Below are 64,384 nucleotides of genomic sequence, written 5' to 3'. Positions count from 1 at the left end.
CCCCCCCATCTCCATCGCTCCCTCTCCCCCACCCTCACTCACTTTCACCAGGCTGGGGTAGGGGGTTGGGATTCGGGAGGGGGGCTCTGAGCTGGGGCCGAGGGGTTCGCAGTGTCGGAGGGAACTCTGTGCAGAGCCTGAGGCAGGGGGTTGGGGTGCAGGAGGGGGTGAGGGGTGCAAACTCTGGGAGGGAGTTTGGATGCAGGAGGGGGCTCCGGGCTAGGACAGAGTGTTGGGGTGCAGGAGGGAGTACAGGGTGCTGGCTCAGGGAGGGGGGTCAGGGCTGGGGCAGGGGGTTGGGGTGCAGGAGGGGATACAAGGTGCTGGCTCTGGGAGGGGGTCAGGGCTGGGACTTGGGATGCAGGAGGGGACATGGGGCACTGGCTACGGGAGCAGGGTCAGGGCTGGGGGGTGGGGTGCAGCCTCCTGCTGGGCAGCACTTACCTCTGTCGGCTCCCGGTCGGCGGTGCTGCATGGCTGCCACTAAGGCAGGCTCCCTGCCTACCCTGGCCCCACACTGCTCCCACAAGGGCCCAATGAGCCCCTGCAGCCCCTGGGGGGGGCGGGGTGCACGTGGCTCCATGCGCTGCCCCTCTCTGCAAGCACCGCCCCCGCAGCTCCCATTGGCCACAGCTCCCCTTTCCCAGCCAATGGGAGCACCATGCAGGCCAGGGACCCTCCCCGGTAATCAAGCCAATGGGAGCTGCGGGGGTGGTGCTTGCAGGCAAGAGCAGCACATGGAGGGAGATCTCTGCCCCCCCACCCCCGGGGCCACGGCAGGCAGCCGGGGCAGGCAGGGAGCCTGCCTTAGCGGCAGCCCCACTACACCACTGGAGATCGCGATCGACTGGGAGATCCTCTAGGATCAACCAGTCGATCGTGATCGACCAGTTGGTGACCACTGGACTAGATGAACACAGTGGTCCCTTCTGCCTTAACATCAATAAGCTGAACAGAGTCTATTCCCAGTCCACAGCCCTCCACTAGTCCAGCCCCTCTACCCAGAACTGGAGGACAGGAACCTGAGAGAGAGGAATGGGAAATGTAAAAACAAATTATAGTAGTTTGTTTTAGCATTTCCTAGGGTTCTCCCAGCATCCAGCACAAGATAGAAAATCACCAAGACATTTTTAACACCCCTTCCCCCCTGAATAAGGGAGTCTGAATCAAAGCTGCTTTGGGGGATTCCCCTGACACTGTCCCCAGGACAGCACACTCCCGCAACAGCGTGGGGACTAGGCAGAGGCAGGACCAATTAAACCCATGTGTTTGGGCTGAGCACGTCATTCACAATTTCTCATTTCACAGGGCTCGGATATCACACTGATGGGCGCAGTCCACAAACCTGAACAGAACAGTGCATTTTCCCAGTTTTTATGTTCACAAATTGTCCTTGGACGGGCAGCAAAATTCTCAAACCTGCTTGTTCTTCAGAATTAGGAGCACAGGGTGACAGCAGCTGCCACAGTAGATCGGACCAATGGGCCCATCTAGCCTGGTATCCCACCCTTCGTGCTGCACCAGTTCATACTAGTGGGCCCTCTGGAGCAGTATCTCCATCTCTCAGCTACCTCACCTCGGACTAGGATCATGTCAGTGTCGAGTACCCGATAGTTCAGGGGAAGGTGTGAGGAATCCAGTCACGGGCAATTACGGACTAACCTGCACATACAGATACAGTCTCACTAAGCCCAGGCAGTCAGAGGTTGATTTTTGCCTTGAAGCAAGAGCATAGATATCCCTTATACACTCTAGCTAATTATGAGTGTTCTTCAGTGAGTAGCTCTGGGCCCATGGATTGTTCTGAATGGCGAGTACTGTCGGTGCAACTCATGCCGATTTTGGTTACTTTGATAAAAATAATAATGAAAAAATGCTTACCTCTTAGAGCACACAAGTCACATGTTGTTGCTTCTATTTTTTGATTGGATGATGAGGCTTTTCAAGGCAGGGACAGTGTGTGTCTCTCTGTGTGTACAGCACCCAGCAGATTCCAGCAGAATATTATGGCCAATGCTACGAGATGAAATTGACATGGTGTTGGTTAGATCCATGAATCTTCCAATCAGAGAGAAGAGACGATACTATGTGACCCCTGCAAGTAACCAGTTATGAACTGCACAATGCACAGTTACCTTTGCATTGACCCTCTCTATCTAAGTACCTCTATGGCATCTATCAGCAAAGAATGTGAGCGCTCCGGTGTAGCCTCCCACTCCTGCTGAGGTAGGGAAATGTTATCATCTCTATTTTACAGATGGGCAAACTGAGGCACAGAGAAATGTAAGGCCAGTAATTTCCAAGGTGATGAATGACTTTGGGTGCCCAACTTGCAACCCCTTTAAGGGGCCTGATTTTCATACAATGCTGAGCACCCACTTGCTGAAAATCAGGCTCTTTTGTGGGGTCGCAAGCTGGGCACTCAGAAATCACTAGTCACTTCCAAAACTCTTGGTGTAAGTGAAGTGCCCACGGTAGTACGGCGAACCTCAGACAGAGCTGGACCCAGCCCACATGAGAGCCCTGCAGAGTCTTAACTCATCCCTCCTGCCAACTTACAGCAGGGCAAAACTGCAAATTACATAGTCAAACAAATCTTTCCCAAACGTGCCCAGACTGAGAACTCGCCTTTCAGAAGCACTGAGCACTGCCTGAGCGCCAGGGAGGGCGGACACCAGGCACGAGAGGCGCTGGACTGGCAGTGATCTGGCTGGTAATTAGCTCAGCAGCTCCAGTGCCTCCGGATGAAATTCACCCCAGGGCAGGGGGGTAGCAGGACGCCTGACCCCACTTCAATCCTGCGTCAGGCGGGGGGGAGGGGGAGTCTGGGGGGTCAGGGAGGGCAGCAGCTCTGGAACTCGCAGACCCTCGCCCCCCGGGAGCAGAGCTGGGGCGAGGAGGGGCCGGTGGTGCAGAATCACTTTCCTGCCCGGCCCCAGCCCTTTCCCCCGGGTCTCTCCCCTCACCTGCAGGCTCCGGCTCAGGGGCTGGTGTCGGCAGAGCCCGGGGCTGCCCCAGGGGCTGGTTCCAGCCCCCGGAGAAAGTCCCCCCGGCTGGGCACAGAGGGGCGCTAGGGAAGGGCTCTCCCCGCACACACCCCGCGGAGCAGCAGCGGCTCAGCCTGGAAAGGAATCCGGACTCACAATGGAGGCAGCAGCAGCCTCTGACCCAGGAAGCTCAACTCTGATATCCTGAGTGGAGAAATACAGAGAGAGCCGCCTCCCTCGGCTTCGCAATAACCAGAGACCTCTAGCGACAAACTCTAGGGACACCGGCTCCCTGCGTTCCCCCAGGGACAGAAACGCGGCGCAGGGGGACCGGCCCAGAGTCCTGACCAGAGAGCCCACAGGCACAGCCCGGCTGGACCAGACCCCAGCGCCAGGTGGAGCCCCGTGTCCTGGCTCCGGCACTGGCAGAACCAGATGCTCCAGGAAGGTGCAAGAGCCCTGCAGTAGCAGGCAGATGTGTGAAAACCTGCCCCCCCTCCAGTATTGGTCTCATCCTGGGCTCTAGCTAGAGATCGGCTCACGCCCTTCACTAGGGAGTTCAGTAACCCTTCAGAAATGTTTGTTGTCGTTGATTATGGGACCTCTGGATAGTCTTGCTGTCAACAGAAATGTCCAATCCCTTTTGAATCTTGCTAAGTCTGTGGCTTTCAACCACTTCCTGTGGCAATGAGTTCCCTAGGTTAATTACATATCGCGTGAACAAGTTTTTCCTGTTAATTGGTTTTGAATTTCTCACCTTTTAATTTTGTGGCGCGTCCCTTGTTCTTGAGTTATAAGACTGGAAGAACAGAACTCCTGATCTCCCGTCTTTAGATCATTTATTATTTTATAGACTTTTACCCAGCCCCCTTTTACTCCTCTCCTTTCTAAGGTAACAATCCCAGTCTTTTCAGTCCATCTTCATATGAAGATTCTTCTGGGTCCTTGATCATTCTTCCTGTCCTTCTCTGAACCCTCCCCCCCCCCCCCCCCGAATATTCTCTGTATTGTTCGCCATCCCATCCCTTATGCATGCTAACATCTTGTTAGCTTTTTTGGCCTCGGTTGTGCATTAAACCAAGCTTTTCATAGAACTACCCACAATGGTCCCTTTCTTGGGTTGATGCAGTTCATTCAGAATTCTGATTTAGAAGAGTTTAGAATGTGTCCCTCCAATGTGCATTACTTCACAATTGTCAGAAAGAACTTAATTGGCCATCATGTTGCCCATTCCCCTTGCTTAGTTAGGTCCCCAGAAACCTCCAGAGCAAAGAGATCAGAGACAGAGTCCCAGAGAAAGGTGTCCCTTGATGCCATTCAGGGGCCCAGGCAGCCCCCTGTCAGGACTTGTGGTTTCTGTTCACAGCTCTGGAAGGGGAGTGTGGTCTAGTGGTTAAAGCAGGGAAGGCGATTGAAAATCAGAACTCCTGAGCTCTTTCCCTGGCTTTGGGAGGGGAGTATAGTCAAGCTGTTCCAGCAGTGGCTACAATGAAGCACAAAGAATCAGCACATTCATTCTGAAGGGCGGAGTGGCTACATTTCTGCTCACTGGTATTAGGAACTTGGTTCTTCTCTGTGCTGTCGGAACTGCCTCATCTGTACAGTCAGAGGCGAAATGATGCTTGTTTGCCTTTTGGGGTAGAGGTAGGAAACCTTGCTCTCCAATAAGGGCTGGGAAGCACACAGCATCGTTGAGACTTGAGCTCTCAGTCTCCTGGCTCCCAGCCATGATCATGATGGGGTGGCCAGGCAACATTCCTCCTGGTAAGAAATGGGGCTTCAGGTCCATGCCAAGAGACCTGCGATGCTTAGAGGGTCTCCAACGAATTCTGGGAGCTGCAACCCCACAGCATCCCCCTCTGCCCCTCTAGCTCCTGCTGTCCACCACAATCATTTGCCCTGCAAGTGTTCTCCTGTGTCTCCACCTTCCCTTGCCCCCACCATCTCCATCCCTGCTCCCTCAGTCCCTCTCTGCCTCATAATGATATGGTGGACAGCCGCTTTTCCTGCTGGCGGCCGGCTTCCACCCCACTGGGAACAATGGGAGGCACTGGCCCTCTTTATTAGCTAAACATCCATAACCCCTGCAAGGGCTGGGGAAGTGGCAACCATCTTGACTGAGGGTAGCCAGTGGCTTCTGTTCCACTGAGAACAATGGGAAGGTGGTGAGCGGTCTGAAAGCAGGCAGCGCTCTGTGAGTTTGTTCTTAGTTATCCTTAGACAATGAGAAGGTTTAAAAAGACAAAGATGTGATATTGTGAGTCACCATAACTTCACAATTCTTCAGACAATCGCCAACACCCTGGAGCCAGGTTGGAGCCAATGCCCCTAGAGGGGAAAGGCCCCATGTCCCATTCCCCCGCCCAAGGGCAGCCAGTTCCTCCCCCCGGGACTCGATTGGAGCCAGTGCCCCTTAGAGTGGGAAGTCCCTGTGTCCCATTCCCAAATCTCCTGTGCCATCTCCTGAAGAAATAAGGAAGCTGAAAAGAGAACAGCCCAGTGTGGTTAAATGCCAAGGTAGAAGAGTTTATTTGCGCTCAGCAGGAATCATTCACACAGTGTAAAATCAGCCCATGGGCAGCCAACAGAAAGGAACATAAACAATGAGGAGGGAATTAGGAGGGAGAAGAGGCAATCTGGGGAGTCAAAGACATAAAGACACATAACCAGAAATTCTTCACTAACCCCAGAAGTAGGAAGGCTGTGCAAGTCAGTAGGCCCATTAGACCTCGGCCCCTCAAATCTTTCCACCCCTCTTAACAGATTGTCTTGTGTCCTATTTCCTATCCTGTTCCCTATTGCCCAGGCCCAACCTCTTCTCCCATTGCCTGATACCACTCTCATTTCCTCTTCCTCTATGTACAGGGGCAGCTAGCCTGGCTCCTGCTCCTTATTCCCAGCTACTTTCCAAGGCTTGCCATGAAGCACCAAACACACCTGGAGTAGCAGCTGGCAGGCCAGAAGGAGAGACAGGCATGGGAGCAGCCAGCTGTCTGGACCAAAGGCCAGAGTTCCACGTGCCACACTTGGGGAATGGCTGTTCCATCACCTGGGTGAAACAGAAGCTATCTCAGAGGGCAAGGACATTGCCAGGAAGCTATGGGGTTTCTTTGCCTCAGGCTCCATCCCAGAGAGTGTTGTGGAGAAACCTACCCCAGGCTCTCTGTGCAGGTAGCAAAGATAAGGCACTGTCAGAGACTGAGGTGTCAAAAGAGGAGGTTCTGGAACAAACATCGTTTACACTACACTAGCACTGCCTCCCAAACTCCTGAAGGATGCAGCTGAGCCAAAATATTTAAATATAATTTAAAACCATTCAAGTTACCTACTATAAAGGAGGGGCTGAAGGGTGTTGTATTAAAAAAGATGGTAGGGAAGAGGCAGAGATTACAGACCAGCTTCCATACCAGCTACATGGATTGAAACAGGCATTAAAGCAATCCGAACCTAGATGAGGACGATATGAGGGGATCTGACCAAAGGAACCTACTGGGATTCTCTAGAGCACCTCAGAAGAACAGTGGATGAAGAAGATCCAGGTGACATCCTTTATTCCGACTTCCAGAAAGCCATTGGCAAAGCTCCTCCAAGAAGCCATGAAGGGAACCAAGACGTTGTGGGGTGAGTGGTGAAGTGTTGTTATGGATTGGATACTGGGAAGGGACAGGGCACAAAGAGCAGAGCTCAGTGGTCAGTTTTCCAACACAGAAGATTGGCAGTGGGCTGACAGTGGGAAGCAGTGTGGTCTGACGAATGGAGCACTGGCCTAGGAGCCATCAAATGAAGGGTCTGCTCCTGACCTGCTCTGTGACCTTGGACAAGTCGTTTCCCCTCCTGTGTCTATTTGGATAATAAGCTCTATATACAGACAAGAATATCCAGAGTAAATACTAAACATCTCCAGACAGGTTTTGGAGAGGATATGAAGCCTCAGGCTTCGGAACTTAACGATTCAGGGTTAAGAGAAAACTTTTCCTGGAGACAGATAAGCCTATAACTGCTCACTGCAGAGCTTCTTCACTTTCCTCTGAAGCATCTGGGCTGGCTACTGTTGGAGGCTGGACTAGATGGACCATGATCTGATCCAGTCTGGCAATTCCTATATCCTCATGTTCTTTGGGGCAGGGCCTGTCTCTAACTATGTGTCAGCAGCCAGAACAAAGGGGCCTAATCTTGGTTGGGGTCTCTAGACGCTGATCAAATACCAATAACATATAATATGGAGTAGAGTTATATTATGAAGGTCTATCAGCTGCATTTGTACATGCAGACAGAGAGATGTTTAATGGATCTGACCCAAGTTAACTATTTGGAAGGAGGTTAATTAGCATCCCTGATGAATGTGTAACAAACACCTCTTGTGGATCTGCCCACAAAGAATTATGAGGCTGGGGAGGGGAGATGTCTGTCATGCAAACAAACCGCAAGAACTGGGTAATCGCCTTTGTGAGGGGTGTCAATGGCTGAGGATCACTAACCCAGGCATATCAAAAGAACTGAAACACTGACAAGGCTCTTGAAATACAGATCACAGCAGGGAAAGGCCCTGGGGGTTAAAGGAGATGGATGGTGGATAGCTGGGCTCTGACAAACAGAATGTCAGGCCTCATCTACACAGGAAAGATTTTTTTGGTTTAGGCTAAGGCCTTGGCTACACTTGGGAATTCACAGCGCTGCGCGACTGTAGTCGCGCCGCCAGCGCTGCGAGAGCTCTCTCGCAGCGCTGTATGTACTCCACCTCTCCGAGGGGAGTAGCTTGCAGCACTGCGAGCGAGCGTGCAGCGCTGCAGGCGCTGATTACACTGGCGCTTTACAGCGCTGCACTCGCTGCGCTGGGGGGGGGCGTTTTCACACCCCTGAGCGCAGCAAGTTGCAGCGCTGTACAGCGCCAGTGTAGCCAAGGCCTTCGTGTGAATTTAAACCAGCATATATATCTCACCATGTGAACAGCTACTCCAGTTAAAGCAGCTTTTTTCTGGTTTAGCTTATGTCGCTTGGGACAGGGTTTAAAATAAGCTGAAAAAAGTCACTCCTATACTGCAATAAAACTGTCCACATGGGAGGTTTAACTGATATAATAGTAAAACTTTTATAACTGGTAAAACTTTCCTGTGTAAAGAAGAAAAGGATCACTGATGTCTAGAAATTTAACATATTTTCCTTTTAGTCTTCTGTAACTAAGCTGAGAGTACGTCATTTAGTGTAGTTTACAAGCAGTTTAAATCTAGATATGTCATGCAATTCGTTTCTTTGGGTTTACTAGAATAGTTTCTCTATTTTGAATATATCTGGTTTGTTTTTGAGATGATAGGAGTAAGACTAAGTAAGGATGAGACTCTGGGTAATTTCACTCTGGACAACCCAAGAGAGCAAAAGTGTTCTATTCCCAGTCCTGCAACTGGCCAGCTGGGTGACCTTGGGCAAGTCCCTTACCCCTCTTTGGGTCTCTGGCCAGGTCTACATTATAAACTTACATCAGTATAACTACGTCGCTCAGGGGTGTGAAAAATCTTGTGGAGGTGGATTAAATATGCCAAGGGGAGAAGCTCTCCCATTAGCATAGTAGTGTCTTCACTGAAACTGCTGCAGTGCAACTGTGCCGCTGCAGCATTTTAAGTGTAGACCTGCCCTCTGTCCCCCTCCCCATTTGTCTGTCTTGTCCATTTAGCCTGGGAGCTCTTTGGGGCAGGCACTGTCTCTCAACATGTGTATGTGCAGCTCCTGCACAGTGGGGCCCTGATCTCAGTTAGGGACTCTAGCCTGGATTGTAATGGAAATAATAAGCTGAGAATGCTGATGGCTGCCTAGAGCTCACCACTCGACTCGGGACAAAGGATAGGGACGAAGGGGACTCTGAAGAGGAATGGTGTGTCAGAACAAGGAACAGAGAGATGCTGACACAGCAAAGGGGAGATGCATGTTAGAGGAGATGAAGATGATAGGTAGGGTGTCCTGTGGTTCTGACTTAGAACTTGTGTTTAATATATTTATTACTGAAGGAACAGGGTGAGCAGCGAGGTGACAACATTTGCAGATGACACAAAAATATTTTAGTTTAGTCACATATAAAGGAGGCTGAGTGCAGAGGGATCTAGCAAAGCTGAGGCAATGTGATGGCAGAGGGAATTCAGTGCAGATAAGTGTGAGGTAATGCACTGGACAACAGCCTTCATATTTTTTAACGAAGATTCAATTTATCTAGGAAGTGCTTAGATACTACTGTGATGGGTGCTATCAAAACCCTACTATAGATAGATACGAGATATTTTTTATAACTTTCCATTCACTTGATTAGGGAGTGCTGCTTAAAAATTAATGGCACTACATGGCCAATTAAAAGGAACAAGATGAACTACTCGTACACAGTGCTAGTAACATCTCAGGAAAAAGGCCTACAAGTCTTGGTGGACAACTGAATGAAAAGCTCTGCACGATGTGCAGCAGTGGGTAACAAAGAAACACACACACACACAAGACATATAAACAGTTGGATAGAAAATAATACTGAGAATATTCTAATGCCACTATATAAATCAATGGTGTGTGTAGTTCTGGTCACCCCATCTCAGAGAGGACATAGGAGAAACGGAAGGTATTCAGAGATGGGTGACAAGAATAATTACAGGCCTGGAAGAGACTTTTGTATGATGAGAGACTGAAAAGATTGGAACTGTGTCAGAGAAGAGGTTAATGAGAAGACATAGTAGAGGTGTATAAAACAATAAATGGGATAGAGAAGATGCTCCTATTTGCCCTCTCTCTCCATACAAGAAAAAGGGCAAAGGCAATGAAACTGAGAGACATAAAATGTAAAACTGATAGACATGCTATTCTACACAATGCATAAATAACCTGTGGAAATCTCTGCCACAGGGTGTATGGAGGCAAACAGTAGCATTGACATTAGACATTGATGTGAAGGACAGAAATACCATCCCTAGTTACAATGGCTAGGAGGAACATTTATAAGGGGTGCTTATGTAAAGAGCAGAAGCCAGCCACCCATTTCCTGGATAGATGCAGCAGCTTTCCCCCATGAGTAGGCTACTGGAAAACTTTTCATTAGGGGAGTTTCACACCTTCCTTTGAGGGAGGTGGTAATAGCCACTTTTGGAGACAGGTGATGGCAGTAGAAGGACAATTGCTCTGATCCTATGGACGAGAGACCATTCTAGAGTGCTGTGTCTAGTTCCGGTGTCCACACTTTAAAAAGGCTGTTGCAAAATTGGAGAGGATTCAGAGAAGGGCTACACAGAATGATTTGTAACATGCCTTACAGTGAAAGAAAACTTACGGAGCTCTAGCTATTGAAGGGTAGATTAAGAGGGGATCTAATCACAGTCTGTAGGTATCTACATGAGGATCATATTGCTGATACCAGAGGGCTCTTTACTCTAGCAAAGTTCCAGTGGCTGGGAGCTGAAGTCAGCAATGTTCAAACTGAAAATAAGAGGTAAGATTTTACAGGATTGTAGTGAACCCTGGGAACAGATCCCAAAGGCTGCGGTGGATTCTCCATAACCTGGAGCATTTAAACTGAGTTTGGATTCCTCTTTCTAAGACACACTTTCTCAGTCAACCACAAGTTACTGGGCTGGACGCAGGAGTTACTGGGTGAGATTCTCAGGCATGTGATGTGCAGGAAGTCAGACTAGATGATCTAATGGTCCCTTCTGTTCTGAACATCTATGCAATCTCCAGAAGACAAATCCCCACCATGCAGACAGCTCCCCATAGTGGAGCCCACACTGATCCCTGCATGATCCTCAAATGTCCAGCTGTTCAGAATGTTTGAGTGGGGAAGGTCAGTAGCGGGTTCTCGCCCTTGTGGATTTTCTCATGTCTCTTGTGGTGGGAGCTGTGGCTGAAGCCCTTCCCACAGAAGGTGCAGATGTAGGGCTTCTCGCCCGTGTGGATGCGCTGGTGCTGGGTCAGGGTGGACTTGTCAGTGAAGCTTTTCCCACAGTCAGAGCATGTGTAGGGTTTCTCTCCAGTGTGGATGCGCTGGTGCCGGAAGAGGTTGGAGCTGACACTGAAGCTCTTCCCACAGTCAGTACATTTGAAGGGCTTCTCGCCAGTGTGGATCCTCATGTGCTTGATGAGATCAGCATTCTGGCTGAAGCTCTGCCAGCACTCGGTGCACGTGTTCAGCACCTCCACCTTCCTCCTGGCCTTGGCCTTCCCCACGGCACCCTCACGCTGCTGCGGTGACGAGCACTTGCCTGGCCTCTTCCCCATCAGGTGCCGCAAGTGCTTCTTCTTGTGGGAGCTGCGGCTGAAGCTCTTCCCACAGTCAATACACTTGTAGGGCTTCTCACCCGTGTGGACACGCTGGTGCTGGGTTAGGTTGGACTTGTCGCTGAAGCTCTTCCCGCAGTCAGGGCAGGCGTAGGGCTTCTCGCCCGTGTGGATGCGCTGGTGCCGGCTGAGGCTGGAGCTGACGCCGAAACATTTCCCACAGTCAGGGCATTTGTAGGGCTTCTCATCTGTGTGGGTTCTACGATGGTTGATGAGGCTGGAGTTCTGGGTAAAGCTTTTCCCACACTCGATGCAGATGTTGGGGCTCTCCTCCGTCTGGGTTCCCTGGTGCACCACAAAATCCTTTCGCTTCTTAATTCCTTGGATGAGTTTCACCGGTCTCTTCTCCATGGGCTCTGGCTCCTCTGGCCTGCACTGGCTCTCACAGGGTTTGTCCTGCTCAGGGCTCTGGCTCACAGTCCTCTTGGATTTCCTGGGTGACATCTTCAGCGTATTGGCTTCCCTGGATAATGATTCAGCTCCTTACATTCAGTTGTACCCCATTGTGAGCTGCAAAATCAAAACAACTCTTCAATTAATTTATTTAAGACTGTATTAGTATTTATGGAGCATCCATCAGAAATACCCACTCAGAGAATATTAAATTCTTAGTCCCTTTATTACGGTGCAAACCCATCACCTAGCACCAAGACTAAACCCAATGAGACATTTTTAACACCCTAGTAATAGATTCTCTGACTCAAACACTAGAAAAGAGCATAATCCAAGGAGCCGCTTTGGGGGATCCCTCTGACCATGTCCACAGGGCAGCACATTCCCCCAGCAGCAGGGGGAATAGGCAGAGGCAGGAACTGGCTTTTCCGCTCTTTACTCCACACCTTGTCCCAGGAAAGTCAATCTGCCCCGGGGTGCTGCAGGGAATGGGGCTGGGCAGGGCTGGGAGCCGGGAACCTCCTTCCCCACTGACTGCTCCTGTTGCCCCTGCCAGTCTCTGTCCCTGTCTCCCTCCGGCCCCCTCTCCCCTCCCCTCCGCTCCGCTATCCCGGAGCTGGCTCGGCTCCTGCAGGCGCTCAGGGAAGCAGAGGGGGGGGGGGGGGGGGGCAGGGAGAGCAGCAGCTCTGGGACTCGCAGACCCCCGCCCCCCCGGGAGCGGAGCTGGGGGGAGAAGGGGCCGGTGGTGCAGAGTCACTTTCCTGCCCGGCCCCAGCCCGTTCCCCCGGGTCTCTCCCCTCACCTGCAGGCTCCGGCTCAGGGGCTGGTGTCGGCAGAGCCCGGGGCTGCCCCAGGGGCTGGTTCCAGCCCCCGCAGAAAGTCCCCCCCGGCTGGGCACAGAGGGGCGCTAGGGAAGGGCTCTCCCCGCACACACCCCGCTGGGGAGCAGCAGCGGCGGCTCAGCCCCGGCTCCCGGCTCACAATGGAGGTGGCGGCAGAGTCTGACCCAGGAAGCTCAACCCCCGATGTGCTGAGCAGACAGGCAGAGAGCAGCCGCCTCCCTCCCTTTGCAACAACCAGGGCCCTCTAGCGACAACATTTAATGAAAACCCTTTCCCTGCGCTCCCCACCGGCACAGAAATGCGTCACGGGGTAATGCGGCCAGAATCCTTCTCTCCATCCTGAGCACAGAGAAACCTCCAGAGCAAATGGACCAGAGACAGAGCCGCAGAGAAACCTGCCCCTGCTGCCAGCCAGGGATTCTGAGAGCCCCTGGGGCCTTTATTTCAAGGATGCCTCAGAAAATTCCTGACTGGAGTTCCTGGACTCTCCTCCTTCCTGTCCCCACCCCTTGTGTTCATCATGGGTGGGCGTGCCATGCCAAGCCATCTCTTTGCCGGTCTCTTCCACCCAAATCAATTGGGCCAAGAACTCTGGCCTGATGGTCTGGGATGGGAGGCAGGTGGGATCCCTCCCACCTGCTCTCCGTGCCAGGGGTGTGTGGTGGGGCAAGGTGCACTAGTTCATGTTAGGGTAGTCACTCATGCATACCTGGAGTACTGGACATTCTGGTACCTCCAAGGCCTGGTAAGGCCTATTAGATACTGGGTTGCAGGGGGCATCCCATGGGTAGGCAGAGGCAGCAGGTCCAAACCCCTTTGCCTGTGATGAGTGGCTTATACTGCAGTCTGCCCCAGTGAACGGGGGCTAGATGGAGACTGGGCAGTAGCCAAGACTGAGGCGAAGTGGGGATAGTGGGTGGGGGTTTCCCTGGGAGGGGGAGTCCCAGAGCTGTGAGGGGTTATTGCCAGGGGGCAACACCCCAGACAACAGGGCACTGGGTCCGGGAGGGACACAGGGGCCAAGCGGTAGCTGACACTGGCCTGCAGAGGGCACTCCAAGGCTGGAAATGAGCTAATTCCCAAGACGACCAGCAGGAGGCACTGCAGCAGTGAGTCCCACACCTTTACACCACCTTATAGTCCATTCATCCAATCCATACTTCTTTAACTTGCATGACTTGCCCTTGGTGAATCCATGTTGACTGTTCCTGATCACCTTCCTCTCCTCCAAGTGCTTCAAAATGGATTCCTTGGGGATCTGCTTCATGATTTTGCCGGGGACTGAAGTGAGGTCTGTAGTTCCCCGGGTTCTCTTTCTTCCCTTTTTAAAATATGGGCTCTATATTTGCTTTTTTCCAATTGTCCGGGACCTCCCCCAATCACCACAAATTTTCAAAGATAATAGCCAATGGCTCTGCAATCACATCAGCCAACTCCCTCAGCATCCTTGGATGCATTAGATCTGGACCTATGGACTTATGCATGTCCAGCTTTTCTAAATAGTCCTTAACCTGTTCTTTCACCACTGAGGGCTGCTCACCTCTTCCCCATACTGTGTTGCCCCACGCAGCAGCAAAGGGAGGGGATGGACCTGACAGCACTCAGCCAGTGTATGGGGCTGCCCACCCTCCAAGTGAGGGCAGCCTTGCCTCGTGCTTCTCTCACTTTTCTTGAGCAGGTCCTTTGGGAGAGTGCCTCCTGTCCATCTCTCACCCCAGGCCCTCTGGAACTCATCGTACCCCTGACTCCCGACAGCCTCACCGGCTGCTCCCAACACGCCACCTGAGTCGGCTGCATGACATCCAGCCAGTCTGTGTCCGAACCACACCCAGAAAATACCTGTACATGCTCATGTGTCACACCCTCAACTTTCTCACCTGCCTGTCCCACCCCAACACCACATGGTGGGACCTGCTGCTGCTTGAGGAGCGGGAGGAACGCCAGCCTCTACTCTCCTATGGTTCCATAGCCCGCCAGGGATATTAGTTGGCAGCCCCTCCATGGAGCCATAAGCACAGGCATGTACCTGGCGTGGTTCATGAACTCACCTAATTCCTGTCCCTTCTGCAGAGATGGAGACCCTGGCGCACATCTATGTAAGATGCATCAAGGTGCTTTTCCTCTTCCAGAACCTCTTACTAAGGTTCTGACTGCACTTCCCTGCGCATCCTAATTCATTCACACCCATCTGCGGCCCCCCAAAGTCATGAGATCTTGTCAACCTCCTTCTGGCACTGGCCAAGACAGCCATCCATCACTCCAGGAGGACTCTGGACCAAGGGTTCTCTGTGACTGAGAAGCCTATTTCCACTCCCTCATCTGATCATGCTGCAGGGCAGAGTTCCTCTGGGTGCTGTCCACTGACTCCTTAGACACCTTTGAAGCAGTAGGTGCTGTCAGGGATTCTCTGCTCAGTTTCCCTTTCTGGATCCCTCATTTCCAACCTTTAATCTTCACTCCTGTCCCTACTTTTTCATTTGTTGTCCCCAGAATTCACTTGTGGCCTGGGTCCAATGACTGGGCCTAGACCCGTCTGCCCCAGCACTCTTAGTACCTGTTGTGCCAAGGAGATGCAGGCCAATGCCCATAAGGATACCACAATTGACAACTGGATTGCTGGCAGGGGTTGTTCTGTGTAAATAGTCATAGAAATAACCACTTTCTTCTAACACTGAATTGTAATGTTGGAATAATGGAAGCAGAATTAACCCTGGAGCTGCTCTGCATCTATCTGTCTCACTGCAGAGCTTCTGCCCGGAGCCCTTCCCAGCCCCCTCCTGCTGCTGTCCATGACCCGCAAATGGCCTTGGTGGGTGGGTTGGAGATTTCTTGTGAGATCTTCAGATCAGATCTGCTACAAGTCAACCTCTTAGCCAGAAATTCTGGCGTTGTTTGCTCTCTGGGTACTGTTTGTCTCCAACTCCGTGGGGCTGGCAGACCTGCAGCTCGGGATAGCTCTATGGGGCTACACAGTGTGGGAATGTGGGGGAAGCGGCAAAAGAGCAGATGAGAAACCTATTTAGCAGGAGCTGTCCTGAGACTTGCAAAGAGGTACTGAGTAGGGGGATTCACACAGGGTGATTAGGGAGAATTGATCATGGAGGGCACTCATTAATTATTGCGAGGGGGTAGGAGAGTTAATTGCTATCAGGGAGCTGAATGATTTTAGGGAAGCAGCAGAGAATTGATCTTTAGAAGTGAGAATTGATAATGTCTGAGCAGGGGAATATAGAGTAGCTATCTCAGAAAAGAGATACAAGAACAATTCAACCTTGGGAAAACTTGCCTTGCAGTGAGAGACCAAAGTAAGGCCTGGTCTACACATAAAATGTAGGTCAACATAGCTACGTCCCTCAGAGGTGTGAAAAATCCACACCCGTGAGCAGCTGCTTAGCTTTGCCAACCTAACTACAGATGTAGACTCAGCTAGGTTGATGGAAGATGCTACTGTCAATCTAGCTACCATCACTCAGGGAGGTGGTTGTCCTACAGCACCGAAAAAAATACTTCCATAGCCTGCATCTGCATTACAGTGTAATGCTGGCATAGCTAAGGCACTGTAGCTATGCTGTTATTGTCCATGTAGTGTAGACAAGGCCTTAAGGAGCTAAATCTTTAGCACCGTGTTACCACCTCTGGTGATTTTGCCACCATCCACAATAGTAAATGCTTTTTAATGTTCTGTGTGATCGCAGACACTTACTGGTGTCAAACATGTGTGTTTGCCTGATTCAATCCTGAACCATCTATCTACAGGGTTGTTGAGGTTTATGGGTTAAGTAGGAGTTAGTGCACCTCAAAACTAGGACAAAAACTTCAGAGGTGGAATCCTGCTCCTTATGGCGTCAATTACATAGCTTCAGTTGTCTCCCAAAGGGCTATGTTTCTATCCAGCTACTTTCTTACTCTCTAAGGCTTTAGCTCATGAGTTATTGCACGATGGAAACCTCTCTGAAAGTTAAATCTGCTGGGGAAGAACGGCAGCTTTTCCCAGCTAAATGCTGGAAGTGTTTGCAGGGTTTCAGCGAGAGTGTTCTCAGCTTACTCACAAAGCTGTTGGGTCAAGTCCAGCTTTCTCCAGCACACACAAACAAGCACAGATAGACGAGAAGGCAGGAGAGAGAAATACAAGAATTGATATTCCATTTCTGGTCCAGTGGAAGGTGCGTGGTACAGAGATGCCAACTTTTGTACAGATCCATGTGTGATGTTTTAGGCAAATTATTTAATGAGCTAATTTGCATATATATATAATTACTACTCCTGATTGGCAAAGTATTGTGTATAGCCCATTATTTTTGTTACCTCAGTTCGGTCCCTTTGTTCCTCTTATCCACCTGTTATATGCTAAGCTCTTTGGGACAGGGACTGTCACTAGCTGTATGTTTGTACACCACCCGGCACAGTGGAGATCGGACCTGGATGAGGCTTCTAGGCTCTATCGCAGTCTAAATGTTAAATAAATAATGTAACTGTAAACTTCTGAGAGGTCCCCATGCAACCTTCACCCTGCTCCTTGTGCAGGTGCATTATAATACATTCTGTCACTGCATGATCACAGACTGTGTTTTCCCTCAGGAGGATTTGGGCTGAGGCCATGCAGATCCACGGCCTGGATTTCTTCTTGAGCTAATGGAGCAACTGGTAGCAGAAGCAGGCTGCTAGGCATCTACATCCCAAGTTTAGGCTCCACTGTGATCCACAAACCCCACTCCACTTCCTGCAAGCACCGCAACTTACCCCATCTAAGTTTTCAGGGTAAAAGTTCCCTAGGTGCCTATGTTTCTGCCTCTGAGCATACACACTGCTGCCTGCCTCTAGGCACTTATCTCCACCTAAGGCCCAGAACAATCCATGAACTGGGGAAGACAGGTGAGTGAACACCTATCTTGTCTGTAGGGCCAGGTCTGGTAGGTGTGCTCAGAGGCCACCTACCAAACCGGGAACCATTCAAAATGTGGACATCCAGCTTGAAACCCCTTAACCCAGTGGTTAGAGGACTCAGCCGGGATGTGGGAGACCCAGGTTCACTTACCCCCTCTGCCTGTGGGGGGGAAATAATTTGAACAAGGGTCTCCCAGGTAATAACTATGGCCCTGGCACTAGCATTTGGTGCAGCAGCATAAAATGATGTCCTGGAGAGAGGAGCAGACAAGAAGAGGGCAGCTTGAGTGGGGAGGAGGCGGCTCAGGATCTACCAGAAAAAAGGCAGAGAAAGCGCCGAAAAGAGGATGTGTTGGGTAAAAATGGAATTTGCTGGGGAGGGGAAAGCTGGCCCTCGAAGGGCTGTGTGCAAGGAGCCTGGTGGTGAGGGACACAGAGCGTATGATCGGTGAGGTTGCCCATTGGGACACTGACAGAGGGAATATACTTTAGTGCCTAGGTGTGGATCGCTGGGTGAGAAGCTGACATTCGTTGGAAAGAGATGCAGTCATCAAAGGAGCATCACAAGCTGCAGAGAGGCAAAGGTGGGACAACTGGGGTGAAGCTGGACTTTGCAGCCAGAGAGAGGAGGAACTGATTCCCTCCCGGGGTCACACAGCATGTTGTTGAAAAACTTCTTTTATTGTGAATGGTGATTTACAGTTTAACATTTTCCTAACTGAATATTTGATGTTACTTTCTATTCGATTGTTTTGCCTTTATAAAGTTTAAAATGTAATGTTATCTCTATGGTGTTGTTTTGCCTCCACCTTTCTTCACAGTAGGAATAGCCTAGCCGAACTCTGGGTCACAGCACCTACCTCTCAGGAAAGTGCTAACCACTGAGCTATGGGATATTCTGGTGTGGGGCTCCCTCAATTTCTCCTGTTCCACTGTTTATAAATAATGAGTCATGGGGCCATAGAGAGAGAGAGAGAGAGAGAGAATGACTCTGTAGCCTGGTGTTTTTGAGGTGGGTGACCCAGGCTCAAGTCCCCTTGCTCCTTTCTGAATCCAGGCTTTATCCTCTACGTGGACCACCTCCTAGAGAGAGATACAACATACACTTTGCCAATGGGTTATATAATTATTTGTGATACAACAGTGGAATGTTGAGAATCAGGGCTCCTGGGTTTGGCAGAAAAATGTGTTCAGAACTGGGGTTACAGACAGGTAGCCAAGTACATAGATATGGCATATGTATTCTGAAAGACATCACTGGTAAAGGTATGAAACTTGGATCTGGCATTGTAGGGATCTCGGATCTATTTCCAGGTAGAGACCTAGCTTAGTCAGTCAGGTTGTGAACTACAGAAATAATAATATGACTCTGCAACAGAAATGAGCATAGAATTTAGTCACCTGGCTCACAAGTGTACCTTCTCCTAGGCCAAGTGGTGTTTTGTGTGCAAGTCCCACTCAAGCATATCATGCATAGGGTGACCAGATGTCCTGATTTTATAGGGACAGTCCCGATTTTTGGGTCTTTTTATTATATAGGCTCCTATTACCCCCCCACCCCCGTCCCGATTTTTCACATTTGCTGTCTGGTCACCCTAATCATGCATGAGATTTTATTTGAGACGCAGGAAGGCCTGCCAGGGCTGCAAACGCATGAGTTGGCAGGTTGGGGCAACTTGTCCACTTCAGGCCAAACTCTAAAGACAGAGAGTCATAAAACACCCCATGATTGGGACTAACCTGCACAGCTTCTGCAAAGCAAAAATCATGTCTCCCTGATCTAGAGGCATGCTTTGATCATTTATTAACAAAAACTAATATACAAACTGGTTCTCATTTATCTAATTTATTTAGACTTTCAAAAAAACCTTTTGACAAAGTCCCTCAGCAGAGGCTCTTAAGGCAGCCAAGTAGTCACAGGATGAACAAAAAATGTACTGTTATGGATTGGAAACTGTCTAAGAGGCAGAAAACAAAAAGGATAAATAGTAATTTTTTCAATATGGTAGGAGGTTAACAGTGGGGTGCCTTCAGAGTCCTGTATTAGGACTAGTTAAGGTGACCAGATAGCAAGTGTGAAAAATCAGGACAGGGGAGTAGTAATGGGCATGTGGGGGGTTAAATAGGATCCTACATAAGACAAAGCCTGTAATAATGAGGACAGTCCTGATAAAATTGGGATATCTGGTCACAGTTTGACTTTTATATTCGTGGGGGGCAGCTTCAGTCAGGCCAATGGGGCTGTGCTTGGGGGGGGGGGGGGTAAATTCCACACTTGCCCGAGGCTTGCAGTTTTGGGGACAACCATCCAAACTATGCCCATGCCTAGGGCCAGTGTTTAATATGAAAACGGAGGTGGCAAAATTTGCAGAGAATACAGCAGTACTTTGTGTATAAAGAAGGCTGAGTTACTTCACAGGGGACCTAACAATGTTAGATGAACTAGACAACATGACAGCAGATGGAATTCAGTGCAGGTAAATGCATCACAATGCACTTTGAGCCATATCATGCCATCAGTTTAAAATCAGATTTAATTTTCCTGGGAAGTGTTTAAATACTATGAAAAAACCTTATGATTGACAGAGGTCAGCTGAGATTTTTCAAAACCATCCAAAGGGATTTGGACACCCAGCTCTGGAAATTGGGGGTAAAATTTTCAAAAGTGCCTAAGGGCTAGATTTTTAAAGTTATTTAGGCATCTAAAGGGATTTTCACAATTGCCTACATGCCTAACACCCATTGATTTGAGGGGGTATTTCAATGGGAGTTAGGCACTTAAGCACTTTTGAAAATCCCACTAGACACCTATCTGCATGTCTAGGTGCCTAAAGACCTTTGAAAATCTGGCCTTAAGTGATGTAGAACAACTTTTCTTTGACTTTTAGTGGGAATTAGGCTCCTAAGTGCTTAAGTCAACTTTGAAAATGAGACTTAGGTGTTGCAATGCTGAGCAGAACAATGCCTAAATACCATTACAAATCACTTAGGAGCTTTTGAAAACTATACCCAGGGCATCCAAACTCCTTAGGCTGCTTTGAAAGTCTCAGCCAATATAGGTATATATTTAATCTACCTCTTCACTTCAAAGAGAGAGTTCTGTTTGGAAGTTGCTGGCACCATGTGGCCCATTAAAAGGGACAATATCATCTACTCTTACACACAGCTAGGATCTAAATTAAGTGCAACAACTAAGGAAAGAGATGCAGGAGTCATACTAGACACATCAGTGAAAACCTCTAGACAATGCGCAATAGTGGATAAAAAATAAAGTATGGATAAACATTTGGTTAGAAAATAATACTGAATATTCTAATGCCACTATATAAATTGATGGGACACCCAAACCAGGAATACTGCATTCAGATCTGGTCATCCCATCTCAAAAAGATATAGCAGAATTAGAGGGGGTTCAGAGACAGGAGACAACAATTGTTAGAGGGCAGGAGAGACTTCTGTATGGGAAGAGGACGAAAAGACTGGAACTATTTAGTCTAGAGAGATGATGAAAAAGAGGGCACGTGATTTAGGTGTATAAACAGCAGAGAGAAAGTACCAGTAAATTGGGTTCCCCACTCGCCCTCTCTCATAGTACAAGAAAAAGGAGATGCCCAGTGAAATAATGGATACTAATTTAAAACTGACAACAAGAAATACTATTTACACAATGCATGTTGAACTCACCGCCACAAGATGTTATGGAGAACAAGAGTAGGATTCCAAAAAAAGGGAATTAGACACATCTATGGGAATGATAAAAAATATCATCAACAGTTACCATGGCTAGGATAAAGGTTTCTAAGGGATCTTTATATTGAGGACATAAGCCAACCAATTAACAGCCTGGGAACAGGCAGCCACTTTCCCCCCATGGACATGTTATTGCAAAATTGTCCCTTATAGGAGTTTCACACCGTCCTTTGAGGTATGTGGTTAATAGCCACTTTTGGAAATGGGACTGGAGAAGTTTGACTGCCGGTCTGATGACGTGTAGCAGTTCCTACTTTCCAGGTCACACAGTGCTCACTTTCTCTCTCTCTATAATTCACACCAATCTGCCTTCTGGCTCTTTAGTATGCACCCCGTTCTTTAGAACGTTTGAGTGGGGTAGGGCCACAATGGCAGGAAGGACACCGAGTTCCTTCCCTTGTGGATTTTTTCATGTCTTTTGTGGTGGGAGCTATGACTAAAGCTTTTCCCACAATAAGTGCATATATAGGGTTTCTCTCCCGTGTGGATCCGGTAGTGCTGGGTCAGAGTGGATTTGTCAGTGAAGCTTTTCCCACAGTCAGAGCACGTGTAGGGTTTCTCTCCTGTGTGGATCCTCTGGTGTCTGATCAGGTTTGAGCTGACATTGAATCTTTTTCCGCAGTCGGGACACTCATAGGGTTTCTCTCCTGTGTGGATCCTCATGTGTTTGACCAGGTCCGAGTTCTGGCTGAAGCTTTGCCAGCATTCAGCACAAGTGTTGGGGATCTCAACGGTCGAGGTTCTCTTCTTTGATGCTTTGGTTTCTTTAACCTTCCCAACAGTAGTGCTTTCCCGGTGGGTGCATTTACCCTGCCTCTTCCCTGGAGGGCTCCTCAGATGCCTCTTGTGGTGGGAGCTGCGGCTGAAGCTCTTCCCACAGTCTATGCATTTATAGGGCTTCTCACCTGTATGGACGCGCTGGTGCTGGGTCAGGGTCGACTTGTCCGTGAAGTTTTTCCCACAGTCGGGGCAGTTATAGGGTTTCTCTCCTGTGTGGGTTCTCTGGTGTCGGATGAGGTTTGAGCTGACGCTGAAGCTTTTCCCGCAGTCAATGCATTTATAGGGTTTCTCCCCTGTGTGGATTCGCCGATGGTTAATAAGGTCTGAGCTCTGAAGGAAGCTTTTCCCGCACTCAATGCAGATGTTGGGCCTCTCCCCCATGAATGTTCTCCGGCGGACGATGGTGCCTTTGCGCTTCCTCACACCTCGCCCACTGTGAGCAGATTTACTTTCCTCTGGAGTGTTTTGCTGCTGTGTTTCTGATTCGCCTGGACTCCTAGGGGATTTTTCCTGCTCAGGGCTCTCAGAAACATTGCCTTTGGATCTTGTCAGAGACATCTTGTATGGTTCCTCCATCTCAGACTGTTCTCCTTCTTGTCACTCACAGCTGGGATAGAGAGAGAATCCAGAGATGAGTCATTGCCTGTGCTGGGGGGGGGGGGGAAAGGGAACCTCAGAAGGGGAACAGAAAATCAACACCCATTGACAGAATATCTTTGAATTTACTACAATAAAAAACCCTCACCTTTCATGAGCCCTAAATTCATGACAACATCATGGACCTAGCAAAGCCACTACACTGTCCCTCTTCCAATACTCTCCTTTGCCATCATCCCTATAAACATCTTAGTAATGGTGAGCTATGACCACTCTTTATCACACTGATCACAATTGCCTAACTGTTCCTTTGTGCTTCCCATCAGTTTGTTGCATTTGATTGTATAAGCTGTTAGGTGCAGCAACTGTCTATTTGTACAATGCTCAGCACAACAGAACTGGATTCTAGGCTCTCCCGCAGGACAAATAATAATGCTACAAGGTGTGGGTGCTCAGCACCTCCAAAAATCAGCTCTTCTATTTACCGAGGGGAACATTTTAAGCACTGAAATAAATTACCTAGGGAGGTTGAGGAATCTCTGTCATTGGAGGTTTTTAAGAACAGGTTAGACAAATACCTGTCAGGGATGGTGTATATAATACTTAGTCCTGCCTCAGTGCAAGGGACTGGACTAGATGACCTCTCAAGGTCCCTCCCACCCCACATTTCTACGATTTTCCAGTGGGCCTAACTCCAACTTGCAAAAGCATTTAAGGGACAGATTTTCAAAGGTATTTAGGAGCCTAAAGATGCCAATAGATGCCTTTGAAAAGCTCCCTGGGGGCATAAACAGGTTAGATGCCTAACTCCTATTGAAAGGCTCCTAAATGCCTATGGTGCTTTTGAAAATTGTATCCATTCTTTAGATATTAAAAATAAACTGATATAATATCATCACCAAGATGCACCCATGCCTTACTGAGTCATCCCCTGAACTCATTACAGTTCCACTTGTTCCTTCTGTCCCGCATTGCTTCTGCCATGACCCTCATTTGTGTCAGATCTGAACATTGGACCCAATCCTGCATGCAATTAAGCAGGCGAAAAACTTAACTTATAGGATTGATGTTATTATTTTCATGAGCAATTATTTACATACAAAAATGTTTGCAAGATTGGGCAAATGGGTTGACCTGGGTAATGTATTACCCTGTTGGTAATAGAATGGAACAATGGAATGAATACAGGACCCACTCAGTAAAAAATTAGAAGATGGTAACATAATGCCAATCAACATGGTTTGATGGAAAACAGATCTTGTCAAACAAACTTGATATTTTAGAGGAGATTACAAGTTGGGTGATAAAGGAAGTCATTATAAAGTCATTGCTGGTAAAGTATGACTCAAAAATTATTAGACTAGTAAAAATGATAATGATAGGTCAGTATTGTAGAGCAAATGGGAGCTCTTGGTAAGATGAGCTCATCTGAAACGCATTTGTTTTAATACAGTCAAAGGTAAGGTTATACATCTAAGAACAAATGTAGGTCATGCTTACAGAATGAGGGACTGTACCCTGGAAAGCAGTAACTCTGAAAAGGACTTTGGGGTCATGGTGGAACCCAGCTAAACATGAGCTCCCAGTGTGATGCTGTGGCTAAGAGATCCAATATGATCCTTGGACGTATGAGCAGGGGAATATAGAGTAGGGAGGTGGTATATTGTCTGTATAAAACATTGGTGAAATCATTAGAAGAATTCTGTATCTGATTCTGGTATCCACACTTTTTAAAAGGCTATTGGGAAACTGGAGAATTCAGAGGAGAATCATTTGAGGCCTGGAAAACCTGACTTCAGAAACTCAATCTATTTAACACATCCAAAAGAAGATTAAGCGGCAATGTGATCACTGTCTTTAAGTATCTACAAAGGAAGACATTTTTGATAGAGTAAGAATCTTTCATTTAGCAAATAAAGACAGAACAAGATCCAATGGCTATAAGCTGGAGCTAGACAAACTCAGGGGAAAAGGTGGAAATTTTTAACAATGAGGATAATTAATCCTTGGAACAGCTCATTGGATGGATGTGGTGAATTCTCCATCACTTGGAGTCTTTCAGCTAAGATCGGATGTCTCACTAAAAGATCTGCTCTAGCTCAGCCACAAGGTATTGGGCTTGATGCAGGAAACACTAGGTGAAATTCTCTGACCTGTGTTTTGAAAGAGATCAGCCTAGATGATCAAAATGGTCCCTTCTGGCCGTAGAATATATGAATTTGCTGTGGACTACATACATACACTTCTTTCTGCAAAAAGCCCAGGCTACTTTTGTGTGCCTGAAAAGAACAATAATAATCATAAAAAGCAGACTCAAAGGAGCAGCTTTGGGGGATACTCCTTGGCATTGTTAGGAGCTGGCTTTCTCTCTCTGCTCCTTGCCCTGTTCCCAGGAAAATGAATCTGCCCAGGGATGCTTCAGGAAAGGGATCTAGGCAGGTCTGGGTGCTGGGAACCTCCCCCCCGCCTTTGGTAGGCTGTCTCTACTGCCAGAAGAGGGGTTTTGTTTTAGTTTTTTTACACGATAACAAATGACAGCCAATTCTTGGTAAAATGCCAGTGGAGACAGGGTGCAGCCAGATTTTTACCACAATATAGCTTGTTGGGGTCAACACTCCTGGGTTTGTCCTTGCTTAGCTACATCATGGTAAAAATTAGAGCAATTTCTCCACTAAGATTTTACAGCAGGAATCTCCCGCTGTAAAAACACCCCCTATGTTGGCAGCAAAGCCACAGCCTCAGACCGTCTATCATTTCTTCAGTTCTCTGTAAGATTTTCAAGAGCTCAGCCCTCAGCAACTCTCACTATTCTCCATAGGGAGGGGGCACTCTCCATTGTTCTTCATAAGGGGCATTCTCCAATGTTCTCTATGGGGAGATGTTGGCAGTTGAGCACTTTTGAAAATCTTGCCCTGAATGGGAGTATTGATCCCTCCTGACATTTTGTTCTCTCCCTCCTTCCCCCTCTCCCCTCCCCTCGGGCTGGGAGACTCGGTCCCTGTCCCGGCCCGGGGCGTTCACAATCCCGGAGCTGGCTCGGCTCCTGCAGGCGCTCAGGGGAGCAGAGCCTGGGGGGGTCAGGAAGGGCAGCAGCTCTGGGACTCGCAGACCCCGCCCGGGAGCAGAGCTGGGGCGAGGAGGGGCCGTTGGTGCAGAGTCACTTTCCTGCCCGGCCCCAGCCCTTTTCCCCGGGTCTCTCCCATCACCTGGAGTCTGCGGCTCAGGAGCTGGTGTCGGCAGAGCCCGGGGCTGCCCCAGGGGCTGGTTCCAGCCACCGGAGAAAGTCGCCCCCGGCTAGGCACAGAGGGGCGCTAGGGAAGGGCTCTCCCCCCACACACCCCTCCGGGTAGCGGCAGCTGATCAGCGCGGGCTCCTGGCTCACAATGGAGGCGGCAGCAGCAGAGTCTGACCCAGGAAGTCCAACCCCAGTATCCTTAGCAGCCAGACATAGAGTAGCCTCCCCTCCAAGCAATAGCCAGAGCCCTCTTGTGGTAGAATTTGAGGAAACCTCCTCCCTGTGCTCCCCCCCGAAAGGGATCCAGAAAGAACCTGAACAAGGAGAAATCTCCAGATTGAATGAATCAGAGCCAGAGAGAGCCCTAGAGCAGTAGCTCTCAGCCTTTCCAGGCTACTGTACCCTTTCAGTTAAGGTGACCAGATAGCAAGTGTAAAAAATCGGGACAGAGGGTGGTGGATAATAGGTGCCTATATAAGAAAAAGCCCCCAAAATCGGGACTGTGCCTATAAAATTGAGACATCTGGTCACCCTACTTTCAGTAGTCTGATTTGTCTTGCGTATCCCCAAGTTTCAAAATGTGGTAAGGTGACCACCACATTTTGTAAACCAAATCCAGGGACACACAGAGGTGGGAGCACAGCAAAGAAGCCAAGACTGAAAATGTAAGTTGCAGAGCATAGGGAGGCAAATTAATTTAGCAGCTTATATTTTAGCAGTTGCACATATACACTACAAATACAAAACAAATATGCATGTAATCAGTTTGGATGTGATGTCACACTAAAGAAGCTCATTCAAACACTGGTTATAAACAATACAAAAACATTATTCAACATCAGTTTTCCGTACCCACTGTCCAAATGGCCTATTTAAAGAATCTCTTTCTTTGCACCAATGCCAATATCATTTATTTTTGACAGGCTTATCAATTAATGCTGTGTTATCTCTGTGTTGCATGATGACTTGTTGCTTCTGCTAGTGGAATCCGCCTCCTTCCTTAGAGGTTTTTAAGGTCAAGCTTGACAAAGCCCTGGCTGGGATGATTTAGTTGGGAATGGTCCTGCTTTGAGTAGGGGGGTGGACTACATGACCTCCTGAGGGCCCTTCCAACCCTGATATTCTATGATTCTATGATTAACCTCCAGATCAAAGTGAAGTTTGTTTTGACAGTAACTTGAGAATGGCTTTCACAGTTTCAACCTTGTATCTGGATTTTTCTCCTGTCCACAGGTCATTCATGACAGAAAATATCATTTCGACTGAAGCATTACTGCCAGGCAGGCACAGGATCAGTTCTGCCATTTTTTTTTATATTTGCATGTGGTACTGAGGATTCCCTACAATGCTTGATTACTTCATCCCATCTGCCACACACTATGATCATTGTAGTTGTGTCATTGCATTCACATAGTTTCCCTGTCACAAACTCATTTAACAGAGTTACTTCATCAAACATCGGAGGGATAGCTGTGTTAGTCAAAAACAACAAGTCCGGTGGCACCTTAAAGACTAACAGATTTATTTGGGCATAAGCTTTCGTGGGTAAAAAACCCCACTTTTTGATAAATTCACCTGAAGAAGTGGGGTCTTTTACCCACGAAAGCTTATGCCCAAATAAATCTGTTAGTCTTTAAGGTGCCACCGGACACCTCGTTGTTTTCATCAAATAGTTCATCCTTGTTAATTGTCACATTGGGGTATTTCCTCTGCAGTAACTCAACTGCTTTTTCAGTCTTGGATCTTAAAGGAGTTTTCTTTAAAAGCAGGCACTTCAAATCATCTGTATGCTTTCCCCATGCACATATGTATTTTATGCCTGTATTGAAGAAAGATCTTGACACATTAAGATAGCACTGATGTGTCACAATCCCCACTTCTTCTAGGTCTCTAAGTAGTTTTCTCTTAAAAGAGGCACAACGTTTTCTTTACACCTTGTAACCAGCTTCTTTTTGAGATTGTTTAAAATATTCTCTGACTTTACTGCATAGTGATCATCTCCCTCAAGTGATTTGATTGTGTCATGAAAAAGTGTCATGTTTGCATGGATAAAAGCAAGCCAGAGTTCAGTACATGGGTCTTTAAATATTTTGTGAAGAACTAATGGTCACTTTTCCTTTGACAAGAAAAATGACTCATAAAATTGAAGGATCCTCTTTAAAGCAGGTAAAATCTACAGCCATCTGACATTAATGAATCCCAGGATATTCTGATATTCTTGTCTCATGTACTGACAAAAACTTTTCAGTCTTTCCACGCGAACAGTGAATATATGAAAATAGCCAAAATGTTAATTAGAATGCTCTCAGCATCTACCGGGATTATATTCCTTGCAGTTCAGGCACAACCCTGGTCTACACTACGAGTTTAGGTCGAATTTAGAAGCATTAGATCAATTTAACCCTGCACCCGTCCACACGACGAAGCCATTTTTGTTGACGTAAAGAGGTCTTAAAATCGATTTCTGTACTCCTCCCCGACGAGGGAATATGTGTTCTGTCTATTGCCCCACCAAAGTTAGGGAATCCCATTACAGCAAAGCCATCCACTATGACCTGCACATTTCCCAGAGTCACTACCCTTGCTAGCAGCAGCTCAGTGATTGCGTTGGCTACTTGGATCACAGCAGCCCCCACAGTAGATTTGCCCACTCCAAATTGATTCCCGACTTATCGGTAGCTGTCGGGCATTGCAAGCTTCCAGAGGGCTATCGCCACTCGCTTGTGAACTGTGAGGGCTGCTCTCATCTTGGTATTCTTGCGCTTCAGGGCAGGGGAAAGCAAGTCACAAAGTTCCATGAAAGTTTCGCAGCCACTGGGAATCCTCCCAGACCTGCAACACTATGCAGTCCCACCAGTGTGTGCTTGTTTCCCGGGCCCAGAATCGGCGTTCCACGGCATGAACCTGCCCCATTACCACCATGATGTCCAAATTGCCAGGGCCCGTGCTTTGAGAGAAGTCTGTGTCCATGTCCTCATCACTCTCGTCACCGCACTGCCGTCGCCTCCTTGCCTGCTTTTGCAGATTCTGGAGCTGCATATACTGCAGGATAATGCGCAAGGTGTTTACAGTGCTCATAACTGCCGCGGTGATCTGAGCAGGCTCCATGCTTGCTGTGGTATGGCGTCTGCAGGAGAGCAGGAGAGCAGAGTGGCAGCGGAAGCGGTCGTTCGGTCATTCAATGACGATGGTTTGCAGCCCTATTGTACCGTCTGCTGCCAGAGCAGGAGAGCAGAGTGGCAGCGGAAGCATGACGATGGTTTGCAGCCCTACTGCACAGTCTGCTGCCAGCAGCACCCAGGACACAACAGCGGCGGCTGAACTGAGCGGGCTGCACGCTTGCCGTGGTATGGCGTCTGCACGGAAAAAAGGTGCGAAATGATTGTCTGCCATTGCTCTCACGGAGGAAGGGCGACTGACAACATGTACCCCAAACCACCCGCGACAATGTTTTTGCCCCATCAGGCAGTGGGAGCTCAACCCAGAATTCCAATGGGTGGCGGAGACTGCGGGAACTGTGGGATAGCTACCCACAGTGCAACACTCCGAAAGTCGACGCTAGCCTCGGTACTGTGGATGCACTCTGCCGACTTAATGCGCTTAGTGGGGACACACACAATCCACTATATAAAATCGCTTCCTAAAAAATCGACTTCTATAAATTCAACCTAATTTCGTAGAATAGACATACCCACAGTTATGCACTATGTAAGCAGGGCATCCAAGGACTATCATGTCCCTTTTTAAGCTTGTCTTTACTTTGGTGTACAAATTTTCTCTTCCATGTCTGTATAGGCCACCAAAGTTTGTATTTGTATTATCTGCTGAGGCCACAACCTTATTTTTGATTCCATACTTATTCATAACATTTATTATCTCAACTGCAATAAGTTCTGACGTCTCTCCTTTAAGTTCAACAAAATCCACAAATTTAGTTTGCACACATGAACTGCCTTCATAAAGCCTTGAAATAGCAAACCAAGGCAGGACACAATTTTACATGTCAGTGATTTGATCCAACAACATCTTTCAGGTTGTCAATTAGATCATCATTTGCCCATGGAGCAAAAACATTTGCAAGTAACTATTGCTTCACACTTTGTCCATGCACACGAGAATTTGGGGTTGCTGAATTTTTTATTTTAAATTTGAAGTACAGTCCATTGACCTGAAACTGTGATTATGTCTAATGGTATGATATGCATATATTCCTTCTTGCAAAGCAAGGTCATACTCAATCTGTGTCGGCTCAACTTTGTGAAAAAAAAATTGGTAACAGAACTTGAACTAGCACATGCTGTAAGAGCAGCTTTATGTTTAGTGGTACCTTCATGTTCTTTTATAGATTTGCTGCCTCTACCTGAAATGGAAAATACTGACTGACATATTGAACATAATATAGATGTTTCTTTTCCGGCTGGTCGTAAATATGGAAAATCCTTTTGAAGCTGGTTATTAAAGCAGAATTTATGCTTTTTTGACAATGCCATTTTCACTTTACACCAGATCTTGAATCTCACATGTGTTCTATGTCATACACCATTCAGTCAGCATCGTAGCTATGGCAACTGCAATAGTGTTGTACCATCTGCCTCTGTGCACCTTCTCCCTTGCAGCAGCAACTCACCCTGTGACAGGGAGTAAAATGGTCTCTAAGAGATGCTCGGGGTCGGTCACTGCCCAACAGGATTCCTTGTATGAGCAAAGGCCAGAGGTTTGGTCCCATAATTCCTGCTTCCCAGACAGAAACCATCCTCAGCCCCTTCAGGGTCCTGTATCCCATTGTCTGTGACCCTGAGTCTGCCAGCCCCATCAATCTGGAGCAGAGCCAGCGCACTCGAGGAGCAAAGTCTCTCTATCCCTCCCCCAAACCACCACCCTTGGGCTAGATTGGAGCTGATGTCCCCTATGGGTGTGTAAAGTCACTAGATAACCCCAACTACCTTTAAAGGGTTTCATGGAATTTCAGGAAGTCGAGAAGAAATGGGACTCATCAGTCCCATTGTACAATGAGACCTCGCCCACCTTGTAGTCCAGGAAAATGCCCACCCATCTGGGCCTCAGGCTCACAGTGAGGGGTCAGTAGAAGGTGAGAGCCTTGTACCCATTCCTCAGCCACACAATGCCATACCTAGTCTCCGGTGATGTTGTGACTGCCTGCTTTGGGGCAGTCCCAGCAAACCCACAAGCCTCACTCAATCTTGTCTCCCATCTCCACCTCCCAGTAATGCCTGATACCCAGTGTAACACAGTATAGAAGAAATGATAACCAGATATATACTAATGTATCCTCACTGCTGTGTCTCCATTGTTACAATCACTAATGCATCACCACTGTTATGAAGTTGCACTAAATCTGCTACAAAGTATGTCATGTAAAGTATCAGTGGAAAAGTTGTAACCTGCTAAGTATGATAACCCTGATATGCATGTATCACTTTTGTATCTGAAGTTATGAATATTGACTTTTTATTTCTATCTCAAACATGTGTTGTGTTCCAGGGTGATGCCCCCAGACAATTTTACATTCAGATTAGCCATCACAGGTTGATGGGCCATGTAAGGACTTGTGATGAGGAATGTGACCTAAAATTCCATCTTTTACCAGTAACTTTCCGTGCTCATGTGACCCTGGACTCCATGTTAGCCAATAACTTTCCAAGCACGTGAGCTGAGCTATAAATTGCAAACTGTGACATCACTGCTTTGTCTTTATTTCTGCTTCTCATCTCTGGATTGCGATCTCCAAGGAAGCTTTGAACAAGGAACTGAATGATCCCCAACCTGCTTGGGTAAAACCAGAGTGACTTTTTACAAGCCAGGAAATACAATATCACTGCTATCCTGATCTATGAACACTGAAAATCACTTGTATGTATCTGATTCCTTAACCATTCAATAACTCTCTTCTTTCCTTTTATTAATAAAATCTTTACTTAGTTTACTAAGGATTGACTGACAGCGTGATATTTGTGTAAGATCTGAGTGTCATGGAGTCACCGGGGTGATGCGCTGGAACCACTCCATACGAAGCCAGTCAGGACTCTGGGGGAGCCTCCTCTCTCTGAGCATACTGTCTCCAGGGCAAGAAGCTTACACAGCTTCTACCTTCCTGGGTCTGACTTTGGAGCATTCAGCATCCCCTTCCACACTATGCACTTCCCACAGTGAGTCTGCCTGGATGGGGCTCCTGGGGAAGCCATAGGGCCCTGCACCCCAACTTTGCAGTCATATGTCATTCAGACAGCAGGTAAAACATAAGTTTTATTAGATGACAGGAACACAGCATAGGACAGAACTTGTTAGCACAGAAATCAGTGACTTTCAGCCAAGTCCATCTTAAATAAATAAAGATATCCTATCTCCTAGAACTAGAAGGGACCTTGAAAGGTCATTGAGTCCAGCCCCCTGCCTTTACTAGGCAGGACCAAGTACTGATTTTGCTCCAGATACCTAAGTGGCCCCCTCAAGGATTGAACTCACAACCCTGGGTTTAGTAGGCCAGTGCTCAAACCACTGAGCTATGCCTCCCCCTGTACCGCAAGCCAGCCCAGACTGACTTGCTTCCAGCTACCTGGCCCCTGCCCTGCCTGTTGCTCATCCTCCGGCCTTTGTCTCGCTTCCCGGGCCAAGAGTCTTTCTCAATACTTTAAATGACTGCTTCTTGGAGCAGCTGGTACGGGAACCCACAAGGGGAGAGGCAACTCTCGATTTAATCCTGAGTAGAGCGCAGGAGCTGGTCCAAGAGGTAACTATAACAGGACCGCTTGGAAAGAGTGACCATAACATAGTAACATTTAACATCCCTGTGGTGGGAAGAACATCTCAACAGCCCAACACTGTGGCATTTAATTTCAAAAAGGGGAACTATGCAAAAATGAGGGGGTTAGTTAAACAGAAATTAAAAGGTACAGTGACTAAAGTGAAATCCCTGCAAACGGCATGGATGTTTTTTAAAGACACCATAATAGAGGCCCAACTTAAATGTATACCCCAAATTAGGAAACACAGTAAAAGAACTAAAAAAGAGCCACCGTGGCTTACCAACCATATAAAACAAGCAGTGAGAGATAAAAAGGCATCTTTTAAAAAGTGGAAGTCAAATCCTAGTGAGGTAAATAGAAAGGAGCATAAACACTGCCAAATTAAGTGTAAAAATGTAATAAGAAAAGCCAAAGAGGAGTTTGAAGAGGCTAGCCAAAAACTCCAAAGGTAATAACAAAATGTTTTTTTAGGTATATCAGAAGCAGGCAGGGCCGGCTCTAGGCACCAGCAAAGCAAGCAGTTGCTTGGGGTGGCAAATTTGCAGGGGCGCAAGAATCCAGCCTGGGAGCTGAGAACCAACAGTGGGCCCTGGGAGCTGTAGTTCCTTGGTTAGCTCCCTGCCTATAGAGCCGGCCCTGGAGCAGGGAAAGAACTACATTTCCCAGCATTCCCTTGGCCGCAATTAACAGGAAAGGGAGGGGGAAGGAGTATGGAACTGAAACCTCATGCAGCAGCTTGCTGTGAATGGTAGGGACAGAGCCAGCTCTAGGTTTTTTCCGCCCCCGACCTCAGCCCTGGGCTCCCCCCTGCAGGGCCGGCTTTAGGAAGTGCGGGGCCCAATTCGAACATTTTTGGCAGGGCCCTGGCAGGGATGACTAACAAAAAAAAAAAAAACCCTGTAAAAAAAAAACCCTTTCATTTCTTCCATGTATTATTTACTTTCCATAACTATATAAATAATAAAATTATATATTATGTACATTGCGTCATATATGCTGTTGATGGGTTATTAATGAGCTCCGTTTCACATGTGTGGGTCCCTGCCACTCCCTAGGGGTGTGCTAGGGTGACCAGATGTCCCGATTTTATAGGGACAGTCCCGATTTTGGGGTCTTTTTCTTATATAGGATCCTATTACTCCCCACCCCCATCCCGATTTTTCACACTTGCTGTCTGGTCACCCTAATGGTGTGCACATCTGTGGGTCCCAGCTGCTCCCTGCCCCCCTCATTGAAGCAGGAGTGCAGGGTTACTGCCCTGGGAACTGCAGGGCACCAGTGGACATGGGGCTGGCTGGAGGCAGGGCAGGGACTGACTGGAGGTAGGGTCTGGTTGCAGGCAGGGCAAGGGGTGCGGGGCTGGCTGGAGACAGGGGTGTGTGGGGCAGGCTGGCTGGCTTCAGGCAGGGCCACAGTGGGGTGCGGCATGGGTTGGCAGGGCTGGAGACAGAGGAGTGCGGGACTGGCTGGCTTCAGGCAGGGGGGTGCGGCAGAGGTTGGCTGGAGACAGGGCAGGGGGTGCGGGGCTGGCTACAGGCAGGGCAGGGGGTGCAGGGCTGGTGCGGGCAGGGGTGTGTGTGGGGCTGGCTGGCTTCGGGCAGGGCCATAGGGGTGTGTGGCAGGGGTTGGCTGGAGACAGGGCAGAGGGTGCCGTAGAGGCTGGCTGCGGGCAGGGGGTGCAGGGCTGGCTGCAGGCAGGGCAGGGGGTCGGGGCTGGTGCGGGCAGGGCAGGCGGGCGGGGCTGGTGCGGGCAGGACAGGGGGTGCCGAGCTGGAGGTAGGGCAGGGGGTGAAACACGGGCTGGCTGTGGGCAGGGGGTGCAGGGCTGGCTGCAGGCAGGGCAGGGGGGGCTGGTGCGGTCAAGACAGGGGGTGCAGGGCTGGTGCGGGCAGGGGGTGCGGGGCTGGAGGTAGGGCAGGGGGTGCAGCAGGGGCTGGCTGCGGGCAGGGGGTCGGGGCTGGTGCGGGCAGGGCAGGGGGTCGGGGCTGGTGTGGGCAGGGCAGGGGGGGCGGGGCTGGTGCGGGCAGGACAGGGGGTGCCGAGCTGGAGGTAGGGCAGGGGGTGAAACACGGGCTGGCTGTGGGCAGGGGGTGCAGGGCTGGCTGCAGGCAGGGCAGGGGGGGCTGGTGCGGTCAAGACAGGGGGTGCAGGGCTGGTGCGGGCAGGGGGTGCGGGGCTGGAGGTAGGGCAGGGGGTGCAGCAGGGGCTGGCTGCGGGCAGGGGGTGCAGGGCTGGCTGGAGACAGGGGCTGGCTGTGGGCAGGGCAGGGGGTACAGGGCTGGTGCGGGCAGAGGGTGCAGCAGAGGCAGCTGAAGCCCCAGCCCTTTAAATAGCCCCCGAGCCCCCCGCTATCCCAGGGCTCTGGGGGCTATTTAAAGGGCCCGGGGCTCCCCTGCTTCTACCGCCCCGGCCCTTTAAATAGCCACGGGAGCCCTGGGGAAGTGGCGGGGCTCTGGCGGCTATTTAAAGGGCCGGGGCGGTAGAGGCAGCGGGAGCCCCGGACTTTTTAAATAGCCCCCAGAGCCCTGCAGCCCTACCCCAGGGCTCCAGCAGTGGGGCTCTGGTGGCAATTTAAAGGGCCTGGGCCCTTTAAATTGCTCCCTGGGGAAGCTGGGCCACCCCGGTACGGCGCACCGGCTCTTGCCAGTACGCCGTACCGGGGCTTGGGCGCGGGGCCCTCTTTGGCACGGGGCCCGATTCAGGGGAATTGGTTGAATCGGCCTAAAGCCGGCCCTGCCCCCCTGCACCCCTGTGTTGCCCCAGCTTTGGCCCCCACCTGCACCCCCCTGCTGCCCCAGCCCTGGGCTCTCCCCCCACCCGCACCTCCTGCCGCCCCAGCCCTGGGCTCTCCCCCCCCACACCCACACCCCCTGCCGCCCCAGCCCTGGGCTCTCCCCCCACACCCGCACCTCCTGCCACCCCAGCCCTGGGCTCTCCCCCCCGCCCGCATCCCCTGCTGCCCCAGCCCTGGGCTCTCCCCACACCCGCACCTCCTGCCGCCCCAGCCCTGGGCTCTCCCCCAAAGAAAGAATTGGGTGGACTAAATGGACAGTGCACCTCTCTATCTGAAGCCTAGTAAGAGAGATCCCACTAGAATTTAAAATGAAAAGTAAGGGAGGGGAGGCTCTACTAGGACCTGGGCAGCTTTAGATACAGTACCAGGCACACAGGAGGATTTACACTTCTGAGCCATGGAAGCAGAAATTGACTTTTCTTTTCCAGATTTAGCTAATATTCAGAAAGGGAATCCAGCACCTGCCTTCCAGATTTGAACACCCTCAAGCTCAATTTGGGCAGCTGTTACTTCATTTCTCCCAAATCAAATATACCGATCCACTGTAACTTGCTGTAGAAAAAGTAGAATAAATTGAGCAAGAAATGCTTCCCAGTGGTTATTAGGACTGGAATTGCTATTTTCAACAGCCATTGCTTTTTTTTTTTTTTTTTTTAGTTTTAGTTTTATTTGTTTAAAAGGAAGACAGTAATATTGCATTGGCAACTTCCCCATAGAAACAAAGAATGGAACAAAAGAATAATAAAGGCACCTCAACTTTTCCTCATTTATGTAGGACAGTCTTATAATATGCATCCAGATATCCTTCAATCACACAAGCTGAAAATTGTTCCACTTTACTGCAGTTCTGTAACCATATGGGAACCAATCCTGTCTTTGTTCTGTGCACATCCAAAATTCCTGCTGAATGACCCACCCTGGGAGCAAGTTACCAGTGACCCAGGGCTGGGGCGGCAGGAGGGTGCAGTTGTGGGGGGGGAGGGAGAGAGAGCCCAGGGCTGCGGGGGTGGGGAGGCAGCCAAAATTTTTTTTGCTTGGGGCAGCAAAAAACCTAGACCCGGCCCTGGAAGCAGGAAGCCTGCTAAACAACCAGTGGGGCCCCTGGATGATCGAGATACAAAAGGAGCTCTTAAAGATGATAAAGTCATTGCAGAGAAACTAAATGCATTCTTTGCTTCAGTCTTCACGGCTGAGGATGTTAGGGAGATTGCCAAACGTGAGCCGGCTTTTGTAGGTGACAAATCTGAGGAACTGTCACAGATTGAAGTGTCACTAGAGGAGGTTTTGGAATTAATTGATAAACTTAACATTAACAAGTCACCGGGACCAGATGGCATTCACCCAAGAGTTCTGAAAGAACTCAAATGTGAAGTTGCGGAACTATTAACTAGGGTTTGTAACCTGTCCTTTAAATCGGCTTCTGTACCCAATGACTGGAAGATAGCTAATGTAATGCCAATATTTAAAGAGGGCTCTAGAGGTGATCCCGGCAATTACAGACCGGTAAGTCTAATGTTAGGACCGAGCAAATTAGTTGAAACAATAGTAAAGAATAAAATTGTCAGACACCTAGAAGAACATAAATTGTTGGGCAAAAGTCAACATGGTTTCTGTAAAGGGAAATCGTGTCTTACTAATCTATTAGAGTTCTTTGAAGGGGTCAACAAACATGTGGACAAGGGGGATCCAGTGGACATAGTGTACTTAGATTTCCAGAAAGCCTTTGACAAGGTCCCTCACCAAAGGCTCTTATGTAAATTAAGTTGTCATGGGATAAAAGGGAAGGTCCTTTCATGGATTGAGAACTGGTTAAAAGACAGGGAACAAAGGGGAATAAATGGTAAATTCTCAGAATGGAGAGGGGTAATTAGTGGTGTTCCCCAAGGATCAGTCCTAGGACCAATCCTATTCAACTTATTTATAAATGATCTGGAGAAAGGGGTAAAAAGTGAGGTGGCAAAGTTTGCAGACGATACTAAACTGCTCAAGATAGTTAAGACCAAAGCAGACTGAAGAACTTCAAAAAGATCTCACAAAACTAAGTGATTGGGCAACAAAATGGCAAATGAAATTTAATGTGGATAAATGTAAAGTAATGCACATTGGGAAAAATAACCCCAAATATACATACAATATGATGAGGGCTAATTTAGCTACAACGAATCAGGAAAAAGATCTTGGAGTCATTGTGGATAGTTCTCTGAAGACGTCCACGCAGTGTGCAGAGGCAGTCAAAAAAGGAAACAGGATGCTAGGAATCATTAAAAAGGGGATAGAGAATAAGACAAAGAATATATTATTGCCCTTATATAAATTGATGGTATGCCCACATCTTGAATACTGCATACAGATGTGGTCTCTTTATCTTAAAAAAGATATACTGGCATTGGAAAAGATTCAGAGAAGGGCAACTAAAATGATTAGGGGTTTGGAACGGGTCCCATATAAGGAGAGATTAAAGAGGCTAGGACTTTTCAGCTTGGAAAAGAGGAGACTAAGGGGAGGGATATGATAGAGGTATATAAAATCATGAGTGATGTGGAGAAAGTAGATAAGGAAAAGTTATTTACTTACTCCCATAATACAAGAACTAGGGGCCACCAAATTAAATTAATGGGCAGCAGGTTTAAAACAAATAAAAGGAAGTTCTTCTTCTCACAGCATACAGTCAACTTGTGGGACTCCTTGCCTGAGGAGGTTGTGAAGGCTAGGACTATAACAGCGTTTAAAAGAGAACTGGATAAATTCATGGCGGTTAAGTCCATTAATGGCTATTAGCCAGGATGTGTAAGGAATGGTGTCCCTAGCCTCTGTTTGTCAGATGATGGAGATGGATGGCAGGAGAGAGATCACTTGATCATTACCTGTTAGGTTCACTCCCTCTGGGGCACCTGGCATTGGCCACTGTCAGTAGACAGGATACTAGGCTAGATGGACCTTTGGTCTGACCCAGTACGGCCATTCTTATGTTTTTATGTTAAGAGTCACCTGGTCGCATCCCCCTCCTGGGTCTCAGATTACGAAGGGGCAGCCAAAGCATCCATGCAGGCAGCTGGAGCAGCCCCCGCAAAAGTCACACACCCATATTCCCACCACCTAGACATTGGTGCAATACACAGGGAAACTGAGGCACACAGCATTCATGCAAACAGTAAGACTCACATAGGTTCACATACAACATAACAAGGGAAAATCCCCACTTCGTCACACTGAGATACATATTAACATGGGGGTAAGTGTCTGATCCTTTGGGATTGGTAGAACCTCATGTATGGTGAATTGGGTTTTCAGTAACCTCTCATCATAAAGTCCAGGTGTCTGGATGGTGAGAAGTCCTGGATTGCCTATGGGGGACTGTGTTTTGGCTGGTTCTTGACACAAAAGCTTGCTTTTGTTACTGGTTTGGTAAATCTAATTATAGAAATAGCCACCAGTTTTGGGGTATATCTGCTCTAATTTATCAGTCTGCCCTAAGTTTGGCATTCTCGGCTGTGGCCCACTTTAGGCACTGTGACACCCAGCATGATGCGGCCATAGTCAGATCTCTCAGGATTGTCAGGCAGGTTCTGCCATGTGTGTATGAGTCTCTTGATTTTCTGATCTTCAGACAGGATGAGCCAGGATTTGCTGTGTCCAAATCCAGAGTCATATCCACTGGGGGTTCAGAGTCTGAACTGGTGCAAGGAATCTGCCATTATCATCTTCTTACCATGAGTGATTTATTGGCTCATTTTGCATTGAGTCATTCCTGGGATAACAGGGGATCCTGGGAGTGGCAATGGGAGAAGTGGTGTTCTGGGGTGGTGGTGGCAATGGGGACTAGCGCTCTGGGGCACCAGTAATGTGGGACTGGAACTCCCAGTGGCTGGGAGCCACATTGCCCCGCCCTCTCCAGATCTTTGACTGGCTCTGTGCAGGGTGAGTGCAGAGTTTGTCCCCAGCAGGGGTCCTGCGGCATGGTGGGCTTGGAAGGGATGTGCAGTAGCTCAAACCCCAGGAGGGATTTTGTCCAACCCATCTAGAAGTGCCCCCTGGGGAACCGTGGCCAGCACACTCCAGCTGTCTCATCTTTGGGGGGGCCCTAGCATCCTTCCCATGCAGGCCAGCTATTCCACTGGCTTGGGGGGGCAGAATTAATGTGTGTCATCCCCCCCTCCCCACACACACAAACACACACACACACACACACACACACACGCACCTAAGAGCTAGGATGGCCTTTTCTGCACCTTCCAATCAGGATCCCTGTGTTCAGGGCCGGCTCCAGGCACCAGCCTACCAAGCATGTGCTTGGGGCGGCACCTGGAGGGGGGCGGCGCTCAGGCCCGAGAGCGGGGCCGCGACTGGGCTCGCCGCCCTCCCCCCGGTGCTCTGGCCGCCGGGGAGAGCGGGGCCCTGGCCGGGCTCACCGCCCTCCCCCTGGCGCTCTGGCCACCGGGGAGAGCGGAGCCGCGGCGGGCTCGCCGCCCTCCTGCCGGCGCTTCGGCTGGCCGGGGAGAGCAAGCCCGCGGCCGGGCTCGCCGCCCTCCTCCCGGCACTCCCCGCCGGGGGGCGGCGGGAGGCTTTTTTGCCTGGGGCGGCAAAAAAGCCAGAGCCGGCCCTGCCTGTGTTAGACCCTCCCCTCATGGGAGCCCAAGAGGGCAGTGGTTAGTCTCCAGGTGTATGTCCCCTTCAGGGAACAGTTCCTCCCCCTCCCAACTTGTCTGTCTCCTGCATGGCTGGCAGGACGTGGATTAAGAACATAAAAAGGGCCATACTGGGTCAGATCCATGGTCCATCTGGCACTGGACACTGTCATGATGGAATGAACAGAACAGGGCAATTATTGAGTGATCCATCCCTCTCGTCCATTCCCAGCTTCTGGTAGTCAGAGGTTTAGGGACTCCCAGAACATGGGGTTGCATTCCTGCCCGTCTTGGCTAATAGCCATTGATGGACCTATCTTCCATGAACTTATTTAGTTCTTTTTTGAGCCCCGTTATACTTTTGGCCTTCACAACATACCCTGGCAATAAGTTCCGCAGGTTGACTGTGCATTGTGTGAAGAAATACTTCCTTTTGTTTGTTTTAAACCTGCTGTGTATTAATTTCATTGGGTGACCCCTGGTTCTTGTGTTGTGTGAAGGGGTAAATAACATTTCCCTATTCACTTTCTCCAACCATTCATGATTTTATAGACCTTTAATATATCTCTCCTTAGTCATCTCTTTTCTAAACCGAACAGTCTTTTTTCCCCTCTCTCCTCATACGGAGGTTGTTCCATACCCCTAATCATTTTTGTTGCCCTTCTCCATACTTTTCCCAATTCTAATATATCTTTTTTTTGAGGTGGGGTGACCAGATCTGCATGCAGTATTCAAGATGTAGGTGTACCATGGATTTATAGAGTGATGTTATGATATTTTCTGTCTTATCATCTATGCCTTTCCTAATGGTTCCTAACATTCTGTTAGCTTTTTTGACTGCTGCTGCACATTGAGCAGATGTTTTCAGAGAACTACCCATGATTCACATCCCTGGCTCAGGGCTTGAGTCTCTCCAGCTACTTCCTGCCCCGACCCCAATTTTCTTCTTACTCAGGGGCTGTGCAGTTATTATTGTTCCTATACCAGTGGGGCCATTAGCTCTCACCAGTGGCGTAGCCAGCTTCTAAGAGGAGGGGGAGCAAACCAAAAAAGGCGCCCCCCTTGGCTCCTCCTCTGGCCATGCCCCCCTTGGCTGGCTCCTCCTCCGGCCGCACCGCCCACCCCCTGCTCCTCTGGCCCTGCCGTGCCACCCCCGCGGCCCCCCTCCCTCGCTCCTCTGGCAGCGGCTGCTGGCCGCCATGCTGTGCCCCCCCGCTCCTCAGGCTGCGCCCGCCATCCCCCCGTGGCTGCCGGCCGCCAGCCTGCGCCCCCCCTGCTCCTCCGGCCGCGGCAGCCATCCGCATGCTGCGCCCCCCCGCTCCTCCGGCCGCGCCCCCCCGCTCCTCCGGCTGCGCGCCCGCTGCTCACCCATGACTGCGGCCTGCGGGCGGCCAGCCTGCGCCCCCCCCCCCCCCCGCTCCTCCGGCCACGGCTTCGGGCCGCATGCTGCGCCCCCCTGCTCCTCTGGCTGCGCGCCTGCCGCCCCCGCATGGCTGCCGGCCGCGTTGCGGGTGGCCAGCCTGCGCCCCTCCTCGCTCCTCCGGCCGCAGTTGGAAAGGCGCCACTTTGGGCAAATTTGCTGAGGGGAAGCGGCTGCTTCCCCTGCACCCCGCTAGCTACGCTACTGGCTCTCACCCCCTGGTCATGTTTTATCTCTACCAGGATGGGAAATTTCCAGGGATTGACTCTCCCTCTAGGGTGTGGAGTCACCAAAGGCCCAATCCATTGCCAACAGGCATCAGTGATAGTGGGCTTGCCCCCATTATCTGCATGTTCTTGGGCTCTTCTGAGTCCAGAAACCAAACCAGAGTGAGAGCAAGTGAGATTCCTGCTGAAAATCCCCATGCAGCAAGCGCCAGCACTGGGAGCCATGGGCCCTGCCCTGCATCTTGGCATGGGAAGCACTTGGGGTGAGCGAGGGACCAGCCCATGTCACTGCAGCATGAAGAAGGAGATTGATCCCTGATTCAGGCTGTTCCTGAGCAAGGGGCCCTGAGCAGTGCTGACCCTTCCCCAGTGCCATGGGCCTTGCTGCAGGCCAGGTCAGAGGCTGTGCAGGGAAATGCCAGCTGTATGCAATGGGTTGCTACATCCACTTAACCATTAACTCCCAAGTATCCCTGTGCCACCATCTACAGCTGCCCTGGGTGCCACATTTATGAACTGTGGTACATTTGCAGTGTGAGTGCCACCGCTTGAAGCGTGGGTGGGTGTTAGTGTGAGAACATAAGGGGGTTTCCAGTGGGGGGAAATAGACCACCCTGCTCTGGAAGGCAATGGGCCCAGTCCCCAGGACTGTATTAACCTTTTGTGGGACTGGTGCCAAACATATTTGTGGGCCCCCATGGGGGGCAATGGAGCATGGTGCGGGTGGGGTGGGGGTCGGTCCCTGGAGCGAGGGGCCATCCAGGGGCAATGGGGCATGGCAGGGGCGGCCATGCTCTGCCCAGCCCAGTGCGAGGGCACTATTTACAAAACAGCAGTTGCCAGACGCACAATGGCCTGCCTGGCCCTGTGCTGCCAGCATGCCCCTTCCCCTAGGGGGTGGGCCCATGCTGCACCACACAGCCCACACACACACACACACACACACACACACACACACACACACCAGAGCTGTAACAAGGAATTTTTGCGCCCGAGGCAAGGGCCGGCTCCAGGCTCTTCGGTGGCAATTCGGCGGCGAGTCCCGCAGTCCCTCTTGGAGGGAAGGGCCCGCCGCTGAATTGCTGCCGAAGAATGAATGAAGCGGCGGTGGCAATTCGGCGGCAGGTCCTTCCCTCTGAGAGTGACTGAGGGACCCGCCGCCGAATTGCCGCCAAAGAGCGGCTTTTTTTTTTTGTCCTCCGCCCCGCTTGGGCGGTAGAGCTGCGCCCCTCCACTTTGCGTGCCCGAGACAAGTGCCTCACTCGCCTTGCCCTTGTTACGGCAACGACACACACACACAACACTGGAACACCCCTTCAATTCCCTATGGCCAGAGCCCGCCTGGACCTGCTATGCCCAGCAACCCTCCCCAGACCCTGACACAAATGCACAGCACCCCCCACAGAACCCCCACTCCCTAGTACCCCAACACACACAGATCCTCCCTGCCCCTTCACAGCCCAGCACCCCCGCAAGAGACCCACTTCCCCATGCCCTGCCTCCCGGCCACACTCACTGGCCCTGCTGAAAGGCAACTGTATCTGCTGAGCAGAGCTGGCAGTGCAGCCAGGGCTGGTCCCAGCTTGGGGAATTGCTCTGGCCCCTCAGGAGTGACACAATCAACCAGGCCAGGGTCCAGCCAAGCTCCTCACACTGTCCCCCCTGCAACTGGCTGAGACTGGCCAGGCTTATGCACCAGTCCCAGGCAGGTCAGCTCTGGGGAGACAGGTGGGGCCCCATGGGTGGTGAGAAGCAGAGACTGCCTGGAGTCAGAGGTGCACTGGGGTCTGGCCAGGAGGCAAAGAGAAGCCAGCGGGTGAGGCAAGGGGCAGAGAGGAGCTCTTGGCTGGCTGGCTGGCTGGCAGACAGGCAGACCGAGAGGAGCAAGTGGTAGGCGAGGTGGGGGGAGCCAGCGAGCTGGCAGGATCTCAGGGAGCAGTGCAAGCAGAGCAGGCCGGGGCCCCTTCTGAGCATGGGCCCGGCTCCATGGAACCACTGGTGCCATTGTAAACCTGGTACTGCCAGTCTGGGCAGCATGGCCCAAGGGCAATGAGGGGAGAGGTTCCTGTTGGAGTTCTTATGGTTGTCTGTGTGGAGCAAGCATCATTGGCATAGCTATTCTGCAGTAGCTTTCGATGTGGGTGTGATTATTTCATTCCAGAAGAGTTACCGGTACTCTGTTTTGGAATAGTGCCCCTGGGGGATTAGTGCAGGGTAAAATACACATCTGTAGCTCGTATCAAGTGCTTGGGGGACCCAGTGTCAACACCAGCTTTTGTAAATCAGGTCACTTACAAATCAGGACAGGTACTATCAGGTACAAAAGTGTAATGACGACAAGACCGTGAGCTTGTCAGAGGCCCGGTGAACTGCCATTAAAGGTGACTGGGTGGGGTTACAGTCTATGTTCGTGAAACCTAGGAGGAGATGAGGCTTCCTAGGATTCAAGCCAATCTCTAGCCAATTTATAGTATAGGCATTCCCTCAGGCTGCTAAGAGCATCTGGCGGAGCTGTTTGTAAACACTCCTGACAAAAACAGTGGGGACAGAGAACCAACCCTGCCAGTCTCATGGTTGGCTGTAATAACTCCCCTGCGTATCCTTCCCCTAGGGTCACTTTATACCCATTGGGGGCGCTATTTCACCTCATGTCAAAGACTCCCCCCAACCTTCTCCTCCGTACAATTCCTGGCTCCAAATACTCATCTTTCTCCACAATCATCCCTGCTGGGAAAGAAAGGAAAACACAAGAGGATTCACCATGGAGCTTGGGGTGTTTAACAGCAGCCATTGATAAGGGAACAGCTAACAGCTTCTGTCAGACTGTGGGGAGCTCTCCTGCAGGAGCCCCCCTCTCCTCCCACAGGTGCTGCAGACTCTGATGGGTTTTCTCCTGGGGCAGGTAAGGGATGTCGGGGCTGAGCTGGGCTGAGCGTTTTTAGCAGACACCAAAATCCAGCCTGGCTAGAGGCAGACCCTGTCTGAGCCCTTTGCACAGTGAGAGGCACAGTGCCCTGCATGTGGGGATCACCTGGGCCAGAGCTGTGAATCTGAGCAAAGTCTGCCCCAGAACCATCCCCCTGAGCTGCAGCCGAGCCCCACACTCAGGCAAGGTGTGATTCTGCTCCAGGCGGTGTCGGACGCACCCAGGAGTGTGAGTGCAGTGCACCCCTGACAGTGTAGTCCCACACGCTGATAGCGATTCCTTACCTGGTAATTCTGGGTGGCCTCCTCCATGGGGAGCACAGTGTGTGTGGTGAGCATGGACTCCCTGCACGCCAGGTAGGTGGGGGGCCGATACTCCTTGCAGAACAGTTTCAGAGCCTCCTGGTGTCTCACACATTCTCTCCCCATCAGCCTCATTCACTGCCTGCAGCCCCAGTCCTTTCACTAACTTGACTGTGTTCCCCAGCTCCCTGTTGGGCTGCAGGTCTCTCTGCTGGGTGGTATCTCTGCACTGGGGGCAGGAGCAGTTTGGCTCTGACTCCCCCCAGCACTGGCTGATGTGTCCACAGTCAATAACCACCAGATCTTTGAAATTCTCCCAGCAGACACAGTACATCTCTTTGGCATGAATGCACAAAAGAAGTCAGTGTTGTGAATTACAGGTGCCTGAGTGGGGAAAAATCACTGTGATACACAAAGCCTACGATAAGTTCCTCAGCGCCTGTGCACTGAGTGGGGAGAGATAGGTGCCTTGGATTATATCTACACTGCGGTTGAGAGTGAGCATCTCAGCCCGGCTAGAGCAACTCAGGCCAGCAGGCCTGGAGCTAGCACACTAAAAATAACAGTGTGGACAATGTGGCAGCCTGGCCTCTCAAGCCCACCTGGCCCCGTCAGTCTGAGCTTGGATAGCTAAGGCCGAAACCTGCACCAGAGCCGTCATGGCCACACTGTGATTTTTAGCTCAATCCCAGCTAGTACGACTGCGTCCACGTGGGCTGGAAGACTCACGCCCAGCTGCAGGGTGTACATATCATATCCAATAAACTGCTTCTGGCATATAGAGGTTACTCAATGGCGTATGGGGGTTTGTGTTTAATGCATCTCAAATTTCACTTCAGCCTCCAGATCTGAGCAATTACAATTATGAAAAGATGCCGAAAACTTTAACAATCCCCCCTAAAGCCTGTGTCACTGAATTTGGCAAGGACAAATTTCACGTTGATGACAATGTGCTGTTCTGTACAGGATGCAGCAAGGCTGCAGATTACAAATCACAATGCTATTAATTGTATTTTATTATAATGATTGATGGCACTGGTAGGCTTCGAACCTTGCTTAAAAACTGTAAATATATCAATAAAACATTGTGCTCAACCGATACCTATATATATTGTGGCTAGGGAAACTGAAGTTCAGTGTTTCATTTTATTAGCAGAAAAACGGATTTTTAAATCCGATCATTTTGTTGTTGTTTTTTATCATGGGAAACTAGGACCGCTGGTTTAGGGTGACCAGATGTCCCTATTTTATAGGGGACAGTCCTGATATTTGGGGCTTTGTCTTATATAGGTGCCTATTACCCCCTGCCCACACCCTGTGCCAATTTTTCACACTTGCTGTCTGGTCACCCTACCATTGTTTACTATTACAGATTTAAAAGTCACTATCATTGAACAAAAAAACTTCAGAAACAGACTTCAAAGAGAAACAGCAGAACTAAAATTCATTTGCAAATTCAACACCATTAATCTGGGCTTGAATAGGGACTGGGAGTGGCTGGCTCATTACAGAAGCAGCTTTTCCTCTCCTGGAATTGACACCTCCTCATCTATTATTGGGAGTGGACTACATCCACCCTGATTGAATTGGCCCTGTCAACACTGGTTCTCCACTTGCGAAGTAACTCCCTGCTCTCCATGTGTCAGTATATAATGCCTGCATCTGTAACTTTCACTCTATGCATCCGAAGAAGTGAGGTTTTTACTCATGAAAGCTTATGCCCAAATAAATCTGTTAGTCTTTAAGGTGCCACCAGACTCCTTGTTGTTTTTGTAGATACAGACTAACACGGCTACCCCCTGATACTTGACACCATGCAAGGCACTAAATTTAGCCGTATGGAGTGGAAATCCATCAACCTCAACAAAAAACTTGCACAGATACAGACAGACATCATCTTCCGCTCCAAATGCAAACAGATGGACATCATACCAAAAGGACTGAAGGTAAAAAATCCATTGCAATCAACATACTACACTGACTATGGTGAGAGACTGTGCCACACACTCTCAAAGAAACTGAGGAACCACCTGATCAGCATCCTGTACAGCAGACAGGAGAAGATCAAGAATGAGCTCTCAGAACTGGAGACTCTCATACAATACCAACCTTCCACACAAACTTCCACGTGCCTGGACTTTACAAAAATGAGACAAGCCATTTACAATGCACACTTCACTTCTCTACAGAGGAAAAAGGACAGTAAGCTATCTAAACTAATACCTGCCACAGGGGGCTACAACAATGGTACCCTCAACTCATCTAACAACATTGTCAATCTTTCCAACCACACACTCAGCCCAGCAGAAGAGTCTGTCCTATCTCGGGGACTCTCTTTCTGTCCCACCATCCCCACGAACACGATACAGTTCTGCGGTGATCTGGAAGCCTACTTTCATCGTCTCCGACTCAAGGAATATTTTCAACGCACCACTGAACAGTGCACTGACCCACAGGAACCCTCCTACCAACACTACAAGAAGAAGAACTCTGCGTGGACTCCTCCTGACGGTCGAAATGACAGACTGGACCTCTACATAGAGTGTTTCCGCAGACGTGCACAGGCTGAAATAGTGGACAAACAACATCACTTGTCCCATAACCTCAGCCGTACAGAACGCAATGCCATCCACAGCCTCAGAAACAACTCTGACATTATCATCAAAGGGGCTGACAAAGGAGGTGCTGTAGTCATAATGAACAGGTCAGATTATGAACAGGAGGCTGCCAGGCAACTCTCCAAGACCACATTCTACAGGCCACTATCCTCTGATCCCACTGAGGAATACCAAAAGAAACTACACCATCTGCTCAAGAAACTCCCAGCTACAGTACGGGAACAAATCTACATGGACACACCCCCAGAGCCCCGACCAGGGGTAGTCTATCTGCTACCCAAGATCCATAAACCCGGAAACCCTGGATGCCCCATCATCTCAGGCATTGGCACTCTTACAGCAGGATTATCTGGCTATTTGGACTCTCTCCTCAGACCCTACGCTACCAGCACTCCCAGCTATCTTCGAGACACCACCGACTTCCTGAGGAAACTACAATGCATTGATGTTCTTCCTGAAAACACCATCCTGGCCACCATGGATGTAGAAGCACTTTATACCAATATTCCACATGAGGATGGACTACAAGCTGTCAGGAACAGTATCCCCGATGAGGCCACAGCAAGCCTGGTGGCTGAGCTTTGCGACTTTGTCCTCACCCACAACCACTTCAGATTTGGGGACAACTTATACCTTCAAGTCAGTGGCACTGCTATGGGTACCCGCATGGCCCCACAGTATGCCAACATTTTTATGGCTGACTTAGAACAATGCTTCCTCAGCTCTCGTCCCCTAGTGCCCCTCCTCTACTTGCGCTACATTGATGACATCTTCATCATATGGACCCACGGAAAGGAGGCCCTTGAAGAATTCCACCTGGACTTCAACAATTTCCACCCCACCATCAACCTCAGCCTGGACCAGTCCACACAAGAGATCCACTTCCTGGACACTACAGTGCAAATAAGTGATGGTCACATAAACACCACCCTATACCGGAAACCTACTGACCGCTATACGTACCTACATGCCTCCAGCTTCCATCCAAGACACATCACACGATCCATTGTCCACAGCCAAGACCTAAGATACAACCGAATTTGCTCCAACCCCTCAGACAGAGACAAACACCTACAAGATCTTTATCAAGCATTCGTAAAACTACAATACCCACCTGGGGAAGTGAGGAAACAGATTGACAGAGCAAGACGGGTACCCAGAAATCACCTACTACAGGACAGGCCCAACAAGGACAATAACAGAACACCACTGGCCATCACATACAGCCCCCAGCTAAAACCTCTCCAGCGCATTATCCACGATCTACAACCTATCCTGGAAAATGATCCCTCACTCTCACAGACCTTGGGAGGCAGGCCAGTCCTCGCTTACAGACAACCCCCCAACCTGAAGCAAATACTCACCAGCAACTACACACCACACCACAGAAACACCAACCCAGGAACCTATCCCTGTAGCAAACCTCGTTGCCTACTCTGTCCCCATATCTACTCTGGCAACAGCATCAGAGGACCCAACCACATCAGCCACACCATCAAGGGCTCATTCACCTGCACATCCACTAATGTTATATATGCCATCATGTGCCAGCAATGCCCCTCTGCCATGTACATTGGCCAAACCGGACAGTCCCTCCGCAAAAGAATAAATGGACACAAATCGGACATCAGGAATGGTAACATACATAAGCCAGTAAGTGAACACTTCAATCTCCCTGGTCATTCTATTACAGATTTAAAAGTCACTATCATTGAACAAAAAAACTTCAGAAACAGACTTCAAAGAGAAACAGCAGAACTAAAATTAATTTGCAAATTCAACACCATTAATCTGGGCTTGAATAGGGACAGGGAGTGGCTGGCTCATTACAGAAGCAGCTTTTCCTCTCCTGGAATTGACACCTCCTCATCTATTATTGGGAGTGGACTACATCCACCCTGATTGAATTGGCCCTGTCAACACTGGTTCTCCACTTGCGAAGTAACTCCCTTCTCTCCATGTGTCAGTATATAATGCCTGCATCTGTAACTTTCACTCTATGCATCTGAAGAAGTGAGGTTTTTACTCACGAAAGCTTATACCCAAATAAATCTGTTAGTCTTTAAGGTGCCACCAGACTCCTTGTTGTTTTTGTAGATACAGACTAACACGGCTACCCCCTGATACTTTCCTACCATTGTTATTACCTACTAAACTGGAACCCCATCCCCTGAACCAGCCAGCCCCCCCCCCCCCCCCCACCCTGGGGCTGGATCGGAGCTGGTGCCCCATAGAGGGGAAAGGCTCCCGGTCCCAAGCAATGTAGTGTCCCAGTCTTGCTCCCTGTTGATGCCTCCGCATATGCAGCGTCCCTCAGTGGGGGCTCACGCTGCTCTACGCCGTGCTGGCCTGGCCCTGCCATGTGCTGAGCGCTAGAGGGCTCCAGGTGATCCTTTGTCTCTTTCTTGTTCCCTGCTTAGCTTCCCGGCTCAGAGCCTGTTGCTGCACCGCCTCCATTGTGCGCCGGGAGCCCGGGCCGAGCCGAGTCGAGTCGAGCCGCTGCTGCTTCCCAGCAGGGTGTGTATGTGGGGAGAGCCCTTCCCTAGCGCTCCTCTGTGCCCAGCCGGGGGGACTTTCTCCGGGGGCTGGAATCAGCCCCTGGGGCAGCCCCTGGCTCTGCCGACACCAGCCCCTGAGCCGGAGCCTGCAGGTGAGGGGAGAGACCCGGGGGAAAGGGCTGGGGCCGGGCAGGAAAGTGACTCTGCACCGTCGGCGCCTCCTCGCCCCAGCTCCGCTCCCGGGGGGGGCGGGGGTCTGCGAGTCCCAGAGCTGCTGCCCCCCCTGACCCCCCCAGGCTCTGACCCCCTGAGCGCCTGCAGGAGCCGAGCCAGCTCCGGAAGTTTATAACACCAACGCCTCTGTATGTGTGTGTCCATTTGTGTGTGTGTTTCTCTTTGTCATTCGACTGCCTGGAAGCAGCCCCTTGGGCTCTAGTTAATCTAAAATAAGGTGGGTTTGGGGAATAATCCGATTGTTGTTTAAAACGAGCTCTGCTATTCAGATGCATGACTGGGGAGTTTATTAATGAGCCATACATTAGCTCTTTAATATGTGTACAGCAAAGCTCAGTCTGTCAGGTAATAATAATTACTAATTGTTCACATTACTCAATGCATTAAGGTCCTTGCTTGGAAGGCACCAAAGAAATGCAACATGTTATTTAATTAACAAACTGGAGCTAATTTCAGTGCCTGCAGTTTTATTGGACAATCTGCTTGTTTGTTTTCCTGTTAATTTTATGTAATGAAGACAGAAGAGTCAGACACCGAAGTCAGAATTGCAGAAGGGCAGTTTGTGCTGGGTAGGGTAGCCAGGGCCTATCCAGCAGCACAGGCCTTTGTCTGAGAAGAGAGGTTTTGGAAAGGGGGTGAGGTTCGTTTGGGGATGAGGGAGCTTGTGTTGTTTGTTGAACATGAAGTCACTGTGCTTCTTGGTAGTTTTGATATGTGATGGCTTTAATCCTGCGCAGGCCCTGCAAGTGTCTGAGCAGCCATTAACGGTGCAAACTGTGCCCTTTTAGTGTGTGCCCCCCCATTTTGCACACAGTTATTTTGCATGGGCAGATGGCATTTGTGCACCCATGCTAAAATAGTGAACTTGTGTCAAAAAACCCAAACCACCCACCTAGGTACAAGCCTCTGGGGTTCTGTTCTGAGGCATGAGAGAGGAGTGACGCCATGGTCAGAGCAGGAGTGGGAGAGAGGACTCCTGGTTTCTGTTGCTGGTTCTGGTGGTAGGGTGACCAGACAGCAAATATGAAAAATCAGGACGGGGGACGGGGGTAATAAGAGCCTATATAAGAAAAAGACCCAAAAATCGGGACTGTCCCTATAAAATCATAGAATCATAGAATATCAGGGTTGGAAGGGACCTCAGGAGGTCATCTAGTCCAACCCCCTGCTCAAAGCAGGACCAATTCCCAACTAAATCATCCCAGCCAGGGCTTTGTCAAGCCTGACCTTAAAAACCTCTAAGGAAGGAGATTCCACCATCTCCCTAGGTAACCCATTCCAGTGCTTCACCACCCTCCTAGTGAAAAAGTTTTTCCTAATATCCAATCTAAACCTCCCCCACTGCAACTTGAGACCATTACTCCTTGTTCTGTCATCAGGTACCACTGAGAACAGTCTAGATCCATCCTCTTTGGAACCCCCTTTCAGGTAGTTGAAAGCAGCTATCAAATCCCCCCTCATTCTTCTCTTCTGCAGACTAAACAATCCCAGTTCCCTCAGCCTCTCCTCATAAGTCATGTGCTCCAGCCCCCTAATCATTTTTGTTGCCCTCCGCTGGACTCTTTCCAATTTTTCCACATCCTTCTTGTAGTGTGGGGCCCAAAACTGGACACAGTACTCCAGATGAGGCCTCACCAATGTCGAATAGAGGGGAATGATCACGTCCCTCCATCTGCTGGCAATGCCCCTACTTATACAGCCCAAAATGCCATTAGCCTTCTTGGCAACAAGGGCACACTGTTGACTCATATCTAGCTTCTGATCCACTGTAACCCCTAGGTCCTTTTCTGCAGAACTGCTTCCTAGCCATTCGGTCCCTAGTCTGTAACAGTGCATGGGATTCTTCCGTCCTAAGTGCAGGACTCTGCACTTGTCCTTGTTGAACCTCATCAGGTTTCTTTTGGCCCAATCCTCTAATTTGTCTAGGTCCCTCTGTATCCTATCCCTACCCTCCAGCGTATCTACCACTCCTCCCAGTTTAGTGTCATCTGCAAACTTGCTGAGAGTGCAGTCCACGCCATCCTCCAGGTCATTAATGAAGATATTGAACAAAACCGGCCCCAGGACCGACCCCTGGGGCACTCCACTTGAAACCGGCTGCCAGCTAGACATGGAGCCGTTGATCACTACCCGTTGAGCCTGACGATCTAGCCAGCTTTCTATCCACCTTATAGTCCATCCATCCATCCCATACTTCTTTAACTTGGTGGCAAGAGTACTGTGGGAGACGGTATCAAAAGCTTTGCTAAAGTCAAGGAATAACACATCCACTGCTTTCTCCTCATCCACAGAGTCAGTTATCTCCTCATAGAAGGCAATTAGGTTAGTCAGGCATGACTTGCCCTTGGTGAATCCATGCTGACTGTTCCTGATCACTTTCCTCTCCTCTAAGTGTTTCATAATTGATTCCTTGAGGACCTGCTCCATGATTTTTCCAGGGACTGAGGTGAGGCTGACTGGCCTGTAGTTCCCCGGATCCTCCTTCTTCCCTTTTTTAAAGATGGGCACTACATTAGCCTTTTTCCAGTCATCCGGGACCTCCCCCGATCGCCATGAGTTTTCAAAGATAATGGCCAATGGCTCTGCAATCACATCCGCCAAATCGGGACATCTGGTCACCCTATCTGATGGGGGAGTATGATTCTGTTTCTGGGGGAAGAATGAGGTCTAGAGGTCAGAGCAGAGGGGTTGGGAGTCAGGACTCCTGTGTGTCATAGAGTTTAAAGGCAGATGGGGCCATTAGATCATCTGCTCTGAGCTCTTGTCTAACACAGGCCAGAGACTCTCACCCAGCTTCTATCTCCGGTTTTGTCACTAACTGGTTGTGCAGCCTGGGGGACGTCACTTTACTTCCGGGGGGGGGGGGGGGGGGTCACTTCTGCCCTCTGCAAAAGGAAGATCCTCATTATTTTGCGATATTGCTGCTGATGGCGAGATAAATAGGCAAATAAAAGGCAGTGCCTTTGCCCCAAGGACAAGGTGCCTGAGTGCTGGGGACAAACCCCAGGGCAGGGGTGTGGGTCTGAAGGGGCAGGAGAATGAGAGCTAGAACAGTGAGGCATAGGGATGGATGATTCTGCATTGTGAGGGTAAACTTCCCCCAAATCTACCATTGTCCTTCCTCCTGTTTATTCCCCTTCATCCTTCTTTGTCCCAGTTCCCTGGGCATGGTAGCTTTCCACACCTGCTGGGCATGGCTGTCAATGGTCCAGCACTTCCCCCCCAGTGGGAGTGGGCACATGCATGTGCTGACCCTATCCCTGTGCCTGCCTCCTGCAGCCCAGCAGCTTGGAGCTCCTCTCAGGAGCCTGCGCTTTGGAATCCCGGCCTCAGTGACTATGTCCACACTGTGGTAAAACACCCGCGGCTGGCCCGGCTCAGCTGGTTTGGACTCATGGGCTGTGGATCTCTCAAAATGCAGTGTAGACATTAATGCTCGGGCTGGAGCCCCAGGCTCTGGGACCCTCCCACCTCACAGGGTCTTACAGCCCAGGCTCCAGCCCCAACCTGAACATATACACTGCACAATTGTACAGCCCTGCAGCCTGAGCTGCGTGAGCCCCAGTCAGCTGACATGGGCCAGCCACAGGGATTTTATTCAGTGTAGACACACCCAGCAACACCCCCAAGCTAAACCTGCCCTGTGTGGAGACCGGGTTTCCTTTGATTCGTTCTGAATTTACCACCTTTCCGTTGCATTTACCATCCCCTTGCTCTGGTGTTAGACAGCGTGAACAGCAGCCCCTGATCTACCGTGTTTATATCACGTCATACCTCCAAGGATGTTTTGAAAGTGCTTTCAGAGCTTTGGCTCAAGCTGCTATAGGGGTGAATAATCATTAGATGACAGAAACATAGTTATTTCCCTCCCTTTCTGAACATCGAGCTCCTGTCTCAATCTCTCCCAGTAGCGACTGCCTTCGGGGTCCAGTTTTCTGTAACATTGTGTCTTCTGTTCCCTGCACTTACAGGGGTGGGGTGAAGGAACTATCTGGTCTTTACTATCTCTGCTAGGGTGACACCTGCCGCCAGTACAGAAAGGGGCTGGGTTTAAATTCAGGAGTTTATTTTGTCTAATAATTATTAGAGAAATATGTAGTCAATTATGGTCTCATTTGTTTTTTTCCACGGAGCAGGATTTCTGCTTCCCCAATGCAAAGTGATCTCACTGATGGATGGAGGGGAGGATCCCCAGGTCCCCAGTCTCCAGGGCTCTGAGGAACAGGAGATCCCAAGGAGCACCCGCACAGGTGAGGAATCGGCTAAGCTGGTTCAGAAACGGTCAGCAAGTGAAGGAAAACATCTGGGGTTCCCACCAGGTGCCATATCCTCATGGCAGATGTCACTCACAGCTTCCCACCCACCCTGACGCTTGGCAGTAGCTCGCTTCCCACCAGCCTCCTTCCTCTGATTGCTTGGGTGGAATGTGGAGGAAGAATTGTTCCCCTCCTGTCTCTGCTCTGGGGAGGGGATTACGGGATTCAGCTCCTGATGGTTTGGTCTCCCCCCAGTTATTTGGTTTTGTTCAGCCCTTTCCCATTCCCCATCTGAGGTTCCCTCCTCCCTGGCACAGGGCCTGACTCCTGTCTGGATTCTCTCTCTGGCCCAGCAGGTGATAGGACGGTGAGTGAGACCAAGGAGGAGAACCCTCAGCAGGAAGTTCCTGAGCAAGTGGAACCGCAGGGGGCGCTGTCGGGAGATGCTGAAAGGAACATTTCCCAGAATCCTGGGCAGGGAGAAGCCCATGAGAGTCAGCAGGGAAACCAACTGGAGGAGAGACGGGGTGAATCCGCACACCATGTGGGAGCTCTCAAGCACAGCATGGGTGGTAGGACGCTGCCCGTAGGCGAGAACCAGAGCACCTGCACTGAATGTGGGAAGCAGTTCAGCCGGAGCTCGTATCTGGCGCAGCACCAACGGGTGCACACGGGGGAGCGTCCCTATGCCTGCGCCACCTGCGGGAAGAGCTTTGCTGTCAGCTCTGCCCTGCTCCGGCACCAGCGCACTCACACAGGTGAGCGGCCCTACCAGTGCCCCGACTGCCAGTGCAGCTTCAGCCGCAGCTCCCACTTGACGCGGCACCAGCGCTGCCACACACAGGAGGGGCCCTGCCATGGGGTTGACTTGCCGGGTGAGCGCCCCTTCGCCTGCCTGGACTGCTGGCGGACATTCAGCCAGAGCTCGGACCTGGTGCAGCACCAGCGGGTGCACACGGGCGAGCGCCCCTATGCCTGCACCGACTGTGGGAAGATCTTTGGCCGCAGCTCACACCTGCGGCAGCACCGGCGCACACATACTGGGGAGCGCCCCTACGCCTGCCAGGATTGTGGGCGCTGCTTCAGCGATGGCTCCTACCTCATCAAGCACCAGCGCACCCACACTGGCGAGAAGCCCTACACCTGCTCTGACTGCGGCAAGGGTTTCAGCGTCAGCTCCCAGCTGGTTCGGCACCGGCGCGTCCACACTGGGGAGCGGCCCTACGCCTGCTGGGACTGCGGGAAAAGTTTCAGCCAGGGCACAGACCTGGCCACCCACCAGCGGTCCCACACGGGTGAGCGCCCCTACACCTGCCCTGACTGCGGGAAGGGCTTCAGCGACAGCTCCTCCCGCATCCGACACCACCGGCTGCACATCCAGGATGCCCCGTGATGGGCTGGTCGTGTGATGCACTGTCAATATTACCCTGGCACCTAGGACCGGGCCCCTGTTTGATGGGTGCAAATTTACCCTAATTGTGAGTGCAACTGTAAAACATGCATATAAGTTCCTAGCACGTCGCACTATCGGAGCCCAATGAACGTTGCTGGGAAAAGGTGCAAGGAGGAGATAGAGTGAATCAGCCAAATAAAAAGGCCTTGTGGTGTAACTCAGGGACTGTGTTCAGGTCACACTGTGTAAACAAGAGACGTGTGGGACCGAAAATCCACGATCCAAAATTGGTGTGTCAGAAATTAGGCCTATTGGTAGACAAACTAATGAGGGGCTGGGCTATTTGGCCTGTCACTCGCCTTTGGGGGGCCTCAGAAAGAGACTAGGGGGAAAATGGGCATGGATGGATCCAAAATGCTGGCTGGGGAAAGGGAAGGAACAAGTGTCACCATCCTGGTGCCACCCTCCCCTGGGACCCTGGGCCTTCACCATCCTGTCCTGACCAGACAAGCCAGAGAGAGGGACCCAGAGCACCGCCTCTGGCTAAGTCCCAGACACCACCTGGTCTGGCCTGCACCAAAAGCTCACATCGGCATAGCTGTGTCTCTCCAGGGTCTGAAAACCCCACTCCAAGAGCTGTAGCTCTGCCGCCCTAGCCCTGGCACAGGCGCAGTTTGGGGGATGGATGGATTTTTCCATTGATGTAGCTACTGCCTTTGGGAGGTGGATTACTTGTGCTGACTGGAGAGCCCCTCCTGTCGCTAGAGCGAGTGTCTACATCGAATCACAACAGCATGCGCAGCTGTAGCTATGCCACTGTAGCCTTCTAAGTGTAGACACAGCTGGAGACTTTGTCGACCCCACCCCATTCTGTCTGTTTCCTTACCCACCTTTCCTAGTACTCTCTTCTTGCCTTCTGTTTAATGACCATCAGGCTTAGCTGCCCAAGACTGCGTGCTTTGTAAGAGCACCGTGAGCCGTGACCAGAGACAGCTAAAAGCAAGGCAGCCCGATGCTGGTACGCAGTTGCTAAGTCTCAGAGTGGCTGATCATACCCTGTGCTGGGCCTGTGTTTCTCCTGCCATGAGGTTCCAAGCGCGAGTCGGCACCCGAGACAGAAGCTGCATTTTCCTGCTTTGCTGTTTGTTTCCCTCCCCTTGTGTGTCTTCTTAGGCAGTGGGATCTGCCTTTAACAAGAGTCCATTTTCTCCTTTCCCTACAAGGACAGTTAGCATCTAAGAGACTGTCAGACCAGGGGCTTTTCCTTCTAAAAACTTGCTCCAGCTAAAGGAACAAAGGCTGTTGTTGAAATAAAAGCCTCACTTTGTATCGAGATTTCTAAGGCCTGGTCTACACTACGAGTTTAGGTCGACTTTAGCCGCGTTAAATCGAATTAAGCCTGGACACGTTCACACGACGAAGCCCTTTCTTTCGACTTAAAGGGCCCTTTAAACCAGTTTCTTTACTCCACCTCCGATGAGGGGATTATCGATAAAATCGGCCTTAGGGGGTTGGAATTGGGGTAGTGTGGACGGAATTCGACGTTATTGGCCTCCGGGAGCTATCCCACAGTGCTTCATTGTGACCGCTCTGGACAGCACTCTCAACTCAGATGCACTGGCCAGGTAGACAGGAAAAGCCCCGCGAACGTTTGAATTTCATTTCCTGTTTGCTCAGCGTGGAGAGCACAGGTGACCACGCAGAGCTCATCAGCACAGGTAACCGTGATGGAGTCCCAGGATCGCAAAAGAGCTCCAGCATGGACAGAACGGGAGGTACGGGATCTGCTTGCCATATGGGGAGATGAATCAGTGCTGGCCGAACTCCGAAGCAGTAAACGAAATGGCAAAATATTAGAAAAGGTCTCCAAGGCCATGAAGGAAAGAGGCCATAACAGGGACGCACAGCAGTGCCGCGTGAAAATTAAGGAGCTAAGGCAAGCCTACCACAAAGCCAGAGAAGCAAACGGAAGGTCCGGGGCTGAGCCGCAAACATGCCGCTTCTACGCGGAGCTGCATGCCATTCTAGGGGGTGCAGCCACCACTACCCCAACCGTGTGCTATGACTCCCTCACTGGAGAAACACACAGGGAAGAGGGTTCGGAAGAGGAGGATGGAGGAAATGTAGATAGCTCACAGCCGCAAGGAAGCGGAGAAACCGGTTTCCCCAACAGCCAGGATAAGTTTGTCACCCTGGACCTGGAACCAGTAACCCCCGAACTCACCGAAGACCCTGAGGGCACACAGGGGACCTCTGGTGAGTGTACCTTTGTAAATATTACACGTGGTTTAAAAGCAAGCGTCTTTAATGATTAATGATTAATTTGCCCTGGCAATCGCGGCCAGTACAGCTACTGGAAAAGTCTGTTAACGTGTATGGGGATGGAGCGGAAATCCTCCAGGGACATCTCCAGAAAGCTCTCCTTCATGTACTCCCAAAGCCTTTGCAAAAGGTTTCTGGGGAGGGCTGCCTTATCCTGTCCGCCATGGTAGGACACTTTACCACGCCAGGCCAGTAGCACGTAGTCTGGAATCATTGCATAACAAAGCATGGCAGCGTATGGTCCCGGTGTTTGCTGGCATGCAGACAACATCCATTCCTGATCGCTCTTTGTTATCCTCAGGAGAGTGATATCATTCACGTTCACCTGGTTGAAATGGGGCAATTTTATTAAGGGGACATTCAGAGGTGCCCGTTCCTGCTCTGCTGAACAGAAATATTCCCCGCTGTTAGCCACGCAGTGGGGGGAGGGGTGAAGTGATCATCCCAGAGAATTGGGGGCGGGGGGGGAGGGGAATTAGTTGGGTTTGTGCTGCATGTTAACCCTGAAACCGCAGACCCTCCTTTTACATTGCAAACCCATTTTAAATGGCCAACCCAACGGGTGCTTGGTATGGGAAATGAGAGCACTACTGTTTTAAACCATTCCCACATGTTAAGAAGGTTAAAAAAGCCAAAAGACTGTCTTACCATGGCTGCCTGCAAGCTGAAATCTGTGGCCTGGCACTGCGTGAGTGATCTCTCACACCAAACCGGCAGGCCCTCAATATAAGGAAAAATGCGACCTTGTAACGAAAGCACATGTGCTGTGTAATGTGAACAGCAAAATTTAACGTGAAAGAGTGTACCCATTGTTCTCTAAAATGTGTCTTTTTTAACCACCTCTCCCTTCTCCTCCACCAGCTGCAAATGTTTCTCCTTCACAGAGGCTAGTGAAGATTAGAAAGAGAAAGCGAAGGACACGTGATGACATGTTTACAGAACTACAGATGTCCTCCCATGCTGACAGAGCACAGCAAAATGCGTGGAGGCAGTCAATGACTGATTATAGAAAAGCCCAATATGAACGAGAGGAGAGGTGGCGTGCTGAATCGCGGGATGAACAGAGCAAGTTGCGGGCTGAAGATGATAGGTGGCGTCAGCTTGCAGACAGAAGGCAAGAGTCGATGCTCCGGCTGCTGGAGCATCAGACTGATATGCTCCAGCGTATGGTTGAGCTGCAGGAAAGGCAGCAGGAGCAGAGACCGCCGCTACAGCCCCTGTGTAACCAACAGCCCTCCTCCCCAAGTTCCATAGCCTCCTCACCCAGACGCCCAAGAACACGGTGGGGGGGCCTCCGGCCACCCAGTCACTCCACCCCAGATGATTGCCCTAGCATCAGAAGGCTGGCCTTCAATAAGAGTTAAAGTTTTAAACTGCAGTGTGTCCTTTTCCTTCCCTCCTCCCCCACCCATCCCGGGCTACCTTTGCAATTATCCCCCTAGTTGTGTGATGAATTAATAAAGAATGCATGAATGTGAAGTAACAATGACTTTATTGCCTCTGCAAGTGGTCCTCGAAGGGGGGAGGGTGGGGTAGTTGGTTTACAGGGAAGTAGAGTTAACCGGGTGGGGGGGGAGGGGCGGAGGGTTCATCAAGGAGAAACAAACAGAAGTTTCACACCGTAGCCTGGCCAGTCACAAAACTCGTTTTCAAAGCTTCTCTGATGCGCACCGCGCCATGCTGTGCTCCTCTAACCGCCCTGGTGTCTGGCTGCGCGTAATCAGCGGCCAGGCGATTTGCCTCAACCTCCCACCCCGCCATAAATGTCTCCCCCTTACTCTCACAGATATTGTGGAGCGCACAGCAAGCAGCAATAACAATGGGGATATTCTTTTCGCTAAGGTCTGAGCGAGTCAGTAAGCTGCGCCAGCGCGCTTTTAAATGCCCAAATGCACATTCCACCACCATTCGGCACTTGCTCAGCCTGTAGTTGAACAGGTCCTGACTACTGTCCAGGCTGCCTGTGTACGGCTTCATGAGCCATGGCATTAAGGGGTAGGCTGGGTCCCCAAGGATCACAATAGGCATTTCAACATCCCCAATGGTTATTTTCTGGTCCGGGAAGAAAGTCCCTTCCTCCAGCTTTCGAAACAGAGCAGAGTGCCTGAAGACGCGAGCATCATGTACCCTTCCCGGCCAGCCCATGTTGATGTTGGTGAAACGTCCCTTGTGATCCACAAGTGCTTGCAGCACCATTGAAAAGTACCCCTTGCAGTTTATGTACTCAGTGGCTTGGTGCTCCGGTGCCAAGATAGGGATATGGGTTCCGTCTATGGCCCCACCACAGTTTGGGAATCCCATTGCAGCAAAGCCATCCACTATGGCCTGCACGTTTCCCAGAGTCACTACCCTTGATATCACCAGGTCTTTCATTGCCCTGGCAACTTGGATCACAGCAGCCCCCACAGTAGATTTGCCCACTCCAAATTGATTCCCGACTGACCGGTAGCTGTCTGGCGTTGCAAGCTTCCACAGGGCTATCGCCACTCGCTTCTCAACTGTGAGGGCTGCTCTCATCCTGGTATTCTGGCGCTTCAGGGCAGGGGAAAGCAAGTCACAAAGTTCCATGAAAGTGCCCTTACGCATGCGAAAGTTTCGCAGCCACTGGGAATCGTCCCACACCTGCAGCACGATGCGGTCCCACCAGTCTGTGCTTGTTTCCCGGGCCCAGAATCGGCGTTCCACAGCATGAACCTGCCCCAGTAACACCATGATTTCCACATTGCTGGGGCCTGTGCCTTGTGAGAGGTCTATGTCCATGTCAATTTCCTCATCACTCTCTTCGCCACGCTGCAATCGTCTCCTCGGCTGGTCCTGGTTTTGCTTTGGCATGTCCTGGCTCTGCATATACTCCAGGACAATGCGCGTGGTGTTCATAGTGCTCATAATTGCCGCAGTGATCTGAGCGGGCTCCATGATCCCAGTGCTAGCTATCGCGTCTGGTCTGGAAAAAGGCGCGAAACTAGTATCTGACGGACCAGGGGAGGGAGGGAGGGAGGGGCGAGTGACGACATGGCGTACAGGTACAGGGAATTAAAATCAACAAAGGTGGCTGTGCATCAGGGAGAAACACAAACAACTGTCACACAGAATGGCCCCCCCCCAAAGATTGAACTCAAAAGCCTAGGTTTAGCAGGCCGTTGATTTGACGGAGGGAGGGGGGAAGCAAATGAATACAGAACAAATCTATTTTTTACATCTTAAGATGACGGTGCAGCATGACTGATAGTCCTCGGCATCTTCTGGGTGCTTGGCAGCAAATACTGGGCGCTTGGCAGTAGCCTTCAGGCCTATTGCACAATCTGCTGCTCAGGGAAGACTCTGCTAATGTGCGATGATCCAACAGGGCGCTTGGCAGAAAATGGCATACTACGACTGATAGCCATCATCATCATTGTGAAGGCAGCAGAATATGACTGGGGGGATGGGGGACTTACGGAGTTCCAGCCACTGCTGGACTGAACATGTCTGCCCAGGTGCCCATGATCAACAGCCACTGCAGTACAATGACGACGGTTACCAGTCGTAATAAACCATCTACTGCCAAAAGGCAAGGGCTGGTGCAATGCAGCCCTATGGCTGCCAGCACCCAGATCACCAATGAAGGCTACCAGTCATGCTGCACCATCTACCACCAAAAGGCAGTTAGCTGCTGCTGCTGTGTAGCAATGCAGTCCCACGTCTGCCGGCACCCAGATGACATATGGTGACGGTGAGCTGAGCTGAGCGGGCTCCATGCTTGCCGTGGTATGTTGTCTGCACAGGTAACCCAGGTAAAAAGGCGCGAATCTATTGTCTGCCGTTGCTCTGACGGAGGGGGAGGGGCCTGACGACATGTACCCAGAACCCCCCGCGACACTGTTTTGCATCATTCGGGCATTGGGATCTCAACCCAGAATTCCAATGGGCGGCGGAGACTGCGGGAACTGTGGGATAGCTACCCATAGTGCAATGCTCCGGAAGTCGACGCTAGCCTTGGTACTGTGGACGTGGTCCGCCGACTAGAGCACTTAGAGCATTTTATGTGGGGACACACACAATCGGCTGTATACAACCGATTTCTATAAAACCGGCTTCTATTAATTCGACCTAATTTCGTAGTGTAGACATACCCTAACACATTAGCTGCTTTTCCTTCTTTTCTGTCTCATTGGTAGATTAAAAAGATTTGTAGTGGGGTGTTTGCCCTGGCACTGAGCAGGCTGAGCTGCTGTGTACCCAATCCTGGACCTTGTTGAACACGGTTTAATGTTGAACAGTTTCAGGGTCATGTTAACACCTTTGACACTTTGGGCCCCTGCATTCCAACTAAATGAATGGGTAGGGACTCAGGGAGCAGGGGTATCTCCCCCTGACTGCTAAGCCTCATAGAATCATAGAATCATAGAATATCAGGGTTGGAAGGGACCTCAAGAGGTCATCTAGTCCAACCCCCTGCTCAAAGCAGGACCAATTCCCAACTAAATCATCCCAGCCAGGGCTTTGTCAAGCCGGGCCTTAAAAACCTCCAAGGAAGGAGACTCCACCACCTCCCTAGGTAACGCATTCCAGTGCTTCACCACCCTCCTAGTGAAATAGTGTTTCCTAATATCCAACCTGGACCTCCCCCACTGCAACTTGAGACCATTGCTCCTTGTTCTGTCATCTGCCACCACTGAGAACAGCCGAGCTCCATCCTCTTTGGAACCTCCCTTCAGGTAGTTGAAGGCTGCTATCAAATCCCCCCTCATTCTTCTCTTCTGGAGACTAAACAATCCCAGTTCCCTCAGCCTCTCCTCATAAGTCATGTGCTCCAGACCCCTAATCATTTTTGTTGCCCTCCGCTGGACTCTTTCCAATTTTTCCACATCCTTCTTGTAGTGTGGGGCCCAAAATTGGACACAGTATTCCAGATGAGGCCTCACCAATGTCGAATAAAGGGGAACGATCACGTTCCTCGATCTGCTGGCAATGCCCCTACTTATACAGCCCAAAATGCCGTTAGCCTTCTTGGCAACAAGAGCACACTGTTGACTCATATCCAGCTTCTCGTCCACTGTGACCCCTAGGTCCTTTTCTGCAGAACTGCTACCTAGCCATTCGGTCCCTAGTCTGTAGCAGTGCATGGGATTCTTCCGTCCTAAGTGCAGGACTCTGCACTTATCCTTGTTGAACCTCATCAGGTTTTTTTTGGCCCAATCCTCTAATTTGTCTAGGTCCCTCTGTATCCGATCCCTACCCTCTAGTGTATCTACCACGCCTCCTAGTTTAGTGTCATCTGCAAACTTGCTGAGAGTGCAGTCCACACCATCCTCCAGATCATTAATAAAGATATTAAACAAAACCGGCCCCAGGACCGACCCTTGGGGCACTCCGCTTGAAACCGGCTGCCAACTAGACATGGAGCCATTGATCACTACCCGTTGAGCCCGACGATCTAGCCAGCTTTCTATCCACCTTACAGTCCATTCATCCAGCCCATATTTCTTTAACTTGGCGGCAAGAATACTGTGGGAGACCGTATCAAAAGCTTTGCTAAAGTCAAGGAATAACACATCCACTGCTTTCCCCTCATCCACAGAGCCAGTTATCTCATCATAGAAGGCAATTAGGTTAGTCAGGCATGACTTCCCTTTGGTGAATCCATGCTGACTGTTCCTGATCACTTTCCTCTCCTCTAAGTGTTTCATAATTGATTCCTTGAGGACCTGTTCCATGATTTTTCCAGGGACTGAGGTGAGGCTGACTGGCCTGTAGTTCCCCGGATCCTCCTTCTTCCCTTTTTTAAAGATGGGCACTACATTAGCCTTTTTCCAGTCATCCGGGACCTCCCCCGATCGCCATGAGTTTTCAAAAATAATGGCTAATGGCTCTGCAATCTCATCCGCCAACTCCTTTAGCACCCTCGGATGCAGCGCATCCGGCCCCATGGACTTGTGCACATCCAGTTTTTCTAAATAGTCCCGAACCACTTCTTTCTCCACATAGGGCTGGTCACCTTCTCCCCATATTGTGCTGCCCAGTGCAGCAGTCTGGGAGCTGACCTTGTTTGTGAAGACAGAGGCAAAAAAATCATTGAGTACATTAGCTTTTTCCACATCCTCGGTCACTAGGTTGCCTCCCACATTCAGTAAGGGGCCCACACTTTCTTTGACTTTCTTCTTGTTGCTAACATACCTGAAGAAACCTTTCTTGTTACTCTTAACATCTCTTGCTAGCTGCAACTCCAAGTGTGATTTGGCCTTCCTGATTTCATTCCT

General features: G+C 50.2%; 2 protein-coding genes across 2 annotated transcripts; one reads left to right on the top strand and one right to left on the bottom strand.

Moving 5' to 3' along the window:
* Nucleotides 1-10,769: 10,769 nt before the first annotated feature.
* Nucleotides 10,770-25,877, bottom strand: LOC135887569 (zinc finger protein OZF-like). The gene is made up of 4 exons (XM_065415295.1): nucleotides 25,738-25,877; nucleotides 21,539-22,541; nucleotides 11,233-11,555; nucleotides 10,770-11,073 (listed from the first exon to the last, which is right to left on the bottom strand). Exons 2-4 carry the CDS (start codon nucleotides 22,508-22,510, stop codon nucleotides 10,770-10,772), a joined length of 1,599 nt encoding a protein of 532 aa, XP_065271367.1. The 5' UTR covers nucleotides 22,511-22,541; nucleotides 25,738-25,877.
* Nucleotides 25,878-29,016: 3,139 nt separating this feature from the next.
* Nucleotides 29,017-55,823, top strand: LOC135887568 (zinc finger protein 771-like). Its single transcript, XM_065415294.1, has 2 exons — nucleotides 29,017-29,137; nucleotides 54,787-55,823. The coding sequence occupies exons 1-2, from the start codon at nucleotides 29,017-29,019 to the stop codon at nucleotides 55,821-55,823; spliced, it is 1,158 nt and encodes a 385-aa protein (XP_065271366.1).
* Nucleotides 55,824-64,384: the final 8,561 nt, after the last annotated feature.

This window comes from Emys orbicularis, chromosome 13 (assembly GCF_028017835.1).
Source record: "Emys orbicularis isolate rEmyOrb1 chromosome 13, rEmyOrb1.hap1, whole genome shotgun sequence".
Classification (NCBI taxonomy): domain Eukaryota; kingdom Metazoa; phylum Chordata; order Testudines; family Emydidae; genus Emys; species Emys orbicularis.
The sequence above is the reverse complement of the archived record's forward strand: the minus strand, read 5'-3'. Positions and strand labels throughout refer to the sequence as shown.

Excerpts from the sequence above, each read along its gene's own strand:
- LOC135887569 (XM_065415295.1), bottom strand. The coding sequence starts at position 22,510 with ATGGAGGAACCATACAAGATGTCTCTGACAAGATCCAAAGGCAATGTT. Across the intron at positions 11,556-21,538 it reads TCCACAAGGGAAGGAACTCG|GAGAGCCCCAACATCTGCAT; the intron begins GTGTCCTTCCTG and ends ACCCAGACGGAG. Across the intron at positions 11,074-11,232 it reads CACAAGAAGAAGCACTTGCG|GATCCACACTGGCGAGAAGC; the intron begins GCACCTGATGGG and ends CAAGCACATGAG.
- LOC135887568 (XM_065415294.1), top strand. The coding sequence starts at position 29,017 with ATGACGATGGTTTGCAGCCCTACTGCACAGTCTGCTGCCAGCAGCACC. Across the intron at positions 29,138-54,786 it reads GGCGTCTGCACGGAAAAAAG|GTGATAGGACGGTGAGTGAG; the intron begins GTGCGAAATGAT and ends CTGGCCCAGCAG.